Raw genomic sequence first — 72,089 nt, forward strand, 5'->3', positions numbered from 1 at the left:
TGTTTCTTCCCTGTCATGACAATCGCTAATGAAACCCCTTGTGAATCTTTAAGACAGTTTTTCATAGAGTACACCTAGAAAAAAGGTGTGCTAAATTGAATTCTTGTCTCATGTGGAAATAAAATATGTCAAAGGGGAATAAGTCTATGTAGTACACAGCATTTTTACAAGAACGAGCTGAAATCTCCTGCCATTATGAGAACAAGGCTTACATAGAACCACTTCTGCTTCAGACAGTCCAATTTTGCAAAATTTCAGAAAATATGCAGGTAACAGCAGAGCAATAGCATAACTTGTAGCAACATAAAATCCAGGGCAAATATGCCTTCACTGAGATTAAAGGTGGTATTTGTGATTAGCTCTGGAGTTATGCTGCACAGAAGTACGTGCAGTCACAGCTAGAGTTCTCTTCTGTCAGGGGCACAGGCAGTGCTCTCTTACATCCTCCCACTTGGAAACTGGGACCCAGGAAGAAGGAGAGGAACAGAACAAGTAAATGACTGGTTGTGTGGGGGGTGCCACACTGAGGGCTTTGGATTCCATGATCTGGGACACACCTTAGATAGACCAGGCATGCTGACATCAGATGGGCCACGCCTGACCACGTGCGATCAGGTTGTTCTAGGTAGCAACCTGGCGGGGTTTATTAGCAGGAATCTAAGCTAGATTTGGTGAGGGAAGAGGATGTTATTGTGAGTGTCAGACAGGAACCAGGAATCAGCAGGGAAGTACCTGTAAATTGTCCCAAAGGAATTAAGAGTGGGCTCATCCCATGAGGTGAAGAGGTTGATATCCCAGCTGAAGTGCCTCTACTCCAGTGCACACAGAGGGTGGACTCCTGCCCAGGGCAGCTGGAACTAGGTTTTACAGGTCTCTTCCAACCCACACCATGATCCTAATCACACCATTGTAAATCTGTCTATTTGTATCACTATTTCTGCAGGATTTTTCTTCTGCAGTATCACAAATATTGGAAGATCCTCAACCCATAGTTTAGCAACTGGAAAGTTGTAGTACATTAATAACTGAATTCTGTTTAGTGGTGACACTGCTGTCATTACACAGGGAAATTGTGACTCATGGTTGTCCATGACTTGGCATCTATTCTAGCAGCACATGTTCCCCAGTGTGGTAGCTCATCTCTCCTGCCTATGTGCTGTCAGTTTATTACCATTTCAGCCTGATGAAGGCTACAAAAGACATGATTAGATGCCCTTTGTGCATCTGGGAGCAATACTATATAGCAATAATTCTGTTAATAGAACATATTTTCTATTAATTTGTTTTCATTTTTAACACATGTAACTATATTAAAAAATGACAGCAATAAAAGAGGAAGAAGAATAATTTCATGTGGGTAAAAGTGCAGCTTAGTCAGAAATTAAAATCATCATATTGAAAACATAGCTGGATAAAAGCAGTGGTTATTGCTTCCTTTATTCTAGTTTAAGTAATTTATCAGCTCTGTATCCTATTTATTGATTCTCTGAGCATGCCAAAGGAAAAGGAATTGAAAATATTTGATGCACTTTTCTCCATTTTTATCAAATTCATGATATGTAATTGATTCATTATTTCAAACACTAGAAGCAAATGATGTTTGCTGCTTCTCCCTGCTGGAAAGACTACAGAGTACATCAATACATTTTTTTAGGAAACCTGGCATTCTTCAGAAGATAATTAATTTTTCAGATAAGACATGGAATTTGTACTGTCCTTTAGCCTAGATTGAGTCTTCAGGAACATCATGAATATGTTCTGCCACAGTAGGCATGATATTGTTATTCTAAAATAGAGTTCTTTCTATATTGCAAAATAGAAGTATTATATCTTTTTTCTTCCCTTGAGTTACCTCATTACCATTTTCTAGGCCAGCAGACACAATAATGTGGAACAAACTATTAAAAAAACCAACAAAAATCCACAGCAATTATTCCCACACTTCCTGTCTCTTCTGATCTTTTTAGGCTGTTTGATTCTTTCTTAGCTTTTCATAAGAGGGAGTGTGTCAGACGCTTCCCTAACAGAGGACATGCCTAATATAGTGGTGCACAGCAGATGAGATGGATCTTACTACTCTCTATTTCCTCAGCAGTGCCTTAAAGAGAATCACAGCCAATTTATCAGGTTGCTGTTTGCAAGAGTTGGACTTTAACCTAACTACCTTCTTTAAAATTACATTTCAGTGTTTCTAAAGTCTCTGTTTACATTTAAGCATCTTGTCTGTCTTACTGAAAACAAGCCTCCTGCTACTATAAAACTGCATGCCTTTGCTTGGAAATGCAGCAGTGATAGAAGAATTCCCATGCAAACAAACAAAAAACTCCAGATTTAGGGACAAACAGAAAAAAAATACACATTAGTTTGATGTCTTTACAAGATTTGAACATTGATATAACAGAAAAAATATTCTTATTGTACTCACCCTTGCTAAAGTAAAAGTTTTCAGGTGGGAACTAAATCATTGGATATTATATATCAATTGCACTGATTGTAAAGGAACTACTCTGATTTACACTAGCTGGAGGTGTTATCCCAATGATTTCAACAGAAACGGGAGAGGTCTCTCATCATCACCATAGACGAGCAATTTTTCTTTTTGTGTCACAGTTTACCAAATTGAAGAATAACAATATCGGCCATCTTACAGATAGAGTGAGAAGGGTCCTAGTACCTTTTGCAGAAGTTCCACCAGCCTTGAATACATTATGCATGTGTCACCATCACCATAACAACAGAAACAAATGAAGGCAGGTAGCAATAAGGCAGTTTTCTCTGTCTGAAGGAAACACAAGGCACATTTCAGAGGATACAGCTAAAGCCTTGGTAGGCAAAAAAAAAAAAAAAAAAAAAAAAAAAATTAAAAAAAATCCACATCTACTTAGAGCTTACTTTAACAAACAACAGACTCAGTTATTAGCTAAGACAAGTTTTTTGGAAGACCTGAAGAGGAAAAGTGGCTTACTTTTAAGCCATTTTATTGGTCCCCCAATACTGTAAATTGCAGCACTGTGCGTGGAGTGCCAATTTAGCTTCAAAGAAACCAGGTATCACATCAAAAAGCACTGTAGTCATAGCAGCACAGCAACTGGCACAGAAAAACCCTGGTAAGTAGCTTATCTCAAGGTAAGAAGAGCACAAAGAAGTGTTTCTGTGCTTCTGTCCACTAAGGAGATGCCTCTTGGTTTGGGTCAAAACTACACCTGAGAATGTTTTCTGTAGGAGTGGGGCTCTGGTGTGTGATGGAGACTGTAACCTTTTTGTGACACCTTCTCATTCCCTTGACATACTTGACATTCTGTGTATAAGATAAAAGTTGGAATTAGAGTACTTCCATTTTAAGAGCTAACGTTTCACTTCCTGGAACATTTTGGTACAGAGAGAAAAACTTCTTCTGTTAAAACCTTTTTCCTCTAGTATTTGTTATCCTATAATTTTATTGTTTAAGACTCCTCACAGCTCTAACTCAGATTTTCCATTGATAAGCACCAAATAACATATGTTGGAAGTCATTATATAAGCTTTTTCTCACCCCTAAATTATTCTTCTGAAGTGAAATTTTTCAGATATCTTCTCAAGGTGGCTTTGGTTCCTTTTACGCCTAAAAGCGCTAAGCAGCTGGGGCATGGATCAAAGACTAAGTAAAAGCACATTTCTTATTGCATTGTCTAAACAATATATAAAACTTAGACACTCACATGTCCTGCAAATAAATATGTGCAGTTTTGATGTTCTCTCTTACGTATATTGTGTAAAAATTTTCTCCAGTTACATTGAAATATAAGATTTCAAGACCCGTGTACAAGCTTTGGGTGCTGTAGAACACTGTAGATCATATTGACTCCCCTTGGGAAGCCAGGAAAAAAAAGTTCTTTCAGGTAGAATATTTTTGCTGCTATTTTATAGACTAGAAGCACTTCCGTATTTTTTTCAAATGGTTCTATCCATTCAAATTTAGATTTTCTCACAAGAAATCATAAATTTTAACTATGGAGAACTTTTCTGAAATATCCTTTTAGCCTGTCAGATGTCAAAGAAGAAAATAAATTGACATGACTTTAATTCCAGTGAGACTACATTAAGTCAGTAGTGCGCCATCACTAAAGACTCAAATTATACATCAGATGATTTAAACATACAAATGGCAAGTCCAGCACTACTTTTCTTTTTTATTAAAAAAATCCAGAACCCAAAAAACCCCCACAAAACAAAACCAAATAAACAAAACCAAAAAAGCATATATTTTTTCATTCTTCTTTCTCATTTTCAAGGAGAAACAAAAAAAACCCCTTCCTTTACCTCCCTATACATCTTTACCATCATGGAATTGGAACAAAAACCCAATAAGAATAAAAATAAACCAAATAAAAACTACATCTATTGCTTCTCAGAGATGTCAAAGTTAGTATAAGAGTTATAGACTGAACAGAATAGTAAATGTTAACTTTAATTTTTAACTTCATTATTTCAACTGCATTCTTTCTCCATATACTTTGTATACCTAAAAGAGGTTAGGAGAGAAACCACAGCTGTGTCTTTTTGTTAGGGACAAACCATTTTTATTCAACTTGTATGAAAAGAGAAGTAAAATCTTCATGTCACTCAAATAATTTCACTAGTCAAACTAGACGCTCATAAAAGTCAATCCTCCTGCCAAAATTTTTAAAGCACCTTTTCATTTTGTTTAATATAATTTTTATTTTATGGAGCCTTATAACTATAAAAAGTACATGTAGTTTTTAGTATTGAATCTTGAGATGTTTTAAATTAATGAATTCTTACAGCACTAACCTCTTTACAAGACTGGAAGTTTTCCTCTGTGTCAGTATGGGTTTCTTTTCTGCTTGCTTATATACTGATTTATCAAGAAATAATACTCAAGGAGCTTTTCTTGTTAATTAAAATAAATTGACACATGACTGTTAGTTTCTTTTAATAAGGATGTGACTGTAAATTTTTTCAGGTGATAACATTTTAAGCAGCACGAACCTTCTAAATTAATTTCTTCATTAATAACTGAGAGAGAGGAGGTCTGTTAGATTTGACATTATCAACTTGCTGACTAATCTTGAGAGGCATTTACAGTGTGTTCCTGGAAACCTTTCATCCCATGAGTATTTTTTACTCAAAACTTGCTGTATTAGAAATACCCCATTTAAGAACTAGATTGCAACTGGCTCGAGTGCATTTGGGAAAACAACCAGGATCCATTGCATGAGTTAAACTAATTGGATCTTTGTGTCATAGATAAGATTGTCTTCTGTATCTTATTTGCCCCTCAGGGATTAAATATGTAAGAAGAATGAGGAGAGATGAATCTATTACTTTTAAGACACAGAACACTGAAAGTAGTTAAGTAAGTTTTTTGTTAGTTAATTAGTTAATTTTATGTGTGGCAGAGGGTTCCAGAAGAAGTTTATTGCTATCTTAGGATTTGAGGATCATGCCCCAAGCTGCTGAATCCCAGCTATTTGCACAGAGAAAAGGTGTGCAATTAGTTATTTAATAAATACATTTAAAGCATATTGAAAACCTCAAATGAGGGATGATTCTGTTACCTTGGGCAGACAAAAATGCAATTCTCTTCACTGCTTCACTTTCTTTTTCTAACTGTAATATTTGTTGTGTGGACCATAATATTTTTAAGCATCTGGCAAATCACAGTTAGTGATTACAGTATGGTACATACATATAATTCAGCTCAAAATATTATCAACACATCTTGCCCTGTGTGAACCTTAACCTGCCAAAAAGGTTAATGCTTGTTCCATAGTTATGGCTAAGTAATTTTAGCTCATGGAAAAGGAATGTCACCTAAAATGGAAGGGTTCAGAGTGCAATGAAATCTAGGTCAATCCAATGAATGGGGTGAATTTGAGTGTTAGGTTGATCTCTGTGCTGGTACTGATGTGAGACAAAGGAGAAATGCATTTGCTACACAGGATGATTTAGCAATACACAATAAGGTTATTGGTAGTGAATATCTCAGAATGCAAGCCTCCTTCTCAGCCCCATGATGGCTCCAGCAAAGACTTTAAACTGGGACAATTGGGTCACAGAACTCCAAGTATCTCACAGGTATCTCATATCTCGTTTACCTCAATATGGATTTTCCCCCACACAAACTTCAACTCTGTCTCTTGCTTATTCTAGAATGTGTGCTATCTGCATATTTTGGTTGGAGCCTATAAAGTTTGGGAACATAAATATTTTTCTCAGAATTAATCTCAAAATTACTACACAGAAAGATGATGTTTCTCACTCTGGAAAGAAAAGATACATTATTTAGGAGTAGGACCTTTAAGAAAAGGGTTTTTTATGAGTCAGATGTTTCAGAATATGGTATAAGTTTCCATTTTCACAGCAATTATTCTCTCTGTAATTTTTTACCTTATTTAAGTATCAGTTCAAGGTTCATTGATTACCCATTTCATTTTTGTGTGTTTTAATTATATTGTATTTAGCATAATACTAGTTTAAATAAACAAAGATCTTTTGGCTCTTTCCCTTTATCTTTTTTAGGCATTTGGATTTAGACCTTCAATCTTGACCCATTTCAGTAAGCCTTTGTTCACAGGCAAGGTGCAAATATGGCTTAGAATGAGGTCTGACATTCAAAGGAAGCCAATGAAAATACTTTGAGACATGAGTAAGAGTAAATTCTTGTCATTGTGTTTCTTCATGGTTGGTTCTTTAGGTCCAAAATAGCATGGTGGCTTTGTGGCAACTAAAACATAATGGACATTATTTTGCATTAAAAGAGCTGCTGGATTTTACTGTCCTCTCTGCTAACTAATCAAGGGTAAATCATGATTGCTAAGTTCTTAGATATAATATAGATTCTTGCTATATACAAGAAATTAGACACATTGAGTACTTAGAACAAAGAGGACATTAAATTAGGAGTTATGTAGTTTTTAGAAAAAAGATGCCACTTTAGTCAGACATAAAAGGGCTTAAGCCAGCTCAGTTCTTCCTTGCAAGGCCTAAAGATCCCCATGCAGCAGCACTTCTGATTGTGCATAAACCAGCAGAGTTTAGTTTTAACTTTCCAGGCTGTAGTCAAAACACCCCTATGTTTCCTGTGCTGTATTGGAATGGGAATTTTTGATATTTAGAGTATGGTCTTCTGGTGGTTTGATGTTGTCAGGATGCCAGGTGCCCACCAAGGCCACTCCCTCCCTCCCCTCCTCAGCTGCACAGGGGAGAGAAAATATAACAAAAGGCTCATGAGTTAAGGACAGAGATTATTCAGCAATTACCATCACAGGCAAAACTGACTCAAATTAGGGAAATTAATTGAATTTATTGCAAATCACATTAGAGCAGAATAATGAGAAACAAAAATAATAATGAAAACAAAATGCTAAAAGCACCTTCCCCCCACTGCTCCCTACTTTCCAGGCTTAACTTTATTCTAGTTCTCTCTCCCGTCCCTTCAAGTGGTGCAGGGACACAGGGAATGGGTATTGCAATCAGTTCCTCACACATGATTTCTGCCACTCCTTCCTCCTCAGGGGGACAGCTCCTTCCCCTGCTTCAGAGTGCAGTTCATCCCATGAGACACAGTCCTCCATGGACTTCTCCAGCTTGGGTCCTTTCCATGGGTGCAGTCCTGCAGGAACAGGCTGCTCTAGTGCAGGTCCCACCATCGATGATGGGCTCAGGAGCAGGTCTGGCTTGGAGCCAGCTGGCATTGGCTCTGTCAGACATAGGGAGAGCTTCTTTCAGCTTCTCACAGAAGCCATTCCTGCATCTCCTGGCTGCCAAAACCTTGCCATGCAAACCCAATACTGCTTTGCATTGATTGAGTCTGTCATTCACAAAAAAATAATTGTAGATATTTGCTTTCTAGAAACCAAAACAAGAGGAGTGTTGTAGGGAAAAGCACAACAATGTTAAAAAATTATCTTCTATTCTATAAATGCTACAGAAGTGCTACTCCTCTGTACGTAGGAATATTATTTCTCTTATTGCTAGTAATATGTATCTAAATAACATGTCAAAAGCTGATTTTTGAATGGAAAACATTTCCCATTCAGAAGTACTTCAGAAGTAATTCCATTGCAATTAGCCAAAGCTTTTCTCTTCTCTGTGAAGTCTACAGTTCATAAAAGCCTAGATACCAGGGAAAAAATATTTTGATTTTGAAAGAAAAAGTAGTTTTAAGCAGCCAGTGTGAAACAGTACGAACTGGATTGTCAGGTTTTGGGACTGCACACTTCGTGCTTTCTTGCAATTGGCAAATGACTGCTAGCCCTTAGTGGCACCTCTTCAGTGAGTACCTGACACTTAGAGCTTGAAGAACCTGCACTCAATAAGCAGCTATTGGATTTCAGAAAGTATTAGAAAGTGAAGGCTGAGATTGATTTTTATTTTTATGGGAGTGTGCACATGTTTGTGTTTATTAGAGATTATAATGACTCGAATGATTTCTGACTCAGGGAAAGCTTGTGTTGAAATTGGAAAAAAAATCAAGAGGGGCTGGAGAACTATTTTTCAGCCATATTAAATTCTTCAGAAGGACTGTCTTCCTTAGACAGCAATCAGGTTCAATGGGTTCAGCTTTTATTTTGAAAATAAAAAGCTTTTCTGGAGTAAATAATGTTTTTAAGCTACACAAGCAAGGTTAGAGTAATGCATCCAGAGCTAGCACATGTATTTTAAAGGCAGAATTTATTACCGGAATAAAAGAGGAATCCTTTAGAAAATAGGAAATAAAAATCTTACACTACTGTAGCTCTGAACTCTCCCTGGAGCTGAACATATTTTGGGCCTCTATATACTCTTCTTGGTTCTTAGGTCTTGAAAAAGCTAGAGATTGAAACTGACAGCTGTAGGTAAAGGGAAAAAAGTTTGACACCTTGTGTTCATGAAAAACAGCTTTCCTATAGTTTTCTCATTTAAAGAAGAGTGCTTTTCCTTAGTGAGCATATGGTCTTACTAATGTGAGTATGGTCATGTGCTATTGTGCTCATTTTAAGTATGTTTTCATGCCAAGGTCAAAATTAACGTCTTTAAATCAAATTCAACAGCCATCAGGCAGGCAGTACAGAACAGCCATAACAGCAAGACAACAATTTGCTATATAGTTTGTAAACCAGTAATACTATGTTTCAAGTATTATCACCCATTATGGAGTTGAGGAAAATGACTATAGAAGGTTTGTAGAAAAGTTTTATATCTCACAGTTCCTGATGACAGAGTTTTACTAAAAAATCTATTAAATCTATTAAATCTATTTAGTTACTAAACTAAATCTATTAAACTTTAGTCCCTCTGTACACATATTCTGTTGATGGTATACCTTCAGTTCTTTGAAAAAAGAAAAAAAAAAGAAAAAAATCCCAGCTACTGGATGACAAATAAATGCTCCCTCTGAAGAGATTCAACATGTATGGTCCTGAACATAGGATACAATTCTGTGCACACCCTTGTCATTCTTTTCACAAAAGTTTTTAATCAATATCCTGGTGTTGATCTCCATGCCAATAGTAGCAAATTTCCAGAAAATTCATGAGAGAAAATTGTAGGTCACAACCCTGGTTCCCATGTTTTTGTCTTAAACCCATCACATAGCATGAAATATTAAAGCTGATGGAATCACAAAACCAGAAGAAGTAGAAACCAGGTTTGTGATGAGTAAAAAAATACTGTTCTGATTCTAAATAGGTCTTTTACATAACTATTAAAAAACATAACTCCTGATGACTATAGTCTACTGTATGAGAGAGTAGATGTTTCCAGTTGTTAGTAGTGAGAAAACAGCTGTGATACAAGAGCAGGTTAGAGCAGGCTAGACCAGGTGCAGCTGGAGGTTAAATGCATTTTAGTGGATTCTGACAAGCAATCCATAAGAACAGCACAGAAGCACAATTGGATATACACAATATATGCAAACTTGCAGGAAACTGCATTTGCAAAACTAATTTTGCTGTATAATTCTATTGCAAGAACTATCATAATGAATGTGGACAACATTTCAGTTCCTGACTGACATTCTATGGAGAAAGATACTCTGCATGAGTGATGAGGTTACAATCATGCTTTTATGAGAAAAGTGGCATCACAGCTAAAGCAACTAGTAATGCTCTGTGCAGATATTCCCTTTTCATATCTACAGTAACCAGCATAAATAGTGTTAAAATATTAAAATGCACATAAGAATTTGAAATATGAAAGAGAATCTGAATCTGCTCTTTGAGAAGTTGGTGGGTACTACTCAGGTTGCTGGAACTAGAATGATTTGGTGGATTATGGAAAACAAATGAGACACTTGGGTTTAAGTAGATCCTAGCCAGTGTGATTTTAGGCTGGAGATCACGAGGATTATGCATAATTTAAAGACACAGTTCAAGCAGTGCATAGGATTCTAGCACTGTCCACAGTATCACCCAATATATCTTATATGTTGTAGAATGTTTTTAATGTTTCTGTTACATTAAAAATAAATATCCTTAACAATGAAGGCAAGATAGCAGAACTTTGAATTAAGATCAGGTTTTGCATTACCTATAAAATAGATTTAAAATTTGATTATCAGTGTTTGCTTAATCTAAAGGATTTTATTTGAATTGAAATTCAAACAAAATTACAGATCTGTACATATATTTCTGCAAGCAACAAACCAAACCAATTAATTGACTCAATTTTCAGCATGGCAAGTTATTAAGAAAAAGAAAAAGCTGAAAAGGAAAGGAAAAGGTAGCATTGGATGAAGTGGAGACCATATTTTGACTTTCATAGACATTACTTCTGTTTGAGTTTGAAATCTGTTCTGCAATTCTACCAAAAAACTCCTTGTGTTCAAACAAAACTTTGAAATGCCAAGACCATGTTTATATACTGCGTTTATTTATACATGAGAGGGCTGAACCTGACATCTGAATAGTCTGGCTATGTCCAGCTCAGCAGCTGGTGCTTCACTATGTCACATTTCCTCTCATGAGCTGGGTCTTTAGATGCCCCTAGTCTTTCTGTGTGTTTTATTTTGTGCTGAGTTAAAGAAATGTGATGGCTTCCATCTGATTTTGTGGAAGACCAAACAAGGAGATAAAACCACAGGATATTATATTTCACAGACTACTGAGTCTGGCATCATAATCATCATGAACATCAAACAAAGAAAAACATCTTGCATTTCAGTAGGGTAGTGATACTTTGACAGGGCTCCATCGGTCTCTAGCTCTCTTCAGTACAGTCTGTGCTTTAGAAGTGAGTGTTGAGCTGATGAGCCCTTCTCTCTCAAGCCTGCATTCAGATGGTTGATACCATCATGGGTTCACGTGGGTGTGCAAACAGATCCACAAGTGAGCTGGCATCTTATTAAGTCTCAGATTTACACTGCTCTTCTGCTGGCAGCATTTCCAAGGTGTGGACCTTGGCCTCAACTTGCCAAAAGCATAAAGAGAAGCAAATACACGTAGCCATAGTGGAGGATCAGAAAGGCAGTTTCTGTCATTCGGTTCAAATGCTCAAAGGTATGATATGATTCATCTGGATAAAACTGTAAACCGAAGGTGAAGTTTGATAGACTTTTGATATACTCTTGTGAAAGTAAGTTTTCTTTGCATGTTTAGATCTAAGTCCACATTCACCCTTTACTCTGGCTTTATATCAACATTTTTGACTGTAGTAAATGCTTTAAGGGAGACCACTTTTACTTAGGTTTTGGTTGGTACTACTACGGACTACAGATAAAGACATAAAAACCTTACAGTTCTTTCATGGACATGAATCACAATTATTTTCAAAATCTGGATATATTGCAATGAATAAATATTTAATTTTGAAAAATTCTTAATTACCACTGTGCCAAATGTTTATTGTCACTGGCCAAAACGAATTTTAAACTGATTTAAAAGAGTATTTTTAAATTTTAATTCTCAAAAACTGTTGAGTTTAAGCTACACAAATTTTGTAATGAAGAAGTTGTACCTCTGGAACTGTTTAATATTAGCATGAAGGAGAAACTTGACAAGTTACTCATGAAAAATTCCTACTTGAATAAATATTCAATAATGCTAATAATAATGAGTCAAATCTTAATTTAAAAAATATTTCTGAACTTCCTTTGATTTTTTTTCCTTGATGAAGTGGTGAAAGGATAATTAATTTTTGGGAAGTGTTCTCTGTTCAGTTTGTTGGTTTGGGGTATTTTCCACCCTCTTTGGAACTTACTGGCATAAGTAGTTTTGCTGCTATCCATAAAAATTATTTGTCCTCACTTCACAAAATAGAACAGAGTGCTATTGAGAAAACAGATTTTACGAGATCACAGACTGCTATTTTATACATTCATATTAAGCTTCAGAAGAGCAAGTGGCCATTGTAAGCATCACAGTACACCTCCGTTACTTTATTCTCTATTTTTTTTCAATGAACATAAGAAGATTGCCTTGTGCAGGGAAGATTCAAGAAGAAAATTCCTAATTAAACTACATCACCAGTGACAGTATTTTTAAGAAAATTAGCATTGAATCATTAACTTCCATAATTTTTTCACTGTCATGTTAGTTAATTTGGCTAATATTTATTTTCAATTACCTTGGTGGCAGTAAAGAGAAAACCCCGACAGACCTAAATCTAACTAGGAGTAATTTTTGGTAAGGTTAATTTAGAGCAGAGTTTCATTTATTTTGAAGAACATGTATTGCTATCTGAATTTGCTGGTAATATTATTTATGAATTAATTTTCATCAGTAAAATTTTATTAACTGAGTTTGCCATAAAAGCGGTTTATAGGAGATAGGGGGTTGTTCATAAACATTTGCAATTGTTACTGCATTTTCTTTTCTGCCTCTGTTTTGTCAGCCCAAACCTGTCCCAGTGTTGTCAGAGTGATGCCTTAGGTTTTAGCTTTCATATATTTCAAATCCTGCACTGCCTAGTGTGTAACTCTGAAGTTTCTTGTAGCCTGTTAACTTCTGCTCTCTCCTACTAGGTAAACATAACAAAGCCTCTCCAAGCCTGCTCTCCAAGGACACTCAGACTGTCCTAGGCCCAAAATGTGTAGACCAATATCTTAAGAGGGGGGTGAGCTTGGGGAAACTACATCATTAACTGAAGCTTTAATTGGAGAATTAACCCTGATATGCAAATGAACCAAACCTATAAAAGTGTGAAGAACTTGTGACCCATCATCCATTTGGTTATCCCAGGGGGTACCTTTGAAGGCCTTTCAAATAAATACCTACCTTTATTCCCTTTTTCTTGTCTAGTCTCTGTTTTTAGGTGGCCTCTCAAGGCATCAAGAGCACATTCAGAATTGTCTGAACTAAGACATGACAGCAGTTTTCTCCATCACAAAATGCTACATGATAGGATATACAATATGGCACATACCTAAAGGGATCAAAAATCTAAAGTAAACAGTAAACAAAAGTAAACGTGAAATGCCAATACCACTTACACTTAGGAAATATTCTAGAAATTGTAGTGTCAAATTAATTTCAGTACCTAAGAAAATCTGGTAGTTGTTTCACTGGAAACATCAATTTGCTATAGGGAGATACTGGCTTCTGTGAAACAGACTGGGGAGCTAATCAACATATTGTCTCCATGGGACTTGCAAAAGTGATGTCTTTGTTTCCTCTGTCACAGTCAGCACATTTTCCATAGGGTTATAGTTAACAGGGTGAGTTTCTTTGAACAAGTTTTGACTAGTATTTTCTACAGAGGCTGCAATGTTTGCCATCACTACCACTGATCATGATCAGTTGAAATCCTGCCACTGAAAGAGATGAAGCCATGTCTGTACCTGGATAGGAGAACTCGAGCTGCCACCTCCCTGTTACAGCATCTGAATACCTCTGACTGAGAATATGACATTCTTTTGTTTGGCTTGTAGGTGAATGTTTGATTAACGGCCAAAATATACCTGGAATTGCAGATTTTTGGATGAGACATAATGAGATTTTTTTTAGAAAATTCCTCTCTGTTTTTCTTTTCAGAGTAGACATTTAAAACCAGTTCCTCTGGCTAATTCAGGAGGTTCCACTGACCTAATATTTTTTTTCCCTTTGGTGTCTCTACCAGAATTGTCAGTAGTTAGTAACATAGTAAAGGTGCTATGTCATTTGTGGGTCCAAACCCTTGACTAATTCCTGACTTCCTGCTGTAATAAAAGCTGCATTCCAACTTGAAATGCCTGTTTAACACTAATGGTTGGAGTTATACCTAATATAGATTTGCACACAAAGTGTTTTGGCCAAATATCATAGCTGGTTATGATTCAATTTCATGTATATATTAAAAATATTAAAAATGCATTGTACTTTTATTCATTCATATTTGCAATGGAGTGCCAATGAAAAGAAGCTTAAGGAAAAACTTCAGAGATTAACCAATGCAATATAACAAATACTGCATAAGAAGGTAATAAGTTTAACTCAAATATATAGCTGCTCTATTACCAGGCTGTTTTGTGACCTCCATGAAATGAAAGCCATGTTGTCCTAGTTTGGTGTCTATACCCCAGCAGTACACCAGATTTCACTAACTGGGCTCTACTTTTTGCAGGCCCAGATGATAACTTGGCTTTTACTGTAAATAACTGGCCCATTTTCTGGACATCTATAGTAAATACCTCCAGAACCAATGAGGTTTTGTTTGAAACTACAATTTGCAGTGATGTAATTTAATAGGTGTTGAGTTATTGAATAAATTATTGAATATCTGAGCAAAGCATCACACCTTGCATTGGCTCTAAATGTATAAAGGATTTAAAAAATGTTACTACTTCATAATCTTTTTTCTTTTAACCTTTATAAGTCATTTAAACAATGGCAATTGCAACTAAATACTTATTTGCTCTTGATACCAAAGTTCTATCTGTAATCCTGCTCAAAGTCTCTGGTGTGACACATTTGACATTTTCCCATGGCTCTCATCAAGTTTGAAACTTGTTCCAAACTTATGCCCTTAATGCGTTTTCGTTTTTTTTTCTGTCATTATTCCTCTTCTCAGCCCTTGGTGCCAATGAGTAATTGGCAGGGTTTATTGGTCTTCTGCACTAGTAGTTACAGGGTTTGCTTTCCCGAAGTGCTTTATTCCTCTCTTGGCACAGGACAGTGTGTACCCTTGGCCCTTCATACAAAAGCATGGAACAGCACCAACAGCAGACGACGAGGTGATAGCAGCCGGTTTGGCACCAGGAGAGGCAGCATCAGGAGCCTCAGCAGGAGCAGAGAACACTTTTTGTGTTCTCACTGCGTCACAAAGCCAACAAGCTCGCGGCTTTCTTGTGCGAAGGAGGTTCTTCTGGTTTGATTAACTCTGTTTCAATTTCTCTCCATGGAAATTCTTATTTAAAGAAGGGAAAGAGGATGAAAGCTACTTTTTATGTCTTTTTTTAAATGTATTTGAGTCCTGCTATGCAGGTTTCTGTTACAGAAGTACTTTGTAAATGGAACCCACACACTTCTTTATATAGATCAACCACAGTAAATGAAATTAATAAAGTAGAACAGTATAAAAGCAAAAACTGGAGATGAAAATAACAGTGTAAAGTACTTAGTGCTTTCTTTTAATGAAAGAAAATATTACAGTGGTTTTTCCAAGCCACTTAAAATCTGCCAAGTGAAACAACTCGTGGCATTTCCCTAGTGAGATTGTTCTGTTATTTAATAGATCTCAGGAAATGTGTATTTGATATTCACTTTGTATTTTCAGCCTCAATTTTACCATAAGCAGTGCTTTTACCAGCTAATAATGTTCCTATGTGGAGTGAACCATTTAAAAATTTAAAACATTTGCCTCATTCTTTTTAGAAAAATTATTTTATTACAGGAAAATTGAATCAAATTTTGATTGAATCAAACTCCTCCTGTAATAAATTCATATGAGTCAGAAAAATAATGAAGATGGCTGATGACATAATGCCATCAATTTGTTCAAAACAGTCGTCATTTTAAAAAAACTCAAGGAAAGTATCGCATATTATGGTTATGTTGTGAATTATTCATAGTGATGTCTTTGGTCTTTCACCAGATCTAGATATTTTTACCTTCAGAATTCTTCAAAACAATTTCCAACACTTCTACTTCCATAAAATAAGTACACATTCATATGAGTTAAACAGTTTGAATCCAAGTGAGAAATAGCTGAAATGCCTTCAATATCTTGTCTCCCAGTTCAGTCTGAAATCACTCCTACCTATAATTAATCACAGATCTATGGCAAATGGTACTGGTTACCATGCAATTCAAACAGATAGGATTGAGTAGTATAGTAAGAATTAATAACTTTTATTGCATTTCACTATTAATAAAACTGGAAATAAAAGTCTGCCATTGATTTCCTGCATATGCTTGTATTTTCCTACAGTACCACTTCTAACAAAAAAGACATTCCTAACAGTTTCTTTTCTAAGCAAGGAAGACTGGCTATGTAGAACGTCAGCAAATGAGAAAAATATGGAATTATGTACATTTTACAAAGTAATTTCTCTTATGGTTTTATTGTAACATTCCTTCATTCTAGCACTGATACAGGTTGAGCAAGTTCCCATTGAGAATTTATAAGAAAAAAGCTTTATAAATCCCTATAACAGAATCAAAGGTTTCTGTAAGTGAGAATAAATGAATTCTATCTCAGCATCAGCATAATTTCTACAACATTACTTAAGGTGTGTTAGGGTGTGAGAGAGGTGGCTTTTTCTCTTACAACACAAAAAGTAGTTTCCACCTGTGTCTTGCAACATATCTGTAAATAACAGATTGCAGCATTTATGTTGGTGTTCTACTGCCATGCAATAAAATGAAATGCAGCAGTGAGTATGATTTATGGCAGAAAACACCGTTTTGGTTTCTACAGCTGATAAGCAGAGAAGCATCAATTATTAAACTGTGTCGCAGCTTTATGGAGATGCAAATAATCAGGATTTGCTTGCACAAAACAAGAAAGCAGTGGCTAATTTTATATGATGATATTTGCGTAACAAAATGGTATGTTTAAAGGTCAGCTTAGTAATGGAAATAAGATTTCAAGAGAAAGGTGTTCCTTTGTCTGTGTTGTATCAGCACATATGTAGCAGAGTATTGAGTTTTGAGCAAAATCTTACCATTATCATTTCTTAAAATATTAGTTAAAAATAACCCCAACAAATAAATCAAACCAAACCAAAAGAATTCTTTGACATGTATTCTAGAGAAAAAGTAATTAAAAATCAACAGTTTTGGGAGGGTGACTTTGCAAAGATGACAAAAATGATAAGGAATCAGGTCATATATGAAGTCCTAAGTGTGTCTTTTAGTACTGAATTTACAAATCATAGTAAATCAGGATTGACTTCCGGTACTTCTTTTTTTTTTTTTTTTGTTAGGTTGAAATTAACTTAAAGAGTAACTGTATTTTGCTCCATGCTTCTGCCCTCCCCTCACCCTGTCTTCAGTTCATTGGAAGAAAAAATCAGAGATGAGTAGATATGAAAATGTCCAGAACGAAAAAACCCATTTTTTTTGTCAAGACAGATGTTTTGTCTTTAACTCAGTTCCTATGGTTACAAAATTCTTCAGTACCTTCTGTACCAAACCAATATCAACTGTGAAATTCTCAAAAATAAAGTACTTGACTGAAAAGAAATAACACAGAAACATGCCTAGGGACATATCTAGAGCTACAATTTTAGGGAAATAATTTCTCGAGGTTTACAAAATTAACCTGAAACCTCTAGGTACAGCAAGCAAAACAAATAAAGGCAAGGGGGAATAAAATCAGTGACTCTGCACCTGCTGTAAGATGTTCATTCTTGTCCTGTATTTCATCCTATAAGAATGCAGAGTGTTATCTTATGAAAGCAATGAAGGGTACTGGATCTAAGATGGATCGGGAAAGCTTCCCTGTTTTCACAAAGCTGGTAGTAGTCTGGTCTGTACTTTCATGCTGATTCCTGGGAAAGAACTTGTCTTGCCCTACTTCTTGAGGATTTCTTTGTGATTGCTTTACTGTCTGGAGCACTAGAATTTCACTGAGTTTTCGCTGTGCTTTTCCCTTCGACATTTTGTCTTTGTAAGCATCCCCAGTGCTGATGTCTCTTCCTGGAAATACCCTTGCTGAATTTCTCCTGCTTACAAAAGGTTTTTTCCCCTCTCTTATCTAATCTTGACATGTTTTTCTTTAGCATAAGGGGTCATTTCATCCACTGTAAGACACTTTTAGTCAGCCTTTAATAGGAACACAACTCTTCATTCCATATTACCATCTCCCAAGCTTTCCTTCAGTGCTATCACTTCTTTCCCTTACTCCTTTGTTTTGTCTAAGCACAAGATGATCGGTTCCTTTTTGCTTTATCAAGATCCTGAAGTTCCAAAGGAAGGAGAACACAAAGAAATTCATATCTGAGACACTGAACTATGTCATCACTTTCACAAATGTGGCAGCTTTGGGGTTCAGTCTGGACCGGGCGTAGACAAGAGGTCTCTGAAGTCAGATCTTGGAACATGCGGTTTATTGCAAAGGGCGTGGGTACAGGGGCACTGCTTAGAGCTGCAGCTGGCCCAAGAGAGCAAGAGAGTAAGTGGGTAAGTAAAGAGAGAGAGGGGGAGAGATAAGTAAGAGAGGAATGAGAGTGTGGTAAGAGTGTGTCTGAAGTCCTGGTTATAATACAATAAATCATCTTCTGTACTGAATATTCTAATTGTCACTAACCAATCTAATACAAGATACAAATCCTATAGCATTTACATACAGCCTATAAGAGTTCTTATATTACCACAGAGTGTTACATCTTAACTTCTAAAAACTACTCTTTGGACCCCTTCTGCTGAGCTAGTAGGGTCTGCTCTGACCCTTGGACCTGCCTGCAAGCAGAGGGTATTGTTCAATCAAGAGGGGATTACCTTCAGTCGGCCATACCATTGTTTTCCAGTTGTTCAGTAACTAAGACTTGGTATCTCAAAGGTGGCTTTCATTTTGATGTCGCTTATAGTTTTCATATTCCCAAAGTCTTTTGTCAGGCAATCATATTTATAAGGCTTTCCTGTTTCATCTTCCCCAACAACAAAGACTGCAGTCATCTTACTTAATGATGACAGCGCCGGTTCTCTTTCTGATGGCCTTTCACTACTTCCAGAATTTGCATCAAACACTTGCAAATCTTCAGAAACAGATTTAAAATATTTACAAGGCTTTGAGTGTTTTACATTTACTGTCACCTTGTAACATTATTGATCTTGAATGTGGGTGCTTGCCTTGACTTAACAAAGCTTAAAATATTTAATGTCTATAGTTTACTTTGAGTATAACAAAATGAAAGAAAGACTCATAAAGGAATAAAGAGTAAATCAACATGTTTCTAAAGAAAAGTAACTTATAGCATTTAATAGAGTCTTACATAAAGCTCACTGAATAAGCCTTTAGAAAGACTTCTTGGGGAGATAAATTCAGGAGCACAAAATGAAGGAAGGATATGTTAAGAAAGCAGAAAGTCTCTTCCAGTAAGCAATGGACAAGAGAAGTAAAATATAAAGGATGCTAAAGGGTCTTGTAGTAGTTGTGCTTTCATTAAATCAGAGTTCTTAAAGATCACAGTCATAGGCTTCCCTCATTGATATTATTACTACTGCTTCTTTATATTTATACAGTAAGGATAAGATTGTTGCCCATGAAGTATCTGCCAGACAGATACACAGGTCAGCTCTGCAGTACTGTCTGCATATGAGACACACCAGGTACTAAATCTGGAACCAGTTTGTGCATTAAACCCTTCATAAATTGCAGAAGAGAGTAGATTAGGCTGTGGAGAGTACCTTCGTCAAAGTATTCCTCTACTCTAAACCCTAGCAATTAAGGTAACCCATTGCTTCTTATTTAATTATGAATATAGGAATGAAGGTCCGAAACCTTTCATTTTGGTATTTATATGGATGTTAAAATTGAGCATCCCTGCATAATTTGGAACCTGAAACCATATTTGCTACACCAGAGCAATTGAACTTGAATACCTACACTCTCCCTTCCTTCTCCTTTCATGTCATGTGTAGACCTGAGGAAAAAGTGATCACTGCAAACAGAGAACTACCAGACCTTGGATCCCACCATAATTCAATACATGCTACTATAACACCTCCCAGTTGCATGATTTTTCACTATAGTTTTCATGTGTGGCATATATGAAGCAGAAGTTCAACTTCATAGTGCTTAAATCAATGGTTTATTATCCAGTTGTTAAAAGTGATTGCAGCTGTGATGGTTTTTTTCTTCTAAATTTGGAAAACTTTGAGTTTATACCCATGATGACAAAAAAAAAATCATGAAAGTGGCAAAACCTTCCATGAGGTATCTCTTCCCAAATTTGATTTGTCAATCTGTCTTCTCAGGGTTCACTTAAACCCCTTAGAAAGAAATTGTAATATTTAGTGTGTGGTAAAAAACAGGCTATAAAACTAAGTAGTTAGGAAAAACTTTATTTTCTGTGAGCTTGTAGATCATTCAATTTCATTATTCCTCTCATTCTTCCAGTATCCACAAATGGTGAGCTGTGCAACTACAGGTATGATCTTAGAACTTTTGTTATAATGTTTTCAGCATATGTTTAAAAGTACAAAACTGTAATAATAATGTTTTAAGAACATAGGCAGCTTAAAATGGTTCTTATTGTCTTTAGAATGTTATAACTTTCTGAAATGAAAATCAGGCATAAGAAAAAAGTGAACAAACAAATAAATAAATAAATGACACTACAGTTAGTACAGCCAGGATCCCAAAACTGGTGTTTTGCTATCCAGTGTATCAATCTACAACTACAGCCTAGCAGAAAGTAGCTGGATTCATATTTCCAAGTGTTTCTAAACAAGCAGGTTTGAACAAGCTGGTTTGATGAAACTTTCCTACAACAAGTTTATTAATTTCTGAGTGATAATGTATCAATTCAAACTAATCTATCATCAGAGTAGGAAGAACTGATACTTCTTTTATCCTCTGGAAGGGTATGCATGAATCAATAATTACAAAGCATTGCTCAGCTCCTCCATTTGCTTTCATCTTGTGAAGAGATTAATAGCCATCCTTGAGATACCACCTGCTTCCCATTTATCAAAAGGATGCCAGGGGCTGGAAGTTCTGCTGGATGACTAAGGGCAAGGCAGGGTTTGATGAGTTAGCAGCACCTTTGGGCTCAGGGAGGAGGAGGAGAAACAAGTGCTAGTTTGTACACCGGCTCCTCCCAGGCATTCCACCCACTCCTTGTTCAGACACAGTTTTCTTGTTATCCTTCTCAGCTTAGCTGGTTGCCCAGACCTGAGGCAAAGAGACTGTGATGTTTCAAAGAACTGTAGCTTAATTTCGTTTGAATGTCTCTCCCTTTGCTCACTTGTCACACCTCAACAAACAACAAGTAAAACTTATTGTGACTAGAGTATTGTGAGTCATGGAATTTAAATTTGGAGAGCCATTTTGCATTTCATATCTCATTTTCTATGACTGCATCAGATTCATGCATCTTTCCATTTCATTTTAGCTTTAAACATGACATACTTCTATGTCTTTGTCTTCTGTTCAAAGTCTCCCCAAAGTCAAAAAAATATTTAAGTACCGTGAGGCATTTCCTTTGGATTTTTTCTTAAATTTTATTTGTTGTTGATGATTCTTTTTCACCATTTCTTCTCAAGCATGAGTAAAAGACTGAATATCTTGGGTAACATATTAAGTGGTTAATCTACAGTTCATCTGTAATTTTTATTTCTCCAGACTATTGCAAAGATTGTTCTTCATTATCTTAATAGCACCTGAGAACTCTGTTCTCAGCTGCAGTGAAGATGGTGGCATTGGATCGAATAACTTAAAAATTATGAAAAAAAGATTCACACTTGCAGAATATTGAAATTACTATGGTTTACAGTCAATATTAATAATATAGATAAAAGATTTTAAAATTTACATTTACATACTAAGAGAAACCCGCATGGCTTAATATGCTTGAGATTGTATTGAGTTTTCTATATTTATATTCAGTAAGTTGTACAAAATAATGTTTTGAATATTTTTTCCAAATTTCCCTGTTTGCATTCCTTAGTTACTTTTCAGCTACCAGGGTTGAGCACCACATAATCCTTTATATATTCCCAAAGAGGAATTTAACAAAGTGCTTATTCTGATGGCTAAAATTTATCTTTTGAAGTTCATCTATCTCACTATTTTAATTCATTAATGGGGGAAAAGTTGAGAAAATAATGTATATGTTAACTTGATACGCAGTTAACAAAATATTATTTTCAAGTTCTTATAGTATTTTTCACAAATGAAATTTGCATTGTGTTATTCCAGTCACGGTATGAAAGGAACACTTCTCTGCACTGTGGAAACTGTTATCTGTTACTTCAACTGAAACAGAATAATTTTCAAAATATAATTACTGAATATTTTCTGCAAGCAGCCTACAGTGAAAATTACTTACAGAAATTATCTGGCAAGATAGAAAAATAGATAGTTTGTTTCATAAGATGAGAAATAATCATAAGTAGCAGAATAAGTAAAAATAATGAGTATTACACTTTTCAAGATTAGTCCAGTCCTAAAGAAACTAGCTTTTTTTTTTTTTTTCACATTGTAAAACTTGACATGCAATAAGATCTTAAGATTCTCCAAAGGTAGGCAATTTGGAGTAGTAAAGTTTTGCAAGATTCTTTGTAAATTACTGTTGCCCCATTAAGGCCTGAACTAATATAAAGGCACCTTTTATTCCAAAGGTATTATTGTGAGGTTAAGAATCTTAGGAACTAATATATGATTATCCATGAAATCATTAACATTAGAAATGCTCCTCTCTCTCTTCCATGGCATATAAGATCATTGATGTAAAGCAATATAATAGAGAGGGGGTCTCTGAAATATACCTTCTTTTCCTCCCGATGAGTAACCATATCATTAGACATGACACAGCTCTTGTTTATGTATCTTTAAATGGCTCTAAGCTGTGACAGCAAACTTAACAATAGGGAAAACTATTTTTTTTCCTATGTTCTGGTCATGCACCATTCACTGGAGGCACAGTGTATTTCTTCTAGAGCCTTCCTCATGCCAGGAGTTTTCTCTTGTTATGTTGATGACTTCCAACATGTTTCACAGAGGTTTAGGTTTTAGGGTTTTTTATCTAGTATACTTTCTTCTTGGAAATAAAAAGACAAATGAGATAATAATGTATAATTTTGCTTTTATTGTTATCCATATTACATTATAGTACATCCCTGGGCAATACAAGTACTTAAGTCATGTGGATAATATTGCAATGAACTTTCCTGGGTGAAGCAGAGATATAATTTTCATTACAGTTAACGAAAATATTACAGACTAATGGTTTGGTCAGGGAAATCTGAGACAAAAGATTCCTGCTTTGAGTGAAAAAAAGTCAAAGCATAAATTTGCAGACAACTGATTTAGTGCATTTAGATTTTTTCTTTTCTTGTAATATGTGGGAAAACTTCATTATTTCGTCTCCTCTTGTACACAACTACTCACAAATATTTTGTATGAAGCTGTTCCTATGAGCTGAATGAAGTAACTGCAGAGAAGTTGTATGTGCTTAATTTCCTTTGGCTATTTCTCTGGCGACTGTAACATCAATAATCTGTCTATTGGGTGTGTGGGTACTAATATGTATTTTCCTTATTTAATTCAGAGATTAGTGTTTTCAGTTTAGACACATTAAAATCACTGGTTTTGCCTCTCTTTCCAGAGTTATTAATTATTCAGATGTGCATCCCAAGCAAGAACTCCACATAAAACTAAATGTCACTGAAATCCTGAAATTTCATTCGCTCATTAATATTTAACATATTAAAATAAAAATATTTAGGGAAGAAAAGGACCTAAAGAAGAAGTGAAAAGAGATCTGGAGCCTAGATATAGAGTACCATAATCTTTTTGTGCAGTTTTCCTTCTGGACCAGATCACCAATGATGTGATCCAGAATTTGAATTTGTGTAAACTCTTGGCTTTAAAGCATTTTGAAGCACTTTATTCAACATAAAAACAGAATTTTAAAGTACAGGTGAAGAGTTAAGAGAAATTTTTCAAATTTCATTCTAAACAAAAAATGACAATAGCTGTAAAAACAACATAGAAAAAAATCAGCATGTTGCAAAATTAGTTATTTGCTATCCTTTTGTTTCAGGTCATTTCTCTCAAAAGACAAATAAATAAGCAGTTATATCACAAATTATAAAGATGAATAGAATGTGCTGATCTTTATTCAATAGACTTTGAATGCTCAATAAAAATGTCTGAAGACTGAAGAAATATTTACTGGATATCCCTAGAGGAGTTTGCAAGTAATCCTTCTACAGAGCTGATATTGTCCAATATAAAAATATATATAGTGCTTAAAATATTCATTAGGTTTCAGAAGTTAGCTAAGAAATGTAATCACTCTAACATGCAGTGATAAGATGCTCACACTGAATAAATGTGCTTTTGGTTCAACTCTCCTCTTTCTCAGCATCAGTGGAATTTGGCTTGTCATACTTGTACACCCGCTCTTTTTGCCTTCTCGTGTCAAGGTTGCAACCACACAACATGAGCAGGATACTACAACAATCACAAGCAATAGATGGCTCGGCCAGATCCAAACAATGCAGGAATATTTCCCTTTTTAAATTACAAGCTCATTATTACAAGTGTATGTGATAACAGTGTGTGCCCAGTTTTGAATGAACATGATTGCCCAACTAATAGATTTTTTTGCAGGTTTCTATATGTGTAAAGACAGTCTGGCCTATGCTATTATTTTTGGGTAGTTTTTACATGTTGTTACACAATTCTAAACAAGGCCAAATTTTGTGGTCCCTACACAATAGAATGCCTTCCCCCAATAGCAAGGTCCTTTTTCTTCTCAACATTTGTAAGGGTGCAGCTTTCTAATATGTAACTAAAGGCTTCACTAGCACAGCTGAGCCAGGGATCTGTCCTTGTGGGGTGGGCTGACCTTGGATGGATGCCATGTGCCCACCAAGCTCCTCTATCATTTCCCCTCCTCAGCTGGACAGGGGAGACAAAAGAAGATTGAAAACAACTTGTAGGTTGAGATAAGGAAATATACTTTTACTATAGCAAAAGCAAAAGATTGTGTTAGATGTTAGTTTATTCTTTGAAACAGTGAGTCTTTTCTGTGCGCTCTTGCCTAAATATTTCTAGGGTTTTTTTCTTTTTTTCAAGTCAAATATTATATTCAGTCCAAAACACAATGTTTAAGTTTTTCATTCATGCAGGAAGAAAACAAGCCAAAGTGAGCAATGTGATTCATGTTTTATAATTTAAGATTGGTTATTTTTGAGGTTTACAATGAGTGTTCTAGCCACGTAAGTTTGATTTTGTTGGTGCTCTTACCAATTATTTTTTCATGAGGATCCTCTACAAACAGTTGCAATGACTTTGTCATGGGCAACTAAATTTCTACATTTTTCTCTCTGCCAAAGAAAAGAATCTTGACCCTATAACTAAAAATTAAATTAGTTGAGAGCTAATTAATTTTTTTTCATAGATAAGAGCTACTTATTATTTTTAATAACATTTATAAAGACTAGTTACAAAGAAGCACAGATTCTAGTGCAGTAAAACCCTTTCACGGAATTTGGGGGTGGGAAGTAATAGAACCTGTAAGTATACATTAGAGGTTCTTTCTGCACTAGGTACCAGTTAAAATCCTCTCCTGAATTTTCCAGTAGGAGGAAATTGTGATCATCAGGTTTTTGATCACATTAAAAAATTCTTCTATGGAAGGCAAGCTGAAGATGTTCATTATAGTGCCACAGAAATTGTATGGAGAGAAAAAGGAGAATTTTTTCTACATTCCCATTGAGCAGACTCTGTCTATTGATTGCAATTACTGCATTTAAGAGAGTGCAAAACCTGGTTTCGCTACTGCCCATTTCAATGATCTTGCACTTTTTTGGCATAGCAAAGCAGATACGCCCCTTTTCTGACAGATGCACTTTGTCTTTCTGACTATTCAGATATGTCAGACTTCATTTGAAAATACATTATCACATGCATATAAATATTCCTGAGAAAAGCTTAGGAAAGGAATGCAGAGTATTCTACTATGAAAAAGAGAATTTGGGGAAAAATATTCAGAGATAAAATTAATAAAAAATTACTGCTTTTTGTAAATCTCTCCTCTCTTACGGTTCTTATATCCTCATGACAATAGCAACACTTTTTTTAATTAGTAAGTTGTATGGCTCTAATTTTGCCCTTTCATAGAGAAAAGCTGGCATGTTTGTATCACTTCAATTTTGGTGATAAGAACCCTTATTGTGTGGACTTTTTCCCTTTGTTTTTCATCTTGCAGCCTTCTGGGAAATATATTAATACATGAAGCACTTGGATTAAGGCAGCTGAATTCTGTCTTTTGACTTTCTGCCAGCGTTTAAGTCCTAGAGTCCACAGAACAGCAGTCTGTCATATGAGAATAAGGCCACTATTCAAGAGGAAGGATGATTAATGTCCCTACACTGCTGCCCCAAGAAACTGACCTTTGCACGGGTGAAACCTGGTTCAGTGCAGAATGCCTAACTCATCTCTCATTGAAATTACCCCTCATGGCCGCAGTGTGGCCACAATATTGAATGGTTAAGTGAATCACAAAATGATCATTTTATGAGTAAGTGTAAGCTCTCCATGCATAGTTTTTACAAACGGGAGCTCTGTAGGAACTGAGGCAAAGGAAATGTGTGTGTGTACGAGGAGAAGAACAATGCATAATGTATGGTTATTTTTCCTTTCTCTCACAAATGTTCTTAAATTGCTCAGGTGTAATATTAGCAATTACATGAATCATGCTACTTGATTTTAACCTTCTCAGTTGTTATATAACAATAGTTTAGGAGCTTTATAAATCACTTTCTTTATGGCTTTGAAACTGTTCAATTATTCAATTTTTTAAGAACTAACTATGTTCTCGGCCTTCTTGCTATTGCTTTCAGCAAATTATGCCAGCAAATCTATCTGTCATACTCTACATCTTAACAATAATGCAATTAGAGCTTGTTAATTTTTTTTTTTTAATTCTGTGTTATGTTTATACGTCATTGCCTAAGCATCCACTCTATGGACTTCCTCATAAGCAAACCCTATGTAAGCAGTTTCTGCATCCAGTATTTTCAGGAGTTATTTGTTTCTTCTGTCATTTCTGGGAAAGTTTCTATCATCTGAAGTCAATGGGGAAAAAAATTATGCAATAAAAAAGCCTGCCAGGTTAGGTTAGCCTATCAGGTTTAGTCAATACCAGAACAGCCAATGGCAGAAAATATTAATGAATTTCATTGTACAAATGGAATCCCTAAAGGCAGATGTGGTATCAATCAATTACTCCACATAGAATAGACACATAGAAAGGCCAGCAATTAGTAGTGAGGTTTAATTGCTACAGAGGAAACTTTTTCTCCATTCAGAAACCTCTATTTGATAAAATGGAATTTCAATATAGTGAATTTTAAGTTTCCAATTTAAGGAAGGCTTGAGTCCCTGTATTCTTATAGATATGTGTCATAATAGTCAGGCATAGAAAAGGAAGAAGCTCTATAGCTATTTAGGTTCTAAGTACTGATGGAAGCTTGCATGAATTTCCCAACTCTGTTTTCAACAGTATATTAACATTTGTATCATAATGCAAAAATAAGAGGTAAAGAATTTGCCTATTTGTATTTAGGAGAATAAAAAATAAATACCAAAGTCGTTCAAACTGCATTTTTAAACTAGAACTGGGCTAACTGAAATTCCAAAGGAATAAATAAACACCTATATCAAAAAGCATGAAATCTTAAGGAACTGAAAAAGTATAGCCTCAGAAGACTTCTGAGGGAGGTTGTGCTGCTTTTTGGGACTTATATTGAAATTCTGATAGCTTTCTTTTTCTGATAAATATTCTGTAAGGTTTGCTTCTTTCTTGCTACAGGAAAGTTAGTAACTTTTTTTCAGTACTTTTGAGTGTCATGACCACTTGTGTTCCAAACTGTAAATGTTCTTTCTAAGACGGCTGCAACAACTGTGACAGATATTTTAAATTAATTTAAATTAATTTAGATTAAAAGGAAATTGTGTGGATTTAGATTTGATATAAGGAAGAGCTTTTTATTTGTTTGGTTTGGTTTGGTTTTGGTTGGTTGGTTGGTTGGTTTTTTATGAGAAAATCCTTGGATATTCCATTCTTTGTCTACTTTATCTCATCTAGAGGTTTTAGGAAGACACACAAGTGTTCCATCTTTTCCAGAAGGTCTACATAATCATTTACCTCATTCCATGTTGATCATTAATTAACACTAGAGTGAGCTCAAGAAAAGAGAGACATTGAAGTAAGAAGACAGATGGCTGTGCTGCTTTGCAGCTCAGAATTATGAGTTCAGTGCCTAAACTGCTGCTCTGAACTGTCCCTGGGCTTTGATTAAGTACTTAGGCTATTCACTTACTTGCTTTTCTGTAATACCTTTTTGAAAAACTGTGCCTTTGTTTCAGAAAAAATCATTTCTTCCGACAAAACATTTTTCTCAGTCTTCTTTACATAACTGCTTGGCTGCAGATCTATGTCAGGGTCTGTGCAGCAAGATCCATCACAGGGCAAGGGCAAGGGCAAGGGAAGGCTGAGGATCTCCTGGGGAAGATCTGTGCACAGATCTGTGCTGACAGAGGCTCCTGGAAAGCTGCCTTCTCAGGAGCACAGCTACACTCTCACAGCTGTACCCTCTGTCAGCAGCCAGATCTTCAGGAGAGCAAGGATCCCTGTCAGTCACTGGAATCCCTGAAGGAATTTAGCTAGATTTCTTCTGTGTTAGCTATGTTTGAAACCAGCTTCCAACAGTTTTTGCTGAATTTCAGGTATGAAGAGAGCCAGAACCTCCTCTGAGCCAGTAAGTTCCAGCTCTGCCTTGTTATCATGCCTTCCACATCTACAAACTACACTTACTTTAGAAACCTAGTCCTTCACTGCCCCTTCTTGTTTTCTCCCAAGTTGAACAATCATTCCCTCTTTGATGAAAGAAGAAACAACAGTCATAAAATTTGGTTTGTAATTTGACATTGGTACTGACACTGTGTCTTCACATTGCAAATAATAGTACTAAATAAACTGCTTAATTAGTCACAAAAACTAAAGGTCTCTCCAGGAACTTCACTTCTTATCAATTGTTTATGGTCACATTTATTCACACTAGTCTATGTGAAATAGACAGTTACAACCATTATCCAAAACTCAGGAAGCGCATTTATTTTTCAAATGAGTATTTCGTAATTTAACAGTACTCTAAAAATGAATTTAACACTCAAAAAAAGTGTTGACAGCCTTAGAAATTGATTTGTGTCTTTATCTACAGAGGCCACATCCCCAACAGAAGTACAAGTTACATCATAATTCTCTAAAAATAAGGCAGCTGAATTATTTGCTCTGCTCCCTTACTGGTCTTTAATTAGAAAATTATACAGGAAGAAAGATTATGCAGCTTAAAGCTTCATGAAACGAGAAAGCAGAGATGGAGGGGAAGAAGGAAAGATAATTGAGAACACTTTCTTAATTATTAGATTTCCTAATTGTTTATGATAAATTTTGTGGGTTTATGGATATACGAATGAGTTAATGAAATAGCTTAATGAAACACATAAGATAAAATAATTTAAACAGTCTTAAATTTTTATTTTGTTTTAGTGGAACATTATTTTTGCCCCTAAATGTTTTTCTTTACCGATATTGAGACAATTCCATCCATATTGTTTACTTGCCTCTCAGGCCATCTATATTAAAATATTTTTCAGAAATCCAAGATCTGGATATTTTGACTCTGGAGACAGCACAGCGTTAACTGGATATGTGTTCCCCTGAGTTTCAAACTAGCAAACTGTTGCTTTATTTTTCAATATAAACCACAGCAGACAATATATTAATTTCTATAATAGTTAAGAACACTTTGGTCTTTACTATTAAAACCAGTGATTTGCATTGGAACAATCTAGTTGGTAGCAATGCAGTATTGAGCAGAACCCCAGCTCCAGAACTTGCATTCCGAAGGATTATCCAGTGATTGCTCTGACCATAACAGGCTGCTGCGGTAGGACAAAGTTTAAAATTTTTAAGGATGAGTCAGAGCTTCCAAGACCTTTTTCCCCCAAAAACAACTTCAAAAGCCATCCAACAGTAACAGTTTTTATTCACTGCCAAGCCAAGAGTACATATTCTTAAAAAAAATCCCAATTAATTTATTTGGCTGTAATAAATTCACTTAATGGTGAAATATAAATACACTTAGAAAAACAATTAACCACTTAGAGATCTTGCTTCACAATTTGAAATCTTATTAAAACTACAGAGTTATCCAACCAATCATTTAGGTAATTATTTTGACCTATGTAATTATTGCATTAAAAAAAGGATTTATGCAAAAATTCCTCGAGCATTTTAGTTTTAACAGTGTTACATAATAAAGTAATCAGAGATGATAACAGCAGCAGTGACTTTTTCACTTAAAGCAAATAAAACAGACCTTTTAAAAGTATATAAAAATATATAGTTAGCATTTATGATTATGAAAAATGAATTATAGTTAAGGGTCATATAAGAATAAACATATGCTTCCAACACACATTTATCTTGTACTCCTTTAAGCCTGTGGTGGTGGTTTGAAAAATAACAGCAGTACTTCTGTGAGACATGCTGTGGGCCATGGGAAAGTTAGGATGAGTTGTGGAGTTTTGAAGGATGGGAGGTGGTAGGCTGTAATACGGGAACAGGAATTCATCTGGTTTTTTTGTGTGGTGATTATGCAAGTATAAATATAAAAGATTCACAATTTACTGTAGAAAAAAAAATCTTATTAATCATTCTTTCATTGCTTAATTTTCATTTAATTGAGTTTTTTTCAAAATTAGTTCCTCTAGCTCTTCTGGAATTTTTTGATTCTGCTCCTTCTGGAGAGCAGTGGAGAACATATGACTTTAGAGCACATAGACTCATCAGAGGTCACAGAGGAAAATATTCCAATCTACACATTGTAGCTGCTCAGCAAAGTAAAGAGTAAGAGCTGAATACTGTAAAGAGCTTTGCTTTGTCCAGAAGAGTTCAGGTCTGGAAAAACAACTTTATATGTTTTGCATAAAAAAATGAATGTAAACTGTAAATGCATGTACAAATGTGGCCACAGAAAAACTACTTGGTAGAAAAGCTGTTTTGTTGTGCTGGTGAATGCAACTAATAATAGTAATTTGTTTTAGAATAAAGCTGTTGATAAAGTAGTATATTAAGGGGTTCTAACTCTACCAGCTTTCTCTCAATCTCAATTTTTACTCTAATACTGATTCCTCCAGTGTCACAGTGAATAGAAACAGAATGCATTCAGAGACTGCCTTTTTTTCTATTCGTTGCAAATGCTGATACTTTCTATTTGAAGTAAAATTTCATAGCAGCCTCTGCCATTTTCGTTTTCATACTTAGCTTTTCACTGCTAAAGTACTGTGCAAATTTATGGTAAAATCTGTTAATGTTCCCAAAAGGAAATTTTTCACTTTAGGGAAGCAAAATATTCTTCATCTAGGGACTGACTGATTGATACCTCCTGGTGCTTTATTTACGAGCTGGAAAAGACAACACTTTTCCCTCCAAAGAATCCTTGTTTTCACTTTTAAAAGTAGTCATTAACTTGTAAAAAGAGCTGTCACTGATGAAGACAAGATGTCCTACAAATATTAGGGAAGTATTTGTAGGGTATCTTGTAAAGGAATATCACAAATATTAAAGACAAAGCAAGACCTGAAACAGCAGATAAATAGCAGGAGACAGTTTCATTCAAAGTAGACTTTTCATGAGTGATGAGCTCACTTTTAGGTACAAGTCCTCATATATAAGAAGCTCCCTTTTATTGTAACAAACAGTGGTAGCCTGTCTGCCCAGTCCATCTGAGGAAGTGGGTTCACAGGGATTTTAGATTCCAAAAGATATTGAGGTTCCCACATACCTTTGTATGGAGTGGGAAGATTTCATATAGCCTGTGCTATCTATCCTTGAGGAGTGATGACTACTCCAGACAAGACAGATTATCTCTATAAAAGTTAATTTGGGACAGTTCTCCTTTTGGAGATCCATGTCAACACAATTTGGGGACTGAGAGACAATAGAGAAGACAATAAGCTGGTTCTGGAGGGAAAAAAAACCCCAACAAATTAAAGCAGAGAACCAGTTCTGGTAGAAAAGCAGTCTCCTGTATAGCATACTGGGAATGATTCACAGGAAAATAGACACTGATTCTGCTAATTGATTCCATTCACATCTAGCTATACTTCCATGCACATTGCCTGTGTGCAGTCTATATAAAACCAGCTTGGCTTTTTGGGTTGCTTTTGCATTACACTCCTTACAGAAGCCACAACTGAAGATACAACTATGTGTGGGATCTCAAAGGCAGACTTGGTATCACATTTTTTAAGTCGGCAAAGGTTGAATAGTTCTGCAGAGGAGTAACCATTGAAATTGCAAGTAAACAAAGGAGGAAATGACATGGCCAGACTGATTGGAGAATTGCATCACTGTTTCCATGGTTTATGGTTTTGTAACATGAAAAGGCATGGAACGCCTTCTAGGTATGAAATAATAATCTGTTACAACATGGTTTCTGGAGTGCTTTGACTTATCTGAAGAAATGAAATATAATATAGTGCTGTGTACTTAATGACGAGCTCCTGGGGATAGAGATGTAGCTTTTTTAGATCTCTTGTGCTTTGTAATGCTATAATAAAAAAAAAATCAATAGAACTAATAAAATCATGTGCTATTTTACATGTTTTCATAGTCCCATATATGTAAAAAATAGAATGGCATAATTTTCTTGTCTCCCTGTTAGCTGAGAAATACATAAACTACTCTGTACTGATATATTACAAACTGTCTAGAAGAATAGGGAAACCATATTTACAATGGTTTCTGAGGCAACATAACTAATTTTTAAAGATAAGCTTAGTGATTTATTGTCTGCCCTGTCTACCTATTATGTTCAGTGCACTTCCACACCATTAACTCATTTCTTGAAAAATCTATACAAGCTCCATGTTAAAATGAATTATAACCAGTCTGCCACACAGAAAGCAATCCTGTAAACCCTTTCTGTTTTTATTTTAATTTTTAATGTATTACAAAGGAATAACAAAAATTAACAATAGTGTTTCTCCATTAGATTAAGTGAAAAGAAATATTACATTTAACCTATTATATATTTTTAAAATTTGAGAGAGTGGTATTTTGTTTTTAACCTAAGAGAAAAATAGTTTCAAAGTAGAGTTATTTTGCTTTTCATAAGTAATTTTAAAAATAATGGTAAGTATGCAAAGTGAAAGAAATCTAACTAGGTTTGTCATGGATTGAAAACACTAATGTTTAGAACATGTTTTGTAAAGTATGTCCTTAATTGTTTGCTCTATCATAAACAAACAGCTTAGAATTCTTCTCAGTTTTTAGAGAGAATTTTCTCTGTTTCAGCAAGAAAGTAATATACTATGTGGTTTCAGAATCAATGCATCTCTGGTTGCAATTCTGAAGACCTCTGTGCTGGTCTCCATGAAGATCTTTGTACTCCAAATAAAAAATAAAAATAAAAATAAAAATAAGAATTTTAAAAAAACTATAAAGAGAATGGTAAAAGAAGAAGAATGGAGATTTATTTTTCTTTTTGCCATGGTTAAGAGTGGACATTGAAAGAGATTTGAAATTATAGGAATTCCTAGAACACCTTGACAAGATCCCCCCCTAGCACACAAACACCTGGAGAATAAAATCCTGGGTATTTGCCTAGGAAGGTACAGTGGAATTAAAAAAAGTGAAAAAGAATAGAAGGGATGGAAGAAAAGCAGACTAGGCTTCCTCTTTCCAAAAAATACTTAAAATAGGGGAGATAAGATGGAAATCCCTATAGTGAATAATAAGAAGGTAAAAGAGGTTTTACTTTTGTATTGTAAGAAATTGAAGTTACTCAGTAATGTAATATGGTTTAAAAAAAAAATTAAAAATCATTGCTTTTCTTTGTTTCTGCCTTAGAAACTCATTGCTATGGGCTCTTTGGAGTCCCAAAGTACAAACAGACACAAGGCTTAGGCAAGGCTACAAAAGGCCCAAACATTGATCAGTACAAAGCAGAACAATATGGATACTATCAGAGTCAAGGAATTTCTAATCAGGGATTAATGGAAGAGTATACCCTAGTAAATATGATACTTCATATGTTTTGGGGGTTTTATCTATTTAGCCATCTTGTCTTCATTGGTATAAGGTTCCAGAATAGCAGACTAGTCTGTAATGAAATTTTATTTGACTAAGAGCATAAGTTCTAAACTTCATGTGCCTTCTACTATATTCTCCTGAGATGTGACTATGCCTCATGATTATGTGGGAAATTCCCTGAATATAAATCCACTGCTTATACCAGTTGTCTATGTCCATGATTCATTCAAATCTTTTCTTTTAAACTAATAGTGTGTGCTTCAAATACCTAAGGATTCATTTATTCAATGAGAACTGAAATTGCTGGGCACTGTACAGACAGTAACTAAGCATGGAGGCGGTGTTTCTTTTCATTCTCTTCTCAGACTCTTGGCTGGGAATCAGTACACTCAGAACATCTCTTGTAGCCATCACACCAGAGAGGAAGTTTTCTTACATCATTGGTTTCTTACAGCAGATGCTGATGGTACTTTGTAGAGATTCTGAGAGATCTGGGGGGTATAAGGTAAACCCATACTGAAATTGAAGAAAATCAAGAGCCTTTCCTAAGGAAAAAAAAGGTGGCCAGATCATTTTCTTAACAAAGAATTTGAAAGTCTTTTTCTGTGAAGAACAGTCCTTGTCTGTAACTTCTTCAGCACTGAGGACATCCAGTAATGAGTAAGAAAAAAACTAAAGAGGACTTTGCTTGTAGAGTTTGCTGGTGTTTCAACATTTCCTCGTAAACAGCTAGGCTATTCATTGCATCTATCATCTGGAAAAAGCTGCAGCTGATATCTTCTGCTTTTTTTCACCTTCCGAGAGGAAGGAAGTTTGCATATACCCTTTTTGTAGAGGATGGATTTTGCCTGTGTGTTTTCTTCCTCATCTTCTAAATTTTTCCATCTGAGAAGCTCATCTACTAAAACTGCAGTTATGACTGACAGCAGAGGGACCTGCATATGCTCCTGCTGGTCTTAAATGTTGAAGGTTCTGATTTCTTTTGCGCACCAAACAAGTTGTTTGTAGAGCCAAAAGATGAGTAAAATGAGACCAGGCCATCACCCGGTAGTTGTTGCTCGGGTTTGAGGGAAACATGCTCCCTCAAGAAGTACAGCAGAATAAATACACAGAAGTCTGCTTCTGTATTTGTATGGGAATTTTAAACTATGCTAATTTTATACATAACAGTTGTGCCAGGCAGACTCTATTTACATTATTCCTCTAGTTAGCAAGACATTGATATTTGCTGGCAATGAGTGTTTCCAGAAGAAAACCTGCTATTGTGGTGCCTCATTCCAATGCATCAGTCATATGTTATTATGGTTTGGGAATATCAATTAAATACAAGAACTGAAATTATAACAAATTACCGATCTTTTTCATTACTTGAAGCTAGAAATTTGCAGAAGAGAAGGATAAAACAAAGCATGGTAAAAGGAGCTAATACATAACATTCAGAACTTATGAGCCTGAACAGTTTACAGTGTGGCTGTTCATGATCATAAGCTGATCTTCCTGCCACATGAAAGAGAAATGGAGACACTGATTCTACAAGTCTGATCCTTTCTAGTCCTAACAATGGACTAAATTAAAAGAAATCTTTAAAATTTATGCTACAATAACATGATGAAGAGATGGTGCTTATTCTTTACAATCAAGTCCTGGATTTGATTGCATTTGGCTCCCTGTGTTTGTCAGAGACATTCTTCTTCTGGTCCTTCATTGCACAAAGACAGTGTTTTGCAAAGTTCCTGCTACTCTTATAAAAAACTTAAGAAATTTATTAGTTCATCAATGCAGATTAAGCTATATGCAAATATGGTGTCATTAGATACAAACAGGAAAATGCAAAAGTTCAAAAGGAAGGAATACAAAGATCACACAATAGGAGGAAAGTGTATCTGAAAGCTACAAAGAGATGTAGCATGGCACCAGATTTTAGTTGTGTAGTTATATCAAGACTTGCTGACAATTTAAATCTGTGGAGTGAGACATTTTCAAAATATAATTAGGATCTCAGGTTGAATGAGTCTGGGCACTAAAATCATTATTCAGAGCTCTCATTTATACATGTGCACCACAGACCCTTTAGAGAAATACAGAATGTTAAAAGCCTATTTTATCTGAAATGGTGCAAATCTGGAATTCTTCATGAAAAAGTGAAACTTCATATCCTTTTTTTTACTATTACAGGTGTGGATATACCTTCTTTTCTAGCATAGAGGTCTAACTTTTTTTCATGTACAGAAGGACAAACATGCCTCTTGGCATGTTCTCACCACATTGCTAACTGCATGTTTAGCTTGAATTAACCACAGATTTCACATTTTAAAGAAAATTCTCTTTCTCTTATTTATATTTCAATACAGTTGTTCAGATTCAACCAAGAACTAGGTTTTGATCCAGAGATAAGAAAATCATTGGAGGTTTTTACCCTCAATGACTGCAACTCAATGTTTTGTGATTCTGTGATTGCATTTCTGAATGGTGTTTAAAAAGCTAGCATAGAACCACTAAAGCTTCAGGACAAGCATAACCTCATTATAAGGGTTGAAAAAATGTTGAGAGTTATTAGAATTATCCAGATAAAGCAGAAGCTGGGAAGACAGTTGCTGGAACAATGGCAGGAGGGCTGAGAATTGCCTGCAGTATCTAGGCAGAGACTGGTAAAGGCAGGACAGCTTTCCCAAAGGCTATTTATCAGTTTATTCACTTAAAGAGGATTCACTGTGGAGTAGATGGGGAATAAAAAGAGTCTTAGGATGCAGAAAGAAGTCAGCAGGGCTGAGCCATGGAGAATAACCAGAAGAATATTATGACACAAAGGTAGGAAGAACCATGCAGAGATTAAATATGCAGGTAGAGATATCTTGTGCACAGATGTGCAAAGATGTACCCTGGTGAATTATTCATAGGAAGAAAAAGTACTGCACAGCTTATCCACCCTTGATATGGGGAAAACGATCCATTATTGTATCTGTGGATAATGGAGTACCTCATGAGGTGAGACTGGGCATACGTGTGAGTTGTCTTGTAAGAAAGCGTTTACAGTTTGTCACGTGACTACAGTATTATACCAATGTTCTACACAACAGCTGTTCTAAGTACATGATATTTGCAAGACTCTACTTTTAGTACTACGAATTATATTGTTCACTTACTACTTGTTGTTAAAAGACAGTATTGTCTCAGTTTCCTTATAGTGTTTCAATAATGTACAATAGTTTCCACAAGTCACTGAAAAACAGTTCAAACAATCATTAGTAGGAAAATTGTTAGTTCAGCTAAGATGTAACCTTTTTAATATGAATTTCTAATTTGATTTAGGGAAATGGGAAGGCTACAGCTAAAGCTAAAAAAAAAATTGCATTCATTTTCTGAAAATTTAATGCAAGTACATTTATTAAGAAGACATGATGGTGTGCAAAACACCCTCCAGTTAGACTATGCAATAAACTGAGAGAGAATATTATGCCTGACTTCATTCTGAAAATTTACTCTCATGATGAGCATAATGCAGACTTTCAATAGCTAAGAGTAATTTTTGTTTATACATATTTTGTGCATTTCTATGATACTCCTTTTATTTATTTATGAATAATCTATGTTTTCTGGCAATATTGTTAAAATACAACCAAATAAAATTCTCTCTTAGCGCTTATTCTAGACTTTGGAAATAACCTGGCTGTATTTTGTTAAGCTGGGTAGTATTAAATTAATTGTAGTCCAGTAGATATGGCATTTTATAAAAGCAGCTTATGTAATTTTCTTTTCTTGCCACAGAGTGACTGAGTATCCTGTAATACCACTAAACTGTCCTGTGTCTCATAACAGAAAGTTAATTGTATAGCAACTTTATACTTATTTGTACTTTAACTATTCAACTGTGAAGTGACTCAGAAAATTTCTTCAATTTAGCAATCCTCCTGTCTGACGTAGAAATCTCAGCGGACAGAAAAAGGGTGTAAGGTTAATTCACTTTCATATGTGAATGGGAATTCTCCCTTTATCCTCAGTGATACAGTTAAAAAGAAAACCCACATAATTTCAACAGCTGTAAATAGATGTTGTAGTTGTAACATATTCATTGAATTGTTTATAACCAAAAAACTTGCTTTAAACTCTGTAAGAGCACTTTGACAAAGGCCTCCTTGGATTTATAATAAACACATTTGCTTTCTACAACTACATTAAAAAAAATAAGTAAAATTATCTGTGATATTGAGTAAATGCCCCTAGTGTTATCTTCTTATTGGGGGAGGACAGTCACTGAGGTGTCATTTCTGACTGTTTCTAAGGTGTGGTCTTATAAGGCATTTAGGAAAATATATACATGAAAAAAAAATTCCTGAGAGTTTCTGAAACCACTGATATGTTGTGCTGATCTCAGCTTTCTGAGGTTGCTTGCACTGACTCTACAGATTCTTTATGGCATCAGATGGCATTTGAAATGTGGTTGGAATTAATAACCATTGCAGGGATAGTTTCCATGTTCCTTACAAATTGTCTATAGTCACCAAATTTATTTTCCAGGTGATTATTTTATAGTCACCTGGAATTTATTTTTTTTTAGCTGGAATCAATTAATTCATGCTGACATAAAAAAGCCAGAAATACACTTTATCTTTGGAGAAGGTATGTTCCTTCGGAAACATACAGTGTATGAAATCCTACTATTTTTCAGAGAATCTTGGTAAAAGCTCCAAGATACCTCATTCATGAACCCAAAGGAGAATGCAATTAAAGGCTGAAATTCCTATAGAAAAAGGCATTTAATGGGATGATGCAAGAAGCAAGAATAACTTGGGATGGCCTTTGATTGGTCTGGAGCAGACTTGGTTGTTAAAGATAGATCTTAGTAACTTTTTCTCTCGCAAATTTTTTTAAGTCATAATTTGCAAATACTGAGCAAAACTGTCGGGGTCTTGTGCTTGAAGACTGTGTTACTAAAGGAAATCTTTTCTTGAACCCTTGGCTGCATTTCCTAACACCTTTTAGTGGCATTTCCTCATGAATTATCAGTACTATGACTTTTTGTTGAGAAGTGCTACCTTCCAAGTACTCTCAAGTTACTGATGATCTGAGAATTATTCATCCACCAGTCCTGGATTTATTTATTCACTAATATAGACATACGACAAGGTAGCATTTTCAAGACCTTTCATATTTATTTTTAATTATTATTATTACGCAAGTAAACTTTTTAATTTGTTCTTCATAGTTTACCTCATGTTTCCAAGACCCAGGCAATAGGGTCTAAAGACTATGGCAGTGCTTCTCGAGTTGTTTGGAACAGCACTTCAGGCTGTCTACCATAGTCAGAAGTCCTGGAAAACATCACAGATGGAAGGGCAGATGTAGCATGCAGTCTCCTGTCCAGAGGTATTTTTCTCATGATAATGTCCACTGTATCAAGTAGAAAATCTCCAGCAGTATTAGGTGTCCATTAGCATAACCTCTGAGATAAATAAGGTAGGCTTTTAAGAGAAGCATGGTTTGTCCAAAGGCATAGAAATGCCCTTTCTGATGACATCTGTTTGCTGATACATTTTGCTGCATCTTCCAAGTGGGCAATATTGTCAACATAATTATTGTTTAGGCAAAGAAGAAACTACTTCCATGCTAATCTAAGAATTATTTCATACTTTATTTTGTGGAGGCTGACTGAACTGGCCCTCAATTACCCTTAGATGGTTTGTTGATGCCCTTTCAAATCTGCAATTAGTAACTGTATCTGCTGCAAAGCATAAACTACTTCCTATCATTGGATAAGCAAGAGCTCAGCATCAGCTAAGAAATATCAGCTAAGAAACTGATATTTTGACCTCCATCTTGGAAGAAAATATGTAATATGGAAAGGTTATCACACTTAAAAAAAAAATTACTTAAATCAGTTTTAGTGGATTGAGACCAGCCCTGAGGAGAAGTTGGTTGACGAGAAGCTCAACATAATCTGACAATGTCTGCTTACAGGCCAGAGAACCAACCAGACCTCAGGCTGCATCAAAAGAAGTGTAGACATGAGGTCAAGGAAGGCGACTTTACCTCTCAACTCTGCTCTTGTGAGACCTCACCTGGAGTGCTGTGTCCACCTCTGAGGCCCCCAACTGATGCAAGCCACTGTACCTGGGAGAGGACCGGTGCTGTGCCTTCCCCGAGTGTCTGCCGCAGATCTGGAGACCTCTGGAGTCCCTATCAGTGGCTGGTGACCCTCAGGAGGGGCTGTAGAGCCAATATGCAAACACCCACAGTCCCAGGAGCGATGGCAGGCCCAAATGCAAACAGCTATTTCCAGGCCTGCACACAGAAGATGAAGAGACAGAGAGGGGTCTTTTGTATGGGTTCTGAAGGGTTTATTCCAGCAGAGGGCCCCGTGACAAAAGATGTTAGCAGGAGCAGGTCCAGGGATTTTATAGGGATGCAATTAACCAATCAGGTTTAGGCAAAGGGGAGGGGAGAGTGCAAATGGACCAACCAGATACAAGGTGGGAGGGAGCAGTGAGGGGGGAACCAACGGGGTATCGAACACCAGAGAACTTTCTAGAACTTATACATATTCAACAGGATGATACATATTCAAGAGGTCGTACATAAAATGGGGCAGGGAAATGATGAACCAGTTGTAGCTGAGTGGTTAACAGAAGGGTCTGTGGGTGCTCACCTTAACCACCAAGGGAGATATCAAACCTCTGAGCCGGCCCACCATGAGTTTAATGCTGTGTTTCAGCCCTGTGGCTCGCCAACAACTTGGGCAGCAGCAGCCACACTGCAACACCCAACTTAAGAAAAACATGGACCTGTTAAAGAGAGTCCAGGGAAGAGTGACAAAGGGGATCCAAGGGCTGGAGCATATCTCCTATACAGACAGGTAGAGAGAGCTGGGGTGGTTCAGCCTGGAAAAGAGAAGGCTCATGGGTTGCCCAGAGGAAGCTGGTGATGCTCCTTCCTTGGGAGTGGGCAAGGCCGGTACTCAAGGCTTTGAGCAACCTGTCTAGTGGAAGGTATCCCTGCCCATGGCAGGGGGGTTGGAACTAGATGATATTTAAGGTCCCTTCCAACCCAAACCATTCTATGATTCTTTGATTCTAAGTTAGCTCTAAATATGATCAGGTATGTCCCAGGCATGGCTCCCTCCACAGAAAATTTTCCTCAAATTTTCCAGTCTCAAACTAAAAGCAGGACTTACACTAAAAGACAGAACAATAAAAGCCATTGTGTAGAAGGATGTGAGCAGAGGTTGGAAAAGAAGGCATTAAGTATCTCATCCTGTTCCTCATTCTTTGTCACTATTTCCTGCCTACCCCTTCCAGGATGTAGAGTCTCCTTAACCCTCTTTTTGTTGCTAACATATTTATAGAAACATTTTTTTGATTGTCTTTTAGGGCAGTAGCCAGATTAAGTTCCAGTATTATTAACATAATGCTTGTATTCTGCTGTCTCCAGCCCATTTGTGTCTTGGCTGGAATTTTTAACTTTTCATAATTTGATAAGTCATGATTTTTCTCATATTTGATGGTGTTGCACTTCCATTAAAATTGAATATTCTGAAAGAAGTCAGAACTGAAACTTAACAAAAAGTCTCTATCAACAAAAGCAAAGCATGCTCCTTTTTTTTTTTTTTTTTTTTACATGTGATTAACTTTGAAATGGTTGTCTTTATTTTGCCTTAAGTACAAACAGAATTTTTATGATTGTTGAGACTGAGAAAGCTCAGGGACACCTACCTTAGCAAATATGCCATCTAGAGTCAGTCAGCATGCAGCTTGCAGGTAGATGTGCCCTCTGGCATTTGTAGTTGTGTTTTCTGAGCTAAGAAAATTTTTTTGTATCAATGCAAGTAGACCAGTAAATAATAGTAGGTATATTTCTTTGTAACTAGGAAGCAAGGAAAAGTTTGCAGCATCTAATCATAAGCTGTGAAATTCTTTGCTACAAGGATTCAATAATTGACACTCATATTTTTCTCACAAAATAATTTTAATAGCATTGGGTAATTTCAGGTCTTATACAAAATGTATTTTATGCATGATTAGATAAAGATAGTAAAATTTTGTGCTTCTGGGTGTAGGCAGACCAGTATAAGAGCTGAAAAATATACATACCTCTCTCTCCTCTCATGATAGATACCTTAGTGTCTATCACACTGCTGGTGTCTCATTTTATTTTGATAAAATTAGGGTGAGAGGAAGACGGAGGGATGGATATTTCCCTCTTTCTGTATTGGGTATTGGCTTAAGATTGTGGAGGAATTATTTCAGGTACTAAATTAGTTGTCAAGATATTGTGGCATATATTGTGTTAGCACTGGAAAATAAAGGCAAAAATATAAATAAAATGACAAGTTTGATTAGGCAAAAGCTTAATACAGTACAAACAAAACACAAAAGCATAGTTTCTGACATTTGATTCTATTTTAAATATTTTAACTACTTAAAAGTCATATTGCCTTTCAACTATATTATCTTCCCTAATGTACAGGAAAAATGAGTGTCTGTCTTTTGCAATAATGGTAGGAAATCTGCCTTCTCCTCAGATTATCATATTCTAGCAGTACTTGGGGGAATGTTATCAGTTAAAAAAGTGTTTAATGATCTGAATTCATCTATGTTTTCTGTTCAAATTAATGCAGTGTTGGAGAAAGCAACCAACTTAAAAAGTACCAACTCAAATCCCAGCCTGTTGTTTCTTCCTTTGAGCCCAAAGGTGTTATATGTTACTCCCCCGCTTCTTGCAGCTTCAGTGATGTGAAGAAATGTATTTTCATATAGAGAACACAGGATCCCAATTATGTCAGTCAGCTGAGGTAGTATAAAGCCTTGAGTCCGTTGCAAATAACAGATAATAACATTAAAGTCAGTTTGTCTCATTACTCCATGAACATATGATGTGTTCCCATTCTTGTAATTACATTTCTTCCTATACAATATTCCCTGAGATCTTTCAGTGGCATCCTCCTTTGACAAGATAAAACCTGCGTGGTCAGAATATCCTAAAGTGTCTTTAGACTTTTTGCATAACTTTGTAAAACTCTTCTACTGAAAGGAAAAAAAAAAAAGATTGTTCCAGTTTCTGTAGCTCTTACTGCTCTAATTAGAAGGCTGTGCTCCAAGACTTCTGATGCTATTGCAATTAACGTTCTGGACTTATACTGAGGAAATCTGAGTTCATTTCTAGCTTTTCAAAGCACTCTTTCTAACCTTGTCCTCAGATCATGTCTAATTTTTTACATTTATATGGTAGAGAATGATTGCTCTTCCTAAATCTCAGATGATTCAAACTTTCATGTACTCATGCTGTTCAGACAACACTGGTTGAAGTTATAGAACATCATATCTGTTAAAAACAAAATTTATATGTTGTAGAGAAGTTTAAACAGCCTTGAGTGGTGGGAGGGTGGCGCCTAAACTGAAACCAGTATTGCCTGTTGTTTGTAATCCCAACCCTCAAAATTTCTGGGCATGTTGAGCTGTCCTCAGAATTAAGCACTTATTACCTTGTTTTACCTCTTCTACTTAACAGCCTATATATCTGACCACAGCTACAGGCTTTCCAAAGTCCATAGTGAATGATAGCTTTTATTCTCTTTGACATATGACACTCTTAGAGTTGAAACATCACTGTAGCGATGCTGAGTTTATGCATGGGGGGATGAAGAAAGTGAAAATTATTTTTTGCTATGGAAATATATGATACGCATGTGTGGCATTTAAGTAAAACCTTATAAAATGAAGGCCTTGTTGCCTTTGTAAAATTATGGCTCAGGCCTGTTACTTTGGCTAAGAGAAGGACTGTGAGAAAAGTCCGTGAGATGAAAAACAATTAGTTTTTCCCATGAGAATGTAGTATCAACAGAAGCATGAAAGTTAAACAGTAGAAGGAGAAAACTGCAACAGATCTGCACCTGTTACTTTTCTGAATGCCTGAATGCTGATGCTACAGGTAGCCAATGGTAGTATGTTGAAGTTAGTAATAGCCAGTGAGTCTATTGTAGTGAATATGTAACACGAATGATAACATACAAAAGGTGTATAAAAGAGGCTGTTTTGGTTAATAAACGGCTTTTTGGCCCTTGAAAGAGGCACTGTCTGTGTGTGTTGTGATCGCCCCAAGAGCGGCACATATGGAAATATATGATACAATAAAAAGTTCACAAGACAGCCCTGTGTAAATATTCAGTTTGAAAGTACTTTTTATAATCTTTTATCAATGCTTGAACAAGTTTCCCTTAAATACACAGTGGTATATAAATACTCTACCAAAACTGCTCAGGATCCCAGCATCTCTGCTAAAGCAGCATTTCAAGAGAGATGGTAGCCACAGCTAGTTGATGGCTAAATGCCAGTTTGAAAATTTTATTATGAAAATGCACTTCACAGTTCATTTCATAACTGTGGACATACATGCCTCTTGCCTCCCAGAGTCAAAAAAATTTCAAGGCTAAGAAAATGGGAACTATTCTTTTAAAGGGAGATGAAAACCTTTTTTTCCTTTTTTCAATAATTATTGCTCTTATTGGTGCAAAAATCTCTACAGATAAATTTTGGAGCACCTTTATTCTACACAGGTCTACATTACATAATATGTAGATTACAATCGCTGTAACTCCCTTTATTTAGAATACTTTTTTTTTCCCTTGTCACTTTCTCTCCCTTTTTTCTTTGTTCTGTTTTCAGTTTCTTCTTTCTTTCTTTGCTGAATATGCGTACTGTTCATAATGTTGTCTATACATATGGTTTTAAAAAACAGGTCAAATGCTGCCAATAGTCTAAACACTTACCAAAGACTTACTGTAAGACAAGTGCTACAGATATCCCAAATCATTATGTTCATACATACAGTTAAACATTTTAACACACAATTAAAATTAAATGAAGTTGACGTTGAATTCCAAGTATTGTAAGAATGCTCTTTTCTATATCTGTCTTTTTCTGAAAGTATCAAGAGATGGATCACACCCAGCAAAATCCAGATCTGTTTAAATTTCATCTTAAAATTACACTAGCTCTGAGTTTCAAAGGCACAGCTGTATTTCTGTGGCAGTCAATGAATGCGTGAAGTGAGGAGAAAGAACCAGGATCTCTGTGTCTGTCATTAGAATTTCCTGTCGAAGATGGGGGGAGAAATAGAGCAGTGATTTTACTTCTTTATGCTGAAATAAAATAAAAAAATAAATATAGAGAAAATGAGATGGACAGAAAGAAAGAATGAAAGTGAGCAGCTTACTCAAGAGTGAAGCTGACACTATTCTTTTTTTGCCCTCTCTAACCTTTGTTCAGCACTGTAGGAACATTTCAGCTTTTACAGCCTGTGCCCAGGCTGCCAGCCCCAGCTCAGTTCAATGCTTCCATCTGCTAGCAGTCCGTGGGTTTTCCACATCTCTATATGTGGTACTTTTCAGCTGAGTTTTGCTACAGTGTATCCTGCTTTTATTCTCTTTTGTGCACTGACTGAGGAGGAAAATGGGTCTGTTTAATTAATTTATTTATTTAGATTAAAAAGCAGTAGAATTAATTTATTAATTAATTATAGAATTAATATTTATTTATTTATTTATTTATTTATATTAAAAGGCAAAAGAAACCCCAAAGCTTTGACTCCTATTATTAGGTGGAAATCACCCATGTCCTGCTCTCTACCTAGTCCTTTTATTAAGGTCAAATGAACGTCTGCATCCAAGTTCTTCTGAACTTCACTCTCAGGAGGTTAGACCTCTCTCTAATAAAACCAGCTTTTTTTTGTTTGCTTCTTTAATACACAGAAGGAGAAAATATAATCTCCTTGAATAGAAAATATCATGCTTGACAGAACTTTTTTTATGTTACAGAACAGGCTGCTGTGACTACTAAAGAAATCCAGTTTCATGTGCTGTAAGTACGGCCAAGAGAGATCCTGAAATAGGATATGCTCAATAGGGCAGTCCCACTGCACTGAATTTCTGTTGTGCCACAGTGTGTATTATCAAAAGGCTTAGTGGTTTCCTTTGAAAATATTGCAAGCCCTGCATGGGTTTCATCACTCTCATTCCTTTACAAAAAACCCAAAAAAACCCCAAGCCCAACCCCTCCTTTCTTCTGCCATCACAGAATACTTTAGGGAAAGAAAATGCCCCTGTTATTTTCATGCACTGCAGAGTTTATTAACAAAAGAACCAATTCCTACCACCATGGCACCTTTAAAATCTTAATAAATTACAGCAATAATTTTCTGTTAGCCATGCTACTGATCCCATTTGGATTTAAAGTTATGGCTCATTATGTTTAGCATCTGCTTTATGCGCACTGTTTTCTCATTATGAATAAATCAATAAATCAATTAGGGGCAGTGAGCTTTGCAGAGGCTTGCAGTAGAAAAATTGAAGATTATGTTAGTTAACCCATGATACATCAAGTAACCATTTTCCTACTACAGGCCTATCCAGAAAAGAGACAATACTGATAGTGTCAGGATATGGAAAATAAGGTATCCCACACAGCAGGGGAAGAGTTTGGCATCCCTCTGAATTAGACTTTCAGGCTACCTGCAGGCTTAAGGTAAATATGTTAAGGGATAGGGATCCTGAGATGGTTAACTCTGTTCTAAGTCCGTGCTGCTTTCACCATTTATACGGATAAAAAAGTATGGGAAGAAGATGACATTCCCCATCCTTACAGAGTACTGATTACCCCTTCGTTGCTATCAGATTCTCAGGATTATTCTGGCTTCTGTAGATGCCTATGTGATGGGAGAAAACTGGAGTAATAATAATAAGAATTTTTGTACATGTCACATTTCCAGGGATACAAAATTCTCCCAAAATCAGTTTGTAAGTTGCTTCTCCCTCCTTACCTCCTACGTCACAGACAAAATTTGGGTTTTTTCCCTAAAACCCATTTACAATATCAAAGAAACACAGTTATAATTTCAGGACATTTTTATACTCATAAAATGAAATTATGTTTGAAATCCACATAAAAAAAAAAAATACCACAAATAACCCATTAAAAACCCTTATAGTTGAAATTGAACAGTCCCCTGACATTTTTCTGTACTGTCACTGTCACTTCTTCCTTCTGCTCAGGTGACATTGTGTTTCCTTGGAATCAAGAAGATCAAAGCAACTTCTGACCTCGGGTGGTTCTTGTGCTGTGAATTATGGAAACAACTACAGCTGCCTTGGAGACTTCCACGTTGCCTGGAGTTTCAGCTGTAAATTTAGCAGAATAGCAGGAACATGAGAGTCAAGGAAGGAAGAGTACTTAGGGGAAGAAGGGAGGCTGTGAATTTGTAAATTGTCTAGAATGAATGAACACATTTAATAACTCATGAAAGCTTGTCCTAGAGCTAATTTTTTCTAGGTTTTTCTTTATATGAAATAAAATGTATTATGGTGTTCTTCACAGAGGGAACAAGAAAGTGAGTTGTCTAATTTCCTTCTGTTCTTCCTGTTCTGTCTTTCATGTAAAAACCAGAAAATAATTCTTTTGATGTTGGTTTTTGGTTGTCTAGAAATGTTCTTCCTACAATTTCCTGAAGTTGATAGTTGCTTCTCAACTCCTAATCTAATACATTGTATGCTCCTACCTTAGAATAATAAAGAAAAAACAGCCTACAAACAAACAAACAAACAAACAAACCCCAAAACTAAAATAAACCAAAAAAACCCCAATCCCAAATCTCAAAACATTATTTCATTTGGAAATAATTTCTCTCTATAGTATTAGGTGGTGAGCCACTGGGACAGAATGCCTGGAGAAGTTGTGGATGCCCCATCCTTGGAAGTGTTGAAGGTTGGGTGGGGCTTTGAGTAACCTGGTCTGGTGGATGGTGTCCCTGTCCATGGCAGTGGGGTTAGAGCAAGATGGTCTTTGAGGTCCTGTCCAACCTAAACTATTCTGTGATTATCAACAAGAATTTGGCATAATTTCTTTTTCAAACAAAAGCAAAAGTTAATAATTGAAGGCAAAGGAAACTTTACCCATGACATCTGGTTTTGCTAGAATTATTATTTTTTTATTAATGACAATCTGCCATTTTAAAATACAGTAATATTTTGCATATTCTTTGGATGTCAACCTTTGACTTCCACCAACTATGACAACTTTCTCCAGAACAATAGCTTCTCTGAAAGCTTCATTTATTGTCAAAAATATTTTGTGTAAGTATGAAAGTCTCCATCTTTAATATCACTTAATTTTTATGTTTATTTGTCTTTCTGTCTTTTAGCGTTAACTTTTATTCAGGGCTTACTTTGGCCATGTAATAAAATATTGAGCAGAACTGGATATTTGTCAGTTCTGCTCCTTCTATTCATACACCTTAAGAATTTGGCTTCAGTTCCTCAGAGTGTCTTTGTGAGGAAAAAAAAAAAATCTTTACACATTTTTGCAGATTTTGTGCACTTTTAAAAAAAATTATTCTTAATGGTAATTAAGGTGCAGGGTCCTCAAGGCTTTGAAGATTTGCTCAGGGCCTGGGCTAAAAGGTTCATTTGTAGATTTCTTCAATTAATCAAGAACAAAATCTCTTGCAGGCAAATCTCTAAAGATCATGGTTTGTTTCTAAAGCAAGTTGTACACCATTGTCTTTCGTGCTCCTGAAATCAAAGCTTTAGTAGCCCAATTCAAATAAAACAAATGAAGAACCAGAAGAGAAGTAAGACAAGTTTTGCGTTAGAATGTTCTTTGGAAATATGTGGTTAATGTGTGGCCCCAAATTTAGCTGCTTTGGGATGCTATTGCTCCCAAAGCTGGGATGGCTGTGTCCAAGTGTTCCTGCTGAGATTTGTCTGTCATGTCTTTGATAGAGCCAGGCTAATATTCAAACGCATTTCCTACCAGTACTAGTTCACATTTTAAGCAGTATAAATCCTAGCCATTCTTTAGTCCCAGATGTTTGCTTCTCATTGCAACTCAAACAGTTGTAGCTTCTTAGAGAAGCAAAGAAAAATTTAATTATAAAACTGGAAATATTTTTAACATATTTTTGAAAACACACAAACAAGCAAAACCAAAACCAAACTGCAAGCCAAAAACTTCTGACTTTCGATTGAATGATGTGCATTTGTCCTCCTGAAATGTCACTTTTTCTGCAATTTTTTTCTAAAAATTGGGAAACTCCCACAAGTGTCTGGGATTCAAAGTTTTCTCTTTGGAGGGTGAAAAAATGTATTGTCTGTCCGTCTGTACTAGCAAATCTTGTACCTCTAAAGGTAAAAAGAATAAAAAGTCTTTTATTAAGACTTTCTGTTCAGTCTGGAGGGATCAGACCCCCTTCCAGATTTAAGCTGCCATGGTGCAGCAGAGCTCTGTAGCAGATGACCATGAGAATTACAAAAAGAGAATCTGGTGTATATATATATATATATATATATATATATATATATATATAAAAATATATATATATATATGTATTAAACCAATTTTCAGTGTAAACCAATTTTCAGTGAAGGTTAACAAAGGTGCCAGGACTACAGAGATAATTAGGAATCTAAGAAGTGTAACTCTGTCAAGGCTTACAGTGACATGTCAAAATTGAAGTCATCAAATTTATAAATCTTTTAGCTTTTTGGTCAGCACTAAGATGCTTTCAAAGGACAGAACCAATACAGTTAACTCCTCAATATTGCTGTTTAGAGGAAGGTAGCAAAGAATTTGTTCAAGCCCAGTCAACATTTTTTAAGTGAACTCTGCTCTGCTCTCAATATATTGTGGCTAAAGCTACAGATAAATGGACGCAGTCTTTTGAAAATAACAAATCCAACCATCTAATCTTTATGTAACTGTTTTGTTTCCTTGAAATGCAGCATCTTGGGAAAGAAGTGCTAATTAGGCAGGTGACCATAACTTAGAAAAAATTCTAAGGCTCTCTCGTGTGATGTTCTGTACTCTTGGCCTTCTTCAGCCTTATCTCACTTTTAAAAGCTGAGGGTATTCAGTTTTCTGAAAGACAATGCCTGGTAAAAAAGGCACCATGTCACCTATTTTCTAGTTTTATTTTTTGTCAAGTACTTGAGAAATAGAACAAACAGTCCATGATCTGTCAAAAAAATTGCCCTTGAGTTTATTTTTCAAATCACTTTGCCCAAGAAATTTTGCATGAGTTAATTTGAGAAAACTTGTATAAATTTTGACACTAAGAAATAGAATGCTACTAAATTAATTGCATAAAAGTCATCTAATTTTCATACTAGAGTTATTTCACATTTTAATTTTTCTGGCTCAGAGTTAGAGGTGGAAATCTGCTGCAAAATCTTTCTTTTATTTTTTTAAATTATTGTTCATCTTCATGGATTGCTTTGATTCACTCTTTCTGCCTGTAAAAATGTGACAGCCATATTTTTATCTGATTGTGGCTATAAAATCAAAGAAATTATATATCTCTCTGAGCAGTCTAAGTAGCATGAGAAAAATGTTATGTTTAAAATAATAATAATAATAATAATAATAATAATAATAATAATAATAATAATTGGCCTGGGTTTTTTTTACCAATATATCTGATATGGGTTATGACTTTCTTCACTTCCGTAGTCTGAGTGATACCCATGAAATATTAATCAGTAGCTCTGAGTACTGATGAATAATAATCATCTTTCCCTTAGGATATGCTCATTCATTTCTTCACGCTGTCTTTATGCTGACATGAATCAGTTTGTTTAGAAAAGAAAGGCACTACAGGAACCAACGCTTCCGATTGTTGAGACACACACATTCCAAATTAGTGCGTACACTTTTCACAACAATGGCTATTAAATTTTGCAATATCTACAAAGAGAAGTAGTGGATGCAGCACCTTTTCAGGTCTTTTCAAGCCTGGATACGTTTCTGAATATTTCAGTATCAGGGACAGTTAAGTGGAAACATACTGGTCTGTGCAGTAGAAAAGTCCACAGCAGGCGATTCAGGAATTTCTTCCAGTTTTTTTTTGGCAGAAAACATGTCCTGTGTTTTATCACATGGAATTTTCATTGCCCTGTTTCATAGCCTAAATGGAATCATTGGTGAAATTCTGGCAACGCTAGCATTCCTGAAGCTGAAGTCACCATATTCTTGGAATAACAATTGTTTAAGGCTTGCTGTATTTCTACTTAAAATCCTACTGTTATTCCGAATTCACTTTTGTTCCCTACATCACCAGCTCAGAAGGAATTGGAAATTCTCAAGGAAAATAAGTCTACAAACTTGCTAACCTTGTAGTCACTAAAATTTTAATAAATAGCATGACCAGAATTTAATTTCCTCCCAGAATTGTTATATACATTATTTATTTCTAAATAAATCAAGCTCAAAGTTTGTGAGACAAAACATTTGAAGCATCAATATTTGATATTAAACAGGACATAGACTAATAAGTTCTGACCCTTTTTGAACAGCAATGCCCACAGACCTCTTGGTTATGTCTGGAAATTTCAATATCCATTGACACCTGAGGTTCTGGTAATGTTGGCTGAAACTGAATGAAAACAAGACCATCATGATATTATATGTATAACCATATTAATGTATTTATTAAGTAAATACAGTTTTTAGTAATATTCTTACAAGAATATTTCCTAGATTTTTTGCTTGTTTGTTTTGTCTTTTCTTTTTGTAAAGTGCCTTACAAGATAACCTAAATTCAAGATATTCAGTATCTACTTCTTTCCCTTTTCAAGATTGTCATTACAGTAATACCACACTTTTTGGAATTGCTTGGCTCTAGTCAGCCAAGCAGAGAAGGATCTTCTCTCCATTATTTTTATTCCTTGGAATCTTAAAGCAACCTACATAGGAATCTCTAAAATCAGAATCTTTCTTGGATCACTAAAGTAATTCTAAATCTTTAAAATCCTCCTAACCCATTTCTCCTCTTCTTCAAGCACCATTTAGCTGTCAAGTTATTTATAGCACATCTCCTGACAGGAGCTCAGAAGCAGTTGTCTGTCATAAACCATTGGGAGACTCTCGAGAAGCTGTAGAGATTGGACTTGTAATAACGCTTCTGTTTTGGTGACAGCAAATTTGGCTCCAACACTGAGCAGCCCGGCCAGGCTGTGACTGCTCCCGTGGCTGTGCAGTCGCCTCCTCCTGAGGGATCGGGGCACTGGCTGCACAAACACTCCAGCAGTGACACACAAGGGGACAGAAGGGGTCACTTCACAGCTCTGCACACAGAAGGAACAAGCCAGGCAGACACCTTCAGACTGACACCTCAAGAGAACCTGGCCCTCAAAAAGTACATAAGTGTCAGTGCTACGCTGTGAATCACAGAATTCCCCTCTCCTGCTCTCTGTGAAGTCAGAAAATAGTGCTTTGCTCTGGCTTTGGCTCAGCTCAGCCAAAGGAATTTCTCATTTAAATCAAAGCAATAAAGTTCCAGTAATTGACTGCAGAAATCATGAAATAAAATTCGTTGCCTCTATTGAAAACACAGCAATCAAAAAAGAAAAGTCGATTTAAAAAATATTAAAAAAGAAAAAAAAAACAAAGAAAAGAAAGGCACAAGTTTTTTCTCCATCTATTTCAACAAGGCATTGAATTCCATTTTCTCAATCACTGGATAGTAAAAGTGATGTAGAATTAGAACCAAGAATCTGTTATTAGTATAACTGAAATCTTACAATTCTAACAAGTTACAGTTTCAAATTCAGCATTATCTTTCCCTAGGAATTATCATGGAATGAGATAGACCCTGTTTATAGATATATGAAAAGTAAATATTCTTTCCACATGTGCGTAATATTCTATTTATTTTCATGGTAATTTTTGATGGAAAGTTACCGTTACATTTTTATGCTTGCCCGCCTCACGTGCTTCATAATGCTTTAGCTGACATTCTGTGTAAACCTGTTTATTATACAACCCTTAGCTCTGTCACTGATGTACATTGTGCAAGCTCACTGAGAAGTAAGGCAAGTTAAAGCAAGGGAACTGCCACACTGTACATTTGCAATATGCTTCTCTTTTCTTGTGCTGATGCTGTTCAGAAAAAAACTACTCCAATACCTAAATCTATTATTGGTCAGACTAATTTCCCATATTAATAAATATTAATTTTCCCTGAAATGAGAATGGAGTGAAAAATGGTAGTAAAACTGTTTAAATTGAACAAAACAAAAATTACATGATATCTCTGCCTGTTTTCATATACTAATTTGGTCTCTGCTTGACAAAAATTAAAAAAGAGCATGGCAACTGTTTAAGTTTAGCAGATGTGATATACACAGACACTGTTACTGAGCCTTAGGCTTGATAAGCTCAAAAAGTTCTTTTATTTTTCCTTAAGACCACTTTTATGCATTTCTTAATTTCTTTCAGTCGTTCAGAAGAAGACACATAATTACAAGTCTCCTCCTCTGATTTTGATTTGGAAAGGGAACACTAGGCCTCCTGTACCACAGGAAGATTTTCTCTCCTGATAAGGAATTTTAGAGTTCACCAGGTCAGTTTTATTTGCCAAGGAAGTATTGAGGTGCTGCAGAGCAAATTACAAGAAAATTACAAGTTTAATTTATATGTGACAGAAAGCTGATTTCCACAGAAATAATTTTCATACAGTGTGACCAATGTTTAAATGCTACCATATGGAAGTTTTTTTCAGTTTGATTGGAAAGACTATGATGAAATGCTCATTTCAGTAGAGCTGTACAAAGTCCAGTTATATCAATTTTTCTTGTTGCCATCAATGATTTTTTGACCTTGTAAAAACAATTCTGAAGTTCAGGAACTTATTGACTTAAAATGGTGCAATTTTGTAAAACTCAAGGTAAACCTTGAATTTTACAGAAAGTAAATAACCTGAGAGTGTGAAATGAGTAAGCAACAGTCATCATATAGACTAATTTTGTTGGGGTTTGAAAAAGTCTACTGAGTTTTAGCTAGTTTGTTTGTATGTTTGGATTTTTTTGCTAAATAGAGAAGCACCTATTACCTTACTGGTGCCGGCTGAAGGGGAAAGCATTTAAGCTTCAGCTCCTCTGACATTTGGAAAATTAATGGAAGTTTCAACACATCATTTCTGCTGGTTTAGATGTGGTTGTTTGCATAGTCTAGATAAATTTCAGATGAGCCTCCTGATCTCTAACATCTATCAATATCTGTCAACAACCCAAACTTTCAGCATGCTTCATTTCATTTATACAGCTGTTTTGGAGCACCAGTGTTTGTTTGATCCATGTGTTTTCTGAGTGTTGTAATCTATGTTTTCATCACAAGGTTGAGCATTTTATTATGTTGAATGCTCAACAGAATGGAATACTAGTGAAGTTGAAAAAGAAATGCCCTGCTGTATTACATTTGTCAAAAGAAATCTGTTTTGATGATGGAACTGAATCTATAGCCCTTGTTTGTTGTTTAGTTGACTTAATAGAGTCTTCATATGGAAGAGAGTGTGTACTGAAAAATGCTGATTTCAAAAAGACCCCCAAAATAATTTCAGGAGTGTGCTAATGGTTTTGGGTTTTTGTTTTGGTTTTTGTCCAGGGGTTTTGTTTGTTTGGTTTGGTTCAGTTTTTCGACAGTGATAAAAAGTTACTTTTGGAAATTCCCCTGGCTTCTTTGCCATGTATCTCAGCCTGACAAAACCGGTCAACACAATCCCCAGCTCTCTCCTAATGTGCAGCCCCAGAGCAGTAAATGGCCAGAGAGTGCTGAGCTCATGGTTTAGGCTGTCCCTAAGCATTGGCATTTGAACTACTCATGTGGTGTGGCTTAAAATTAAGAAATCCACACCTTAAAGGACTTTCACCATACTCTGGTACAGAAATAAAATTTTGAAAGACCTACAAATAGTAAATTCTTTCAGGTCCATACTGTTGCAAACCTCCTAGGGAATTCTGATGTTTGGTTGGATTTCTGTGGCAGTTGGAAAGCAAATGATGAAATCGTCTTCACTAAAGAATGAACAGCCTGTCAACTCACAAAAGATCATTGTTTAATGATGAAGCTTAAAAAACAATCTAAACCAAACACTTGTAATTTATTGTCAGCTGTAAACTAAAATCTGATTTTTTTTTTTTTTTTTTAAATCAGGTTTTTCAAAGTAGGTATAGTGCACTGTATGGTCAGATGAAATCACAGATCTAGGAGAGGGAAACATTAAAAGCAGGAGGTATGTCCAGGAACAGCAGAGACTTTCCAAGGCAGTATATACAGTATTGTAAGAGGGCAAAGATACAAACATAGGGAAATATAGATTTTAAGGGGAGAGAAAGTATTTTTGGGTGGAGAAAGAAAGGATGAAGAAAAGAACAAAATAAATGAGAGTTATTTCAGAATGGAGATAGGTAGATAATACTCAAAAAAAATGCCTCTAGTATTTTCCTGTGAGCTCTGTAATCCATGGGATATTATTATTTATGGAAATTCATTAAAAAGTAATCAAATGGAACACCAATTATGCATGTTAAAAGCCAAGCCCCAATAGTTCAATTGCATTAAAATTTTGTGCAGAGTTCCTTTAAGACTTTGGACTCTCTGTATGAACTTTGGGAAATGTGGTGAAGCTGCCACTATCATCTGTTGACATTTAAAACCAAAATATTCTGTGTCAATTTGGGATTTGACAGCAACAGACTAGAAACATTAGTTATTTTAAGGAAAGCTAGATTTGACATTATTGATAATCCTCTTCTTTGAATTGATGATAGATACTATTAACTGCAGAATAAACAAACAGGAAATGGCTCATTTGGAAAAGACAAAGCTCTTCAAACACAAACATTTAATTTGCTAGAAAAAGCCAGAAAAATATCCCAAATTACCATATGACATTTGTTTGAGTGAGGAGTGTGTGTGAGTCCTGGTGCCCGTTTCATCTTCACTGTTGCATGAAAGGAGGTTTTAAAGTGTCACACCAATGGACACATAATACAGTGAAAAATAATTTTTTTTTTTTTAAATCAGTTGTACTCATTGAAGTTTCAAGGCATAACAACCTTTAAAAAGAAAACAAAATAGTCTGGTCCTCCTGTCTGTTTTGTAACTTGATACTTTTCTTCTAACTACGGAAGTTCTTGGGATCCTCTTTAGGGGATCGTCTTTAGAGGATCCCACAGTTTATTTTAGCCAAAAGTCTTTGCTAAATGGTGACTCATTTCCCAAGGTACGCCACTCTTTCAGAAATTGCTGCAGGGCCATTGATTTGGCACTCAAAGCCCTTAGTATTTAGGTAAAGGAAATAGTTTTCTAACTTTGCAACCTTTAGGGCAAGCAACTGTTTTCCAGGGTACATCTGAACAACATATTCACTGTTGTGAATCAGTTCTCCAATATTATCTGACATCTACTGTGCTTGTTAAATCAACTCTTCATCAGGAGGACAATCAATCCAACCAAAAACAAGGAGACAAAAAGCAACTCTTAGAAATTAAAACAGGTAAAAATCATAGCCTTCTCTGCTTAACTTGAGGTCTAATGGAGCTGTGGGAATTGATGAGCATAAACAACACTACATGAACAAGCGACTGGTGCTGCAGAACTGCCTGCTAAAGTTTCATAGATGGAGAACATTTTGGAGTAAAAAACCAGAGGCACACAGATGCATCTTCTTCATTTTCTTTAATTAATTTGAAGTGCTATGTTAGCTAAAAGGGATGACCTATCTTGCTGAAGTAGATGGGAAAGTAGTTAGTGCTAGGCAGAAAGACCAGGAAGCAGCTATGTGTTTAATTTTAATGCACTAAAGTGGTTTAATAATGTGTTAAAGTGTTTGGGGGGTTTATTTGTTTTCTTTTCTAATGTGAACAGTTGCAAGCATTCAAATTGGTCCAATACAAAGAAGGTAGAAACAAAAATTTTCTTGATAAATTTCAACTGATATAGACAACTGCTAAAATTTTTGATAGCAGGTAAGCATGAAGGGGTCTGTTGTTTTGTCCAGTATGAGCATTATCCTTCCTTTCCACTTCTCAAACATTAAGGGGAATGTCTAGTGTTCTGGCCTCTGTAAGATAAGTGAAATGTTTCAATGGTATCATCACTGGCTCGGCTATACTGGACAGAGCATGGCATGTTAACGTTGCCCACTGCAGAGTTAAAGGCTCGCAGCATCTGTCTGACAGGTGGAAAGGCTTTGCCAACACTGGGGGAAAGGATAAAACTGGACAGTGAGTCTGAATGGATTTTTATTTCATTTTAGGCATACTGAAGAGGTTTAACTGCATACAGCAAGTACAGCTTTCAAGAGCAAATCTTTTGGAAGAGACTACTCCAGTCTCACCTGCAGTGACTTTTCAATGCAACAATACTGTTGCTGTTGCAGTATTAACAATTTTGGGAGCTTTGCTAAGATGACATTTTCAGCATGCAAAGTTAAGGGGCAGAGGTCAGAAAGCAACCAGCAAAAACAGAAAGCTACTTTGACTACCAGTGGTGGTATTTACAGAGCGGGAGAACCTGCATGGTAACTTGGTTATACAAGTTGACCTATACCTGCACTTTAAATGCCCTTTATTTCAGATTATGGAATGGAAGAGCACAGGGTTGATGATTCATATAATGAATAAATTCTAGAAGTACCAAACATTGCTTCCCTGTCATACGTGCAGGATAAAATTAGTTGGTATTCTAAATTCAGCTAGTAATGGAAAATACAATATTAAATGACTAGCAGCTGGGCTGGCAGACTCTAAACAGGTGAAAAACCTGAATGGTTAATGACAGATGAGATGTCCTTTAACTTGCTGAGTTGATTTTCAAGGTAGTCTTAAAGAAGTTTGGAGAGACATGGTGGAAACTGACTTGTCATTTTCTACTTCTTCCCTGTGGAGAGAAAGTTTTCAATCTGGCACTTTTACAAACTCTCATGTAAAAATCTTTCAAAGCTGCAGTCCTGTGACATTCCTAACTTTTTGACATTGATAAAAGGAAATACTTTCTTAATTATTTATCCATATGTCAGAAATATGTAGAAAAGTACAGAATTATCATTTCCCGTAGAGACTGTTTTATTCCAGTGATCAAAAAAGAAAAAGATAAATAAGAATTTTTCCATCTCCTGGCACTGCAGTTAGTATATAGACAAAGAGAGCACCTACCATGCCTTTACAATAGTTTTCATGCATTAGATGTTAGGCATCAGTGACAGGATGCTGCTGCCTTCTTGAGCAGGGACACTGGCATTTGGGACAAGGCATTTTTCTTTCACAATGTTTCCCACTTTTCTTTCTTCTCTTATAACATCAGATATTAACTGAATATTAAAAAATCCAGTTTAATTTCGTGATGCGTGATAACACTGAAAACTTAAGATAAATGTGTTAAAAAGGACAAATGTGAATTTTTCCAAGTGCTACTGTTCAGCCTCTGGTGCTCTGAGCATAAAATTGCTTTTGAGACTCTCCCCTCTCTCTCTGCCTTCTTATTCTCATTCTTGCAAGCACACAATATGTTCTTCCCTGGCTAATCTACTTAAAGTGTTATCAAATTTATTCCACTTACTGTAGCTGTTTCTGCCTATTATTTGTAACATTAGAGATATATGACCCATTTTCAATATATGGAAGTCATCTTTATTAATTTTAAATAAGTTCTTAACAATGCCTTTTGGATTTTTCTCCCCTTCAAGCTTTAATGAGAAGGAAAGGAACAGAAAGACATTGCCATCCCACTGCTCACAGAAAGCTTAAGCTGCAGAGCTGGGTGCAGGCTAAGGTGGGTTTTCCAGGTGGCTTAATGAGTTCAGCAGGGCCCCAGGGACACCATCAGTCCCTGCAACATCTCCCCCTGCCCCTTCTATGGACAGAGCTGCATGTGCTACCCCATGCATGTACTAAGCCATCACAGCTCAGTAAACAGCAGAACTCTGTGATGAGCTGGTTGAGGGAAAGCTGTGAGGAGTCTTGCTGGGGGCTGCTGCCCAGTCCCTTTCCTCCAGAGCAACACTTAGTTCACCCCTGAGTGTCATGGTGGATTTTTTGTGCCCAGATGTATCTCTTGCACCTTACACTGAATCACAAAACTATAGAATGGCTTTGTTGGAAGAAACATTAAGGATCACCTGGTTCCAGCCCCGTTGCCATAGACAGGTACACCTTCTGCTAGACCAGGTTGCTCAAAGCTGGACCAGAGAAGGCTCAGGTGTGACCCCAACACTCTCTTCAACTGCCCAACAGGAGGTTGTAGCCAAGTGGAGGTGAGCCTCTTCTCCCAAGCAACCAGCAACAGGATGAGAGGATATAGTCTCAAGCTGCACCAGGAGAGATTTAGGTTGGGCATTAGGAGGAATTTCTTCACAGAAAATGTGATTAGACAGTGCAATGGACTGCTCGAAGAGGTGGTGGAATCACTGGAATCACCATCTTTAGAAGTATTTAAGAAAAGACTGGGCACTCAATGCCATGGTCTGGTTGATGAGGCTGTGCTTGGTCACAGGCTGGCCTTCAAGATCTCAGAGGTCTTTTCCAACCTAATTGATTCTGTGAAAGCTTTCTTCTTGTCCTGGGTAAGCAGGTGTCCTGTTTCCTTCTGTAGAGGGTCCACATTTTCCCTACCCTTTCTTTTATCACCAATGTACCTATGGAAGTTTCTTGCTTTGCCCTTGACATCCTTGACCTGATTTAATTCTGTGTTGTCCAGACATAGAAGCCATTCTACCACGTTTCTGTGATGTCAATAAGATCACAGCCCTGTAGGCAACACATCTCCAACTCCTCCAATTCTCGTTTCTATGTACATCTGCATAGAGGCATTTAAGTTGGATCCCAGTGAAGCTGACTTACTGGCTGGAGTGACTGGAATTCCTTTGTTGTTTTCTTCAGATGATCTCCTGCTGACCTACAATCCCTCTCCAGGTTCTGGGCATCTCTTGCTGGTCCTGGTACCAAATCAGTAGGAGAGGGATGCATTGAGGTTTCCCTCCGCTGTCAAGTGACCCTGGGACGATCTGGGTGCTGAACTAAAGCCAAGGGTATTGCCTGCCTCTGGCCTCAGCACTCTGCTCCAGAAAGGCTTTTCTGTATGCCTGTTTCTGGCAGCAACAACCCCCAAGGCTGAGGCCAGAAACGATGGCAAATGAATGGCTACAGTGATGCTAGATGTGTGGAATTCCCTTTGGCAGACAAAGTCCTTGGGGACTAGTTGTGAAACCTCTATGTCTCTGCTCTTGATGGCAGGACCTCTGGCCCTAGGTTTTGAATATCATTAGGAGGCTTGGGTTTGGTTTTTTGTTTGTGTACTTATTTATTTATTTTCCCTACAGAAGTGGTATGAGGCTCTGAAACAGAAATATTTGATGTGCACACTAATATAAATAATAGTGCATACCACCACGCATAAATGTTATACTCCAACTGGTTAATTGCTATTCTTTACTTATATAGTGGTACTAGAAGGGTAATCTTTTTCCCCATTCAGTGATAAGAGGGAGCTGTCTGAATCCAGTGGCAAAAATAAGAGAATGGGATTTACTGTTACCAGAGGCTACTTCTGAGAGGCTGACTGTGGTTTTTTTTTTTTCTTATTTCTGTTTTTGCAATGTAATGGAGAACTACTGAAATGAGAGGGATACTGCTTCAAGGTCATTGTAAGTGGAGTAAACTTGATACTAACTTTGAATGTATATTGCACACATTTGAACAGTTAGGGATAACAAGCATTCAGAACTGTCTCAGCTGACAATTCACTTGACAACACAAACCACAGGTTTGTTTTGCTTCTGTGTGGCATTCTTATGGATTTTCTGATTTTGATTAGAATAGCTAGACGTGGTGTGTCACACCCTGAGCTGATATGAGTACTTGAACTGGCTACTGTTTGAAGTAACCTTTAATAGCTGACACCACCTGGTGGTTTAAAGATCTAGTCTGTGCACTTCAAGCTTTCTATGAAAATGACATGGATTATTTATTTTAAGAGACTGAAGGAAGCCATGTTCAGCCTTGGTTTTTCAAAAATATCCAGCTCTGAAGACCAGTAATGAGCTAAACCTCCATTTAAGGTCAAATTTTAAAGCTTTCCAAAGCCTTTAATAACAGACCCATCATCTTATGATTTTTTTTTTCTGTGTTTTGTGCTTAATTAGCTTTAAACTAGAGTCATGTAATCTTCTGCAAAAAAAAACCCCAAAAACCAAAAAAAACTGCAAAAAACATTATAAATGTCTGTGTCAAAAGAAGTGTTAAGGAGTAATATCTCCGTGAATGAAGGAAAATATTCTGAAATACACTTAATTATGTACACCACAAAAATACCACCATTATTGTTATCAAAGCTCAGTGAACACAAGTTTATCAAAGACCTGAATACTTCTTGCAAAGCTCAGCATAGCTACTTTTGAAATATTCTTGACAAAAATTTTCTGGAGATAAAAAAATATCTCTGTCTAAAACTATCTGTTTTGCACCTGTTTTGAATTCTGATTTTACTTATTCATTTGCTTGTTTGTTGCAGAGGTTTTTTTTCTGTTTGTTTCTAAATAAATCTTAAAAAGAAGATGCATTAAAATTTTACATTTATATAATCAACCTGGAACTACAGAATTGAGGGTCAAACCCTAAAATTGCTACATCCCTATTATGTCTCAGAAAGCATTTTTTAAATTTCAAATAATTATCTTAAGTGTAGAAACTTCTTTAGCTTACTGATGCTTGGTAATACGTGGCAATGAGTTTGTTTTGGGAGTTTTAAAAAACAAAAATCACCTTTTAATCTTAAACTAATTAGCACATATGAAACACCTCCTCCAGATGGAGCCTTGATAAAGATAGAGGTCACCAAACCTTTCTAGTTTGCTTGTGATAAAACTGAAAAGTATTACATTCAGTTTGGCTTTATTCCTCAGAATTACACGCTGACATTGAAATAGATATTATATATGTGTTGTTGCAAATGTATTTAGCACACAGTTGTGTGTTCAGATACATTTGTACACATATTCAGTACACTTCTGCTAGTAAAGACAAAACCATTTCTGAAATGGAGAAACAGGAGTGTAACCCACAGTGCACATGCTCAGGTTATGCTTTGATTCTTATATTTCTACAACAGCTTGAAATAATGAATGTCAAAAAGGTCATTAAAAAACTACCAAGTCTTAGTTTAAATATCGTGGAAAATAACTTGAATTTAATTGCTATACATATTTAATTTGAAGTATGTATTCCTAAATTTTTATTATTTTTAGAAATCAGAGATACAACAGCAACTCATAAACATATAAATAAAATTAAAGTATCTGAAAGAAACATTGGATGTATACAACTTATAGGATGATCAGTACAACCTGAGTGAATAGAAGAACATCCCAGAATTTAAGTTAGTTTTGCACAGGAAATCAATATGGTACAGAGGATATTAAACAATATTGTTGTTGTTTTTTTGGGGGTTTTTTTGTGTATTAGATGCAGGCAAGTCCTTTAATGAAAAAGATCCAAAAGTGGGAGTGGAGAGAGAGGGAAGAGCACTTTAGTTTTTTTCCAAGCTATTGTCTTGGACTTTCTACAACTAGTTTTTCCAAATTGTGAATATTAGATTTTCTTCATTTGGTTATACCCATGCATTTGTCAGTGATAGATAGGAAACATAAACTCTGTAAACTTCAGTGAAGAAAGTTCATTGTCTCCATCCGACAAGTGTTCTATTCAATGAACTAAATGCATTGCTAGCAAAACTCAAATTTAATGATTCACCTTAGAGATTAATTTTCCTTACAATTTCAAAAACTCTTAAACTGAATGAAGTTTTAATAGGAAGCTCTTTTCCTACAAAACATGTAATATGTTTTTGTGGTGTGTTGACCTTCAGTGGCTGTCACATGCCCACCAATCCACTCTATTACTTCCCCCTCAGCAGGGCAGGGGAGAAGAAAATAAGATGAAAATGAACTCACAGGTCAAGAAAATGGCAATTTAATAAAGAAAAGACAAAGCTGCACACAAAACAAAGGGGAAAAAAAGAAGACTTATTCTCAGCTTCCCATCAGCAGGCACTGTCCAGTGACTTCATGGGAGGTAGAGCCTCAGTACATGTAACAGTTGCTCTGCAAGACAAAAGTCTTAAAAACAAATGCCCCCCGTCCTCATCCTTGCTCTCAGCTTTTATTGCTGAGCACGTTATGGCATGGAGTATTACTTTGGTCAGTTTGGATCAGCTGTTCTGGCTGTGTTCCCTCCCAGTCTCTTGTCCCCCCCCAGTCTCCTGGCCTTTGGAATCGAGGTGGGATGGGGAGGCAGAAGTTGGACGGACAGCAAAGAGGTGCTGTGTGAGCACTGCTCAGCAGTAGCCCAAACACTGGTTTGTTATCAATGCCTTTCTAGCTACCAATACAAACCACAGCACTGTGAGGGCTGCTCTGGGGAAGGAAACAAGGCAGCTGATACCTTTTATTTCATACGTTTTTTATGAAACATTAGACATTCCCTTAAGATTGTGATCTGTGTGATTTAAACTATAGGATCAATAGAATTCAGGAGACATACTTGGAGACTGGCTTTGTTAACAGAGATGTTTTTGTAAGCATTAAAATATTCATCTGACATTCCAAAACAAGTTAAAAAGTTCAACAGGGAACAAATGGATCCTAGAAACCAATAACACTCAATATATTCTGTAATAAGGAATGTTCAAAACTATTATTTGCCTCTTTCCATGTGCAAGCAATTGTATTAAAGATCTAGGCTAGCAGAGGTAATGACTTGCTACACCCTAATTTGACAGCTTTCCCTTTCTGTGTGTATCTTGGTTGGCCTTTTAAAGTAGAAAGATTGTGAAGCAAACTTTTCTTGGTATTCAATTTAGTATTTTAGTGAGGGCATTCCAATGAGGTTACAGTTAACAATATGAGTCAGTGATTGGTTTCAGCGCTTTGTTTTAATGTATTTTTCTCTTGCTTGTTGAAGGTTCTTATGTGCTTTCCCCTGGTTTGGGGTTTGTTTTATTAAATTTATTTATTTAGAAAGCCTTAGCCATTTATCATTTTTATCCTATTTATATAGTGTAAAAATTTACCTAGAGATACATGAGATTTCTATTTGTGTTTAGTGCTTGTATTTTTAACCAGTACTTCAAGAATTTGAAGTGTCACCACTTCCTTGATCTTCTCATGAGACAAATTTACCTTAAAATTTATCTGAGCTTACAAATTTTCAGACTCATGAATTCTGGAGCTCACAACTGTTTTCTCTGCATTTTCTATGCATTCCATGTTTAAATATGTGTTTCACGTAAATTATTCAGTCTAAGAGTCTTCATATAAGAGTCTATGAAAGTCTTGGGTTAAGCTAATATCAAACCCTTTTGCAAAGTAAGCCAGAGGCTGTGGAAGTATTGACACAGATGGATAGATTTTTATCAACTGTATTTTTAGTCCCTTAAAAATAAAAATCTGATGGGAAGAAAGCTCTTCCTAAGAATAAATTATTGCAAAATGAGGAAGTAAAAAAAAAAAAAAACAAAAAAACAAACAAAAAAAAAAAAAAAAAACAAAACCCAAAAAAACCGCCCAAAAAAACCCCAAAAAAACCCCCAAAACAACCCACCAAAAAAACCCACAAACACACCACGCACAAAAAAACTCCTGACAAAACCCAAGGTTTTTCATTAAATATGACTTTTCTGCAGATCATATAACATGTTAACTCAAATAATGAAAATTAAATACAGAGGAACAGTGCAAATATAGTGAGGACTCCCTAACCAGACATAATGGAATTAATATTTCCTGTATGGCTTGGCAGAGGCTATCTTTTGACCTTTACAAGACAGCAAAACACTTATCTATTCTTTAAAGTACTTTTTTGAAGAAGTGGCTCATGTTTTGATGGTGAAAGGACTGCTAGCTTGGGTTTTTTTTCCCTTCCTCTACTGGAACAGAAGACAAAAGTATAAATTTTGTACTTTTGTGTATATTGTACATTTTTTGAGTGTAAGATGGTAGAAATACAATAGATCTCAGAGCTCCCTTGGATATTTTTTTTTAAGTTTACTTTGAGACAAAATCTAATTCACAAAATCAAATGTTTAAACTGCTGCTGTTGCATTCACCTACTGTCAGCATTTATAAAGGTGCAAAGGACATATAAAAGGTTGTTATTCAGCTTTTGTTCTACATAACTTTTGTATTCACATTGTATAATGTTGTAAAAGTGAAAAAAACCCATGAAAATAAACAATAGAAAGAAAATATGAAGAAAATATTTAGATAAATACTTTTTTTATTCCTCTAACCTAGAATCAAATGTTGGACCACACTTATGAGGCAAGGGAATTTCTAGTTAAATTGAATGTTTGCATTTGTTTAGTAGAGAACTTTGAAAAAAGAGTGAGAAAGCTGTAGGAATATAAAGGTAATTCAGAACAACCTTCTCAGAATCACAATTTTCATCCCTGGAGTAAACAAGAGGAAAAGAATAGCCACGATACTCTTGCTCAGTAAAAATGGTTCTGAAAAAGATGTTCTATGGAAGGAGAAAAAGCAACCTCATCTGTTTAAAATAAATAAAAAATTGGTACTGTCTATTACTAGGGGCTATGAAATGACTAATCAGCCCTTAAATTTGTAGCATAGCGTTTTGCTTGATAATGCCATCTCATGTTTGCATGCATTTATTTAAAAACAACCCTCTTTTGATACAGCATTAAAATAACACTAGGTGTTATGAAGATATAGTTTCAAAAACAATATGTAATTGAAATCAGTGTTGACTCAGTGAACCTCTGTTAATGTATACATCAGTTAGATCATTTATTTGCCAAGCCACTACTTGCTAAAAGGAAGAGAGACACAGGGGAAAGAAGGAAGGAAGGAAGGAAGGAAGGAAGGAAGGAAGGAAGGAAGGAAGGAAGGAAGGAAGGAAGGAAGGAAGGAAGGAAGGAAGGAAGGAAGGAAGGAAGGAAGGAAGGAAGGAAGGAAGGAAGGAAGGAAGGAAGGAAGGAAGGAAGGAAGGAAGGAAGGAAGGAAGGAAGGAAGGAAGGAAGGAAGGAAGGAAGGAAGGAAGGAAGGAAGGAAGGAAGGAAGGAAGGGTTTCTTTAAATATTCTGAGAAAAATATTATGACTATTTTACATTTAATTATGCAATTAATTCCTTAAAGAGACAGAGACTTCCTACTGTCTGTTGGAAAGCAGGTAATTTACTACTTTAAATATTCACAATATTCATAGACAAAATTACAAATATTTCACTTAAATTCAGAGACTTGGAAAAGATATGAGTTAAGCAAAAGAGCTTGAAGAATAAATTCTCAACTGATAACCTGCAAAATACTATTCATCATTATGTGTATCTACAGTTTATGTTTCTCTTGCACGTCAGACCTTAGGGCTTAGGGACATAGGAAAGCATCCAAAGCCCAAATGAAGGCTATTTCTTTCAATCTGAACTAAATATTCAACCTCCACTGAAGGCACATCCACTTAACCAGCATATTTGACTTTTTTTTTTTTGTGGCTGAACAAGGCTCCAAAAGACAGAATAAAACTGACAAAAAAGCACTGGGTAAAATATGACCACGAGTATGTAGCAGCACCACAATTCATGAAGGCCTGAAACTGGTGCCTCTTTGGTTTTGTATCAGTAGGAATGAATTAATATTTTCAGTTTTTAAATTCATACACACTTTTTACTGCTGAGAAATTTCCCCACCTTTATCTTTATCCAAGGGTTATATCTTGAAAACAACAAAACAACTCTTTGGGTCACAGAGATGTGCCAATCAGAAGGACAGAATCCCTGACTCGGCTCTGTGCTCGTCTGAGGCATCCCTGATCCTTGGCAAGCCAAGTAAGTGCCGATGTACATCTGACTTCTTCATAAAGAAAAGCATAAAGAAAAGTGGGGCCTTATTTATTTCAAGAAGGACATGTAAGAGCACAAGACACCTTTTTGTAAAAAGACTCTGTAAAAATGGGATAGAGACATTAATAAATGTATGATGGATCAGTGAATGGAAATTTTTTATGCCAGAAATTTTACAGAAAACATTTCCACAGCAGATAAAGTGTCAAATAGCTTTACCTCATTTTCCCCTGATATATTAGTGCAGTATTTGATATGGTCTTTTTCCCTGAAAAAAAGGGCAATTAACAATTGTTAAAGAAAAAAACGATTGCTATAATCACAAGCTTCCTAGAGAAAACCAGAAAGTTTTATTTAGAAATTTTTCTTAATGAAACTAAAATAGAATTCACTAACGATAGAATATAATTATAGAAGTCTTTGTTTCACAATAAAAAATTATAGTTCTTGGTAAATATAATTTATTGATGGAGACTATATCTCATAAGAAGCCCAAACCAGCATCTTGGAATCTCTACAGAATTCAAAAACTAAGTGTCTGACCTTAAAGAATTGCTCTTAACTTATCCAGAGTTCAAAAATCTAAACTAAACTCTGCGGGCTCTTTTAATAAGAGAAGAATTTTTTCATCTATGTTATTTTGAGTTGCTTATTTTCTTTTTTGTGTGTTTGGGGTTTTTTTTGAGCAATGCTGATGAGATAATTTTTTACGTACTTCTAGTGATTCCAAATTATTGTAGTAATTTGACTTGTTGTGTCCTCCAATAACATCTGTAAGGCCTAAATATACAGTCAGGTTGATCACCAGCAACAATAAAGTATAGAAGATGCAGTCAGTGTACACTAAAAAAAAAAAAAAATTTGTATTCGCATAGAATGATTACTTGGGAAGACAAACGACATCACTCCAAACATCCCCCCTTTCTCCTTCTTCTCCCCTCTTTACATACTGAGCATGATATGATGTGGACTGGAAAATCCCTTTGGTCAGTTGGGGTCACCTGTCCTGGCTGTGTCTCCTCCCAACCTCCCATGCACCCCCAACTCCCTCACCACCGTGGCAGTATGGAAAGCAGAAAAGGCCTTGGTTCTGTGTGAGCCCTGCTCAGCAATGACAAAAACATCTTAATATTATCAGCCTTGTTTCAGCACAGATCCAAAACACAGCCCCACACCAGTCACAGTGAAGGAAATTAACTCTACCCCAGCTGAAACAGGCATAAGCCGTTAAACTGCATCTGCTGTGAAGACCCCCAGAATTCCCATGCACATGAATAGAGGTGTCAAGGTCAAAATTTGTCCTTTAAATAGATACAGAGCTGGCAGTGTGCTTGCTGATAACAGAAGGTAGGCTTCTCATGACAATCATGTTTGAAAGTCCCAGTGTCCTACTTTGAAAATTACTTTTCTATCTGAATTTCCTTCAACTAAGAGATTTAAATGGACAGTATTATAAAAGCTTGTTTTCTAATTTCTTTTTAAAGTAAATCTTAATACGAAGAAAGTTAATCACCACAAGTAAAAGTTACTAGTTTGAAATAATCATAAGAATCAAAGCAAGAACAAAAAGAAGTGTTGACGAGGTTCTTAGTAAATATTCTGCCATTTTCAAGGAAGTGAACTAGCTGTGGCTATTCCAATGTGTCCAGCTTAGAGCACATTGGGCTAGAACAGGAAATGATCCTGAATGCTGTTCCATCCAACAAATCTGGAAGACTGGGATTTCCACATGTTTTTTAAAATTATTCTCTCATGACAGAAGATGGAAGAGGTTTTAGTTTTCATTGGCAGTCCGGAGTATCTAATAGAAGTAGAAGTCATTTAAGGAAGACATTGATTCCTAGAAAAGTTAATAATATATAATTAAGGAAATGGCGAATGGGGGATAATTTATTAGCTACAATATTTTCATAAATGCTATCTGTAAATGAAAAGGAGTTGCCTGACAGAGTTTAAAAGGGACTTGAACAATGCTCTTGGTAATATGATTAACTTTTGCTCAGCTGTGAAATGGTCAGGAAGTTGAAATAGATGATAGTTGTAGGTCCATTTCAACTGAAAATAAATAAATAAATAAATAAATAAATAAAATATAGAAATATTTATGTTATTTGCTTAAATTCAGTTTGGTGTGATTGAGTTCCATATCTTGCCCTGTTATATATACTATTTTTATACTGATTCTGATTTTTCAAGGAACAGTATAATTTACAGTGATCACCTTTTTGCCATTTTGGTTTTCTTTAGCTTCTGTGGAAAGCACCTCATTCTTCATTTAACCATATATAGATGTCTTCTTGCACACAGATCTCTTCTGTACCAACACAGCAGAATTGAAATCTTAATTTGCTTTTTTTTTAACAGATCTATATATGTCAGAATGAGAATGCCAGAGATTGAAGCCAATCTACATAAAATGTCTTTCCAAAATCTTTTTCAGATGACCCTCACAGATTTCAAACAGTGAGGTTTCCATTGATTCACTGAAAGACAATACTACAGACTGTTAAAAGTCACCACAATAAATTAAGGATTTTATATGCTTTGTAGATTACCTTCCAAAATTGTATGTGTTTGTACCTAAATCAAAAGATGGTCTTCTCTAATGGCAATCAGATGGTTTTCTTTAGCTTTTTTATCAGAAGCCAAAATAGAGATATTAATTTTAACCACCAATTAATATGCTAACCATTTGTCAGGAAGACCTAATGACCTAATCACTGGACCATAATTCTTTAATTTATCACCTCCTTCCCTGCAGCTGTTCTCTGCAGTCGTGCAGTCTGCTAGCAAGGCACACACAGACTGCTGCCAGAGGCCGGCTCTCCGCAGCAGGGGAAGGCCCTGGGGCCAGGCACCACAGAGCTCACAGGCAGTGGACACAGTCCTCCAGACATTTCTCTAGCACTTTTGAGATTTTTTGCATGTGTGTAGTAGAAAGCTCCTTGTTTGCTTATATTTACACAGTGATTTGCAATGTGAGGGTTTAAAAGCATTTCGTATTTTCAAGGAGTGCCCTTAGCGAGACACCTTGTATGGCTGCATTTTACAGACCTAGAATCAAAACAAAACCCAAATGTCCTCTGCCATATCTGATTCCAAATTATGTTCCAGATTATATTTCTTAAGACCCAATACCTATTTCTGCTCTATTTAGAGTTTATTCTGATGAGGTAATAACTGTTTATGGTTCAAGGACAGAAAATTGGTGCTCCTGTTAATTTTACTGAAGTCATCTATAAAACCTAACTGGTTGTGGGCATTACTGGACTGACAAAACATACTCTACAGTATTAATATTCATTGAATGTAGATACTGGAGACTTCAGTAATGTCCAAATTATTAAGCAAATTAAAATTTATACCATCAAAAATGAAAAAAAATATAAAAATGAATTGCTTTATGGTTATTGTTTTGCAGTTAAAAAATCAACAAATGAAAGAAATGTCGATCGAGAGCTATTAAACACAAAGTTGAAGACAGAGTTTGACATAAGGTATTAAATTCCAAGTTGTTGGAAGTCTTAAAGTATAAATTTCTCAGTTCTGATACATTTCTTTTTCCTAAGCGTTCACAACTGTCTATTTTCAGAAACAAGATGCTAGGCTGAAGGGATTGTGAATAGCTTTTCCTTACATTCTCTGGCAGAATAAATCAGTCTTAAAGAGAAAATTTTAAGCATATCTAAAATGAAGCCTTCCCCACCATTAGCTATGCAATTGATACAATAAATGAAAGCAACTGCTTAGTTTGAATCTACAGAAGAATGTAAATGAACGTGATTTTTTTGGATTAATTCAGCCTGAGTTTTAATCAGCACATCAGATTAAAAAATATTCTTTGTCAAACACACAAACAACAGAAAAAAAGAAGAAAGAGAAAAAAGTGTATTCTGTCCTTATCATTCCCACCTTTTTAAAATAGTATGAATGCTAAATTGCAGAGTTGTCACCTTCTGGTGTACTCAATAGTCATATTTTACAAGTGAGAACATTGCAGAACAGGCTCAACATCCTTCCATTTGATAGTGGTGGTAAGAGATGATGGAGTGTGTTTATATTCTTTCCCTCTACTTTCAACCTTGCATCTTTGACAAATGTGAGCATCCCAGAGGGCACACAGTTCTTGCAGACTTGCTATGATTTTCCACATAACCTAGAGCAGTAATACTCTAAATACTATGTGAAGCATTTACCAAGATTCAGAAGTGAATAATATAGGAGAGGTTATGCGATAGGAGTTGAAGAGCATAGATTCTTGGGTACCTCTGAATGATAGTATGTACATGAACATCCTGTGGCACAGGTAGAAAGTGTTTGTTAAATCCTGAATACTGCTGTAACTTAAGCTGTAGTTTTGTTCCTCATTCCCAGCAAACAATTTGCCTATTGTTGATATGGCATTCTGTTTCTTTGCAAATTTTTCCAAATGTCCTTTAAAATTTGCATGCATTGTCTTACTGACCTCGAGGTACTATTCACTTTTTGAATTAGCAAACTACAGAGATTCAATTGGCAAACCAAGGCCACATGAAATAAAAAACTCAGCTATGTCTTCTATGTTCAAGTAGTATTTAGACATCATTGCAGAACAGATCATATCATCTATATATTGTATGAGTGGGTAACAAAAAGTATGAATTCAAAGAATTTAAACTGAGCAAAACAGCTTATCACTTTCACTCTGTCATCTGTATAGTGAAAGACTACTGTGAGAAACCTTAAATGAAAACAGGAAATGCCACCTGAATTTACCACTGATGATGATGCTTTACAAATCAATCTCCACTGTTCAACTGCATAAGCTTTAGCAAGTCCAAACTTCTTTTCTTAATTAATTCAGCTCTCCTGCCAATGTAATTTGCATTGTATTCAAATTTTACTTTTTTAATGTATCCTCTGAGATTTATTCTATGTTTATTATGACTGCAAATCTCATATCATTGTGATTATCTTTTGCTATACTATAAGCATATGGTTTCATAAGGAGATAGAATTTTTTTTATATTTTCCCTTTGGTTTTATGGTTTGATGATTTGTGTTTCCAAAACCCTGCTGGAATACCCTTATTCCTTTCCTCTAACCATTCTGCTTTTCAAAATGCACATTATAATCTATACTTTCCCCCTTTAAAAATGTAAAAACATCATTTTAATTCCTGTAAACAAAATTGAATTTACACTTCGAAATGTAAACATCACAAGATCTTTCAACAAATGTTGGTTAAGAACAGCTGAATA

Source organism: Coloeus monedula (genome assembly GCF_965178545.1).
Source record: "Coloeus monedula genome assembly, chromosome: 6".
In the NCBI taxonomy this organism is placed as follows: domain Eukaryota; kingdom Metazoa; phylum Chordata; class Aves; order Passeriformes; family Corvidae; genus Coloeus; species Coloeus monedula.